Here is a 72,089-nt window from a genome sequence, read left to right as displayed (position 1 = left end):
ATATATATAAATAAATATATATATATATATATATATATATATATATATATATATATATATATATATATATATATATATATATATATATATATATATATATATATGAGAGGGTTTCCACAAGTAATACGCATTTCGAATGCAAATATGTCAGCCAATCACAACAGTTGTGGTTTACTCTGAGTCTCACAGCAGACACGCCCCTTCAAACAGAGCATTCAAGCCAGAGGGCTAATATCAGGATATAAAAATTATTTTTATTTCTAAATTTTAAATGTAAAAATAATATTTTTTTTTCTTTTTTTTTAAAAAAAACATAATTTTATCAAGCAAATTGAGTGTAATATAGAAAAAAAGAAAACCCTGTAAGACGACCTCCCTTCTTGTCACTCTTGTCTTTAGACTTTCCTGTCCATTAAAGCCAAATTTATTAATTATAAATAACTAAAAAAATAGCTTTCCAAAAAGATGCTATGGATTCTTCACTGTAAAAAAATTTTTAAAAAAAAATAGTACAGTATAGCACTATAGTGATAATAATATGCTACTAATTGTTTAATTATTGATTCCCTTCCCATATACGGGAAAAAAAAAAACTCAATCTTACAAGACATTTTTAGGAACCTACTGTTAAATGTACAGACTTAAAAATGAAGTCATCTTATAATGATAATCTTAGTCTTATAATTTACAGTAAACAAATGTACACTGTCTCATTCTCAATTTTCTTTGTGATATATTGTTTAAACAATTGTTTCTTATTACATTTTATCAGTTATGTACATTTTGAGTGTTATTTTACCTCTTATGTTCCTTAATTATTTAATGCATCTAAGTGACGTGTGTTACCATCATGTTTTATTTGGATTTGTGTGCACCTTAAATTTTTCCTTTCTCTTTGGAGTGTTTTACAAGCTCTTGGTCCGTAAAGAAGATCTGTAAAGTTGCAAAGACTAAAGTCCCAAATCCAAAGAGAGATTCTTTATAAAAATTAAGTCAACCACGCCTTCCTAAAACGGCTCGTTCTAACATGCCACCACATAACACCACCCAAATGTTCATGCAGAGGTGTAACCTTTATTCTCACTGTTGCTGCCGCCACCATGTTTTGGAGATGCTGTGTGTTTCGTTGTGAAAGTGAAAATACTTTGCTTGGTCTTCCAAAAGAGGACACAACTAGAAAATCAGTGGTTAAGTTGTATTTACAACAGTGTTCCAGATATTCAGCCCAAATATTCAGATATGTGCAGTGCATTTTATGAAGGATGAGGACTGTTTCCTGAACCAGTAGCCTAAAATGCTTCTGTGCACAAAGGCTGTTTCTATAAAGTGGGGCAAGCACATTCTGGCGCCTGTTTGTCGGCAATTTGCCACTGATTATTCAAACACAAGTTTTGAACAGTGTAAAGCACTTGTTTGTCAATTCTTCGATCACAAATGCAGACATGGTTTTAAGTTTATGCAGTGCGATATGCAACGCAACAAACAAAAATACATTATAAGTTATAATAATGAGTAATTATGTCCCCACTGGATGCAACAAATGCCTCGTTTGTAATGGATTTTATTGGTTTTGTCTCGTCACGCTTGTAAAGCTTTGTAAAAATCATCACGTTTCAGAAAGGTGGGGCATAAAGGAGCAACAATAATGTACAGTATCTTTGTACAAATTTTTTTTTTTTACCTTAACCCCATAAACACATTGCACTACACCAAATACACAAAATAATGTTCTTTTAAGCAAAACCATATGACCCTTTTAATATAGCACAGCTTGTAGATACTTGTGATGAACTCAAATTTGTGTATCTTTTATGTGTTTTGTTATGGTGGTTATCAGTATATAATACAGGTACAAAACAGAGTAGCAGAATTTAATAGTAACATTATACCAGTTAACGAAATTTACCTTTTTTTTTTTTTTTTTACTGCAAATGTAAGTTCAGTCCTGTGAAACCTAAAATGTTGCTACTGTTTATTATAAAGCAGAATCTGTGGGAACTACAGCTGTCTTTTAAAAATTTTTTTATTACTGTATATTATGCGGATAAATGTTTTGGTGAACAGATGTTGTCATCACCATAGCTGTCACTATATTGTCATTATATTGAGTGGCATTTAATAGACAGAGCCGTAGATCGCTGACAAGCTACGCCATATCGCGTTCATTATTGAAGGCGCTTCATCTGCGATAATGAACTCGATATGGCGTAGCTTGTCAGCGATCTACGGCTCTGTGTATTAAATGCCACTCCAATTATAAGCAAGTGATGTCGATTTTAGCGGTGATAACCGAAGCAGCTTTACTGATTAGGTGCATGATCATATCGTTAGATATATCGCCCAGCCCTAACTTATAGTCCAGAAAATACGGTACTCAAACAATACGCTGACTGAACTGCTGTGAAGAGAGAGGTGAAGATGAACACAGAGCCGAGCAGCATTGTGTGTTGTACTTACTGTTCTATGTGGACTCGGAGGGCTCCGCTGCCTGTGCACTTGTGACTGGGTTTTGTTTCAAGTTCCTCATTCTGTACACGGGATGTGCATAAGCGCTCTGTACCACTCTATATTGACGCCTTTAGTATTATAATACTTTTCTGCGCAATCAAATATTATTAATAGACTTTCTTATTGTATCCTATTACCTTGCTATACATTTAAAAGAAACGTCTTTTAGATTTCTATATAAATGTATATACTTGTTTTTCGTTAATGTATTTTACAACAATACAAGGAGCAATGTGTAACATTTTACCAGATTTTGGACATATTCACTTTTATTTGTAAACAAAATATTTCACTAGATTTTATACAATTGTTGTGCACCCTTGATTTTTCTAGTGTCTTTAGTTGCTGAACTATCCACTAACCTGGTTTATAATAGTATTTTTGTCATAGATTGTGATTGTATAATTTTTCATTTGTTATTTTTTATTCAAATTAAGTTGTCTATATGTAGTAGACAGTGTTGTAGTCGAGTCACCAACTGTCGAGTCCGAGTCGAGTCTTGAGTCTCAGTGTTCGAGTCCGTGTCCAAGTCCGAGTCACCAAAGAAGAGTCCGAGTTGAGTCCAAGTCGAGTCACCATTACCAGAGCTCGAGTCCGAGTCGAGTCTCGAGTCCCGTATTGGAATTTTTTTTTTTTTTTTTTGAGGAAACAATAGCAACGAACTGAATTGGTAGGCATTTTGAATGCCCGAGCGCTTTGGGAAAAAAGTAAAGTGAAAGTAAATGACATCAGTGAGTGTGTTGTCAAGCAAAGAGAGCGAACTGTAGCAGTGCCTGTTAGGGAAAAGAATAGATTGCGGCCGGTCTTGGGCACGAAACATTTTTTTTATAACATTTTTAGTCAAAAACAACGTGATGAATGCTCAAGTCCGATTTTATATATCCTTGAGTCCGAGTCCAAGTACGAGTAATCAGTCCACGAGTCCAAGTCAAGTCACGAGTCCAGAGAATGGAGTCTCGAGTCGGACTCGAGTACTCCATCACTGGTAGTAGATAGTGTTTAACACACAAAAGAGTGACGATCAGGTCAACACAGAGAAGTATAGAAATTGAATTTAAAAAAAACTGTGTTGGTATCGGACTGGATCGGTATCAGTAGATACTCAGAATCTTCGGGATCGGTTTGGTTCTGAAAAAATTGAATTGTTGCATCCCTAGTTAGCATTAAATGTAGCGTTATAGTAAGCACTGTGAGTTCTGTGGGCCATCAGCCCTCATTTGTGTCAGAGTATCTCCCTTTCAGCTTGATTCCAGTGAACAGGTGCTTCCCAGATCCTCTTATCAAGTCGTTTGCGCAGAGAGGTCATCATCTGGTATAGGAACTTGGGTCAGCCTGCACTTTTGTGATCTAGATGTGTTCTGTACTTTGTAAAACCAACAAACTAAAGATATTTGATAGCGCTTGGAACCTGTGGCTTCCACCACTGAGAACAGGCAGCTCTTATTTGCAGCTATTTGCTCCAGCTGGTTGAATACGTGATGTGATTCCCAGCACTGCCTCATGTCGCTGGAAGTTTCCACAGGCTCTGTGTACTCTCAGCCAAGAATATCTGATGTTTGGTGTGAAAGCAAAGGCTGTCTCCGGAGGGGGGCAGGACACACACACACACACACACACACATTGACAGACTCACACATGAACAGGCACTGCTGAGATGTGTAATTAAGCAGTGCTCAGAGCGAAAATGAGAAATGGGACACGCAATTCATGATGGTGAAGATGGTTCTCTTGACAAGGTTAAATGATTGAAGACACTGTAAAGAAAGCAGCAAAACAAATATGGCTGTTGGGAAGTGTCTTTTATCTTACCCAACTGGGCTGTTATGTGACCAAGGTTCAATTAGTGATCAAGCTGACATGGAGACAACTTAAAGCTGTTTGTTTAATTTTCAAGGCCAGCTTTTGTTTGGCTTTTGTCACGGGGCGCAGGTGCCCATGGCAAATAGTCATCTGTTGCTTAGTCTTGCATAGCCAGACCTTCAGACTGACGGCTGAAGGTCTGGAATCCATGGCAGCTTTCATTGGCCAAGGCCCACCAATGAGGCCGTTTAACAGACATGTCAAACGACCAATCACAGTTTGTTTTGTTCAGTATCATGTTTCGGGGCATGGAAATGTCGCCACAATAACAGTAACACAATAAAACTCTCAGACGTATTTTAAAAAATCTATGCCGCGGACTTTAAATATTTCATATACTTTTGAGAATCCAGCATTTAGTTGATCCTGATAAGCGCTCGTCGTCACAGTTGTAAACACTATGGCTTTCTTCTTTCGTGCGGGGGTTGGGTGTCACGGCATGTTTGTTTCCAGGCAGAACGTTAAAGAATGCAAAACATTCGTCCCTGGTAATCCTGTATAATTCAACCAATCCGATGATGACTTTGATACTCCTGAAGTGTTTCCACTTTTATTTGACATATGCATCAGACGTTCAGCCAACGGTAGGTAGGTGTGACGTCTGAGGCTGAGACTATCTGTTGTTCAGCTTTATCATAAAGAACAGAGGGTTAGCCAAGAATTTGACAGCGCAGTTGCCTAATGACACACTACATTTTTCATTTTGCACCGCATGCAAATCATTCTCAATCTTTTTTTTTTTTTTTTTTTTCTCGTTGATACCTTTCTAGATTCGTTCTGTAATATTAAACTCTTCTGTTACCGTAATGTGTTTTTAGTACACTATGCTATCGGTCGGCGAGGTCTTTTGCTTTGTAAATTCTAGCCATCATCTTAACCCTCTATAATCTTCTTTAAATTCTCGTATGATTGCGTGGGCTTCTGGCTGCCTCAGCACAGACATTCAACCCAGTGCATTAAACCACCTCTAATCTTGGGGATCTTTGTGGTTTGATACAAAGGAAAATGGTTTTTGGGGTTAGACTCTAGAATATGAAAATGATAATTCTGTCATTATTTAAAGGCTGTTCATCCAGAATGTGTTTTTGCCTTTCACTGCCTTGCTTTTCCTTTGTTTTTCTATGTAAACTTGCGAAACATGCATGCCTTTGACCATTGGGTTCGAGTTTGGCATCTTTTGCAGAAGAGATGATTTAACAATAGAGATGTTTTGCAGTATGAGCAAGATTATCTTTTCCATACAATAAAAGTAGTAATGGACACAAAAAATCTTAAGTACTGTAACTCAAAGTCAATAAGTGTACATTGTATTATATTCCCTGGTCGCTGTATTTGACCAGCATGACACTTATTTTTGCAATCATATTGGCAAATATGATCAGTTAAATAGTAGTAATGCATATGTTTGTGTTGAAATAGGTTACAGGATGTATATTAAAACTTTTTTGTCGGTACAAGTAATTATGCTTGTGTTAAGTCCGTTGTTTAGGTTTCTGTTTGTATTAACCTACAATTTCCTTTGTAATGGCACAGTGCTGTAATATTACCACAGTAATCCGAAAAGAAATTCACACTAGCTGCTTCCCTTCATTTTCTTACTGCATTTTGTTGTGGACTCCATTTCAAATAGATATGCTTATCTCCGGTATCTTGATTCAGTGCTGTCTGGAGATAGATAGACCCTTCAGTGTTCTTCAAATGTCATTTGGAGACCACATACCTTTTCAATGTTATTTTGTCATTGATCGTTCTCCAATGAGAAAGGGTCTATCATAGAGGCATGAACATGTCGGCCATGGTTATTTTATGTCATCTATCTGAACGAGAGCTCTTTCTACACTTTAATTACTTTATCAGCAGAGTCAGTTGCACTCCCCTGTGGAAGGTTTCCATACCCCCTGCCTCCCCAACTGTGTGGAAAGGCTGGATTAATAGGCTTTAGAGTGATTTGATGTGGAAGGCTTTGAAATACCTTGTGCTGCGACAAAAAACACAATGTCAAGCCTCTGCCTCCCATTCTCCCCCCGTCCCCCTTTTCATTAGTTTAGCCATGACATTTCAGATTAATGTAATTCCTGAAACACCCGTAACATGCCACACTTAATCACTCACATCAGGGTGTTCCATCAAGGTCCCGTTCTGAAAAGCTCACATCAGACTTTTTCCATATCGCTTGAACTATGATGACCTGAAAACATGCCCCTGGTGGGTAAAGGCCTTTAAGTCAGCAAGCTGTGCACGCAGTCTAATTATAGTTAAACCCGAAATAGCTCTCGTGTTAAGGAAGTGGAAAATGCTCATTAACACCTTTTTAATAAGATGTGGTGAATAGAATGCAGCTCGTTCGGTTTTTGTCAATGATGGCTTCAGTTCCTCATGGAGTTGGTTCTTCATCAAAGGGCTCTCAGCGGAGTGTACTGTGCAGTAATTCTGAAGACGGCCTTTGGCCCGCACTCGTGTTCTGAATAAGCGAGCCAGCCCTGTGCTGTGGCATAAGTGCCCTGCGTGAGCACAAAGCCTCTCTAACCTGAGGGGGATGAGTGTTGCTCTGAAGATCCCAGCAGATGCCAGATCGTGACTGAGCACAAGCAGATTGTACTGTTAATAACAGCACCATCCAGTTCAGATGGAAGATGTGTTATGTTGGAGCCTCAGGTACGGACCCGACTGCATCATGTATCTAGCAGAGAGCAAGTTGCTTCTCTAACTGTATTATTCCTTGGGAGGCCTTTTATTAAAATAATTATAGGTAAAATAAAACAAAAAATAATAATAAAGGTGGCATATTTGGTGTTAATTCCAGTAACAGTAGTTTTGAATAAAGAGTTAAGCTTAAGCGAGCTAATTGAATAATGATGAAATTCACACACAATTCTGGCATGAAATGCATACTAATGCAGATCACATTCTCAGCAGTGTTTTAGAGCTGCTGTACTGGACATGAATTGTTTTTCTACTTCAGCAATAACTAGATGGATGTGTTTGACTGTTTTGCTCTAAAAGCATTCTGAAAACTTAAGAGAAAAAAATATATATATAATAATAAAAAATAAATGTTTAGACCTGGACATTTTTCAATTACACTGCCCTGCATCTCAAGTTCTGTGTGAACACTTCTCATTTAAAGTGATATTATATTTGTTATAATTTACTTTCATTTAAAGGGATAATTCAAACCAAAATTTAAATTCTGTCATTAATTAATTCTGTCGTTCCAAACCCGTAAGACCTTTATTCATCTTTAGAACAAAAATTGAGACATTTTGGATGTAATCGGAGAGTTCTCTGACCTTGCATAGACTGTGACACAACTGACAGGTTCCCAGACCCCAGAAAAGTAGTAAGGACATCGGTAAAACAGTCCATGTGACATCAGTGGTTCAACTTCAATTTTGTGAAACTACGAGAATGCTTTTTATGAATCAGAATCATGTTTATTGCCAAGTACTGTATGTATACATGTATAAGAAATTTGGCTTGGTAATTTGGTACTTGACAAAGACAAAAGGACAAACAAGAATAAATAGAACAATGAAATAAACAATTTTAAAATATAAGTTAAGGCTATATAATAAGTGCAGAATTTTTTTATTTTATTTATTTTTTAATTTGAAAAGTAATGTCCATGGGCATGAGTAAGAAGCTCTGGTGTGTCATGGATATTTTGTTAATAAGGACAGTTGCGGATGGAAATAAACCGTTTTTGTTGTGTGAGGTCCTGGTCCCAATGGACTGCAGTCTTCTGCCAGTGTCAGAGAGAAGTGTCAGCTACAATCTTAACGGCCTGCTTCATGATCCTGGAAGTGTACAGGTACTGAAGAGATGGAAGGTTGCATCCGATTAACTTCCCAGCAGAGCAGATGACGCCTTGCAGTCGGCCTTTGTCCTTGGCAGTGGCAGCAGCATACCAGATGATGATGGAGGTGGTGAGAATGGACTCAATGATGGAAGTGTAGAAATGAACCATCATTGTCTTTGGCAGGTTAAACTTTTTCAGCTGCCTCAGGAAGTACTTCCTCTGCTGTGCTTTTTTTAATTAGAGAGCTGATGAACTCCCACTTGAGGTCCTGGGTGATGATGTGCAAAGAAAACAAAAATAAACTAATTTATTAAAGAATTCTTCTTCCCCAGTTACCATCTTCTGCCATTTTGGAGAGTACAACAAGGCATGCGTGTGCTTTACCCAGAATGTCATCAGCAGAATCTGTGCTGTTTATGTTCATTGGAAAGTGCGTGCATGTATCATTGTACTCCCTAAAATGATGGAAGACGGTGATGCAGGAGAGATGATTTGTTGAATAAAGCCTTTATTTTTGCCTTTGCAAATAAGAAATAGTCTTGTAGCTTTGCAAAATTGAATTTGTCCTTACTATGTTTCTGGGTCTGTGAACATGTCAGTTGTGTCACTGTCAATGCCGGGTTATTAGAGAGCTCTCTGATTTCATCAAAAATGTCTTAATTTGTGTTCCAAAGATAAATGGAGGTCTTACAGGATTAAAATGACATGAAGGGTGAGCAATTAAAGACAGAATTTTCATTTTGGGGTGAACTATCCCCTTAATCAATCAAAACCTGTATGACACGGATGTATAAAATAAAAAAAAAATAAAAAAAAATAAACAACTGGACCCAAATGAACCCCACTGACATTGATTGAGAGAACAAAATGTTCTTCAAGAAACATTTCCGAAAACGTTCTTCCAGATTCCTTTTAAATTTCACAGAAGAACACAAGTCACAGATTTAGAACTACACAAGGAAGAGGATCTTTTTAGTGAACTATCCTTGTATTGAGCAGACTTTTAAAGGTAACTCTATAGGCACAATATGTACGATTTCTGTGATATAATATCCAAAAACTACTTGCTCAATGTGATATATTTCATGCAGTTGTGTATTTGTTTTGCCAAAAAATTTATTCCAGAGAAATTCAGATTTTAAATAAGGACTCGTCCCTGGTCATTGTCACCTACAAATAATGTAATATCTGCATATTCTCAGTTTCCGCTTGTAGCCTGCAAACATTAGCCGAAAAAGCATAACGGCTAAAGCTAACTCTTTCAGTCTGGCAGTAGGTGGGAAAGGAGACCAGAGGCTGGTTTTTTTATTTTTATGGATGTCAATGGAGGAGAGGCTTCACTACGCTGAATAAAGACCTTTTTAGAGGAAACTGCTTCTCATTTAATGAATCAACAGCCTATCTGCTAATCTTAAACATGTTTTACACTAAACAATAAAAAGTTGTTTTATAAGGTCACTGACTTTTTCCGACAGGTGGGATTCAGCTTACGGCATTTTGCATTCATTCCTATGGTATCCGTAAACAACAATTGAGTGTCATACAACTCTGTCAGAAATTTATTGACGTCAAGGCTGTGATGTGATTGGTTATTAAGGGACATGTGATCCAAGTTAGATGTTACTCCAATTGTAAGTAATAGAGAATAGATTGTTGCGCATTATAACCAATCACACTCGAGTCTGCAGAGCTTATGAATGCAATGTCCAATCAGGCATTCAGATGAGTTTTTGTTCAGTGCACGCACACATGAACCGATTATAGTTCTCACGCAAATTCATCGTAAACAACAAAGTGCAGATGTATGAATGCTGTCGGAGATTAATTCATAAAACCATGTATAGACAGCTTTACTGATTATAAGGGGAGTATTTTGAGAGTGCTTAAACTCGCGCTAGAATTAAGTCAGTCATAATGTTGAATAATGAAAATGTTCCTTGCTTGCATTCTCTGTATAATTCATGGTTTGAATAACTGTGAAAGGTACAGGTAAAAATAATAATAATAATTACCTCATCTTTAAACATCCTCCTTAATAGCATCATCAAGCTTTGCCTTTGTAAAACGTACATATTGTGCCTTGAAGAGCTGATGTTTGTTACCGTCATGGTAATGCAAGACTGCGTATCAAGTATGCACAGTAGGATTGTACTCTTGTAATGTTTTGGCCAAACATTTACGTCTGTGTTGACGTACTTGCATAGCCTGTCTTACTGACCTTCAAAAAACAGGAAAACCTAGATTCTGTTATTGTTTGCTTTTGGTGGACAATAGAATGAAGAGTCTTGAGCCTGTTCAGACACTCGATTAAAGGGGAATAACCTACCTAATCCATTTAAAGTATTGGCCTTTCTTGTCCAACAGCTACTGTTTGCAGTCTTTAATACATTTTACTTTTTTTCCAAATAATCAAGTAGATTATCTGGTACAGCATGATGTTAGCATTGCCAAAACCATGAGTTTGTTTTCCAGGGATCACACACACACACACACACGCACACATTAGTCCCTTTGGCTAATGGCAAATGCATATATGCAAACATTGTTCTGAGTAACGACATCATTGATAAACGTGGTTTAAGTTCATTTTATTTCTTGGTCCTTGGGTTTGTATTTGTTGGGTTACGTCATTGTAAAGTTAAATCTGCAAGTGTAAGCCGTTGGGTTTTTCAACCTTTGTGTTTATAAATCATGTCAAACATTAGACTTGTAACATTAGACATTAGCCTCATGATCCAGAGGTCAATTCAGTAGCGTGCACCAAATTGGATTTATATTTTGGTCTAGAGCCTCTGTTGAGGCTTTCATTCGTGACTTCTTTTCAACAGGATATAGTTTTTGAGAGGAACAAAAGAACAACAGCTTGAACTCCGTTGTAGATGAAAGGGATACTCCTGCAGAGCTGAGGGATATGAGAAATGCCATCAAAGTTGTTTTTTCCTTATACCCATCCTCCTTTTCTCCCCTCGCAGGATCGTCCCCGTTCATTCGATGGCTTCAACATGCATTCTCTGGAGAACTCTTTGATTGACATCATGAGGGCTGAGCAAGACACTCTCAAAGGTAAGATAAAAGTCCACCAAAGGAGATTGTGTGTTAAAGTACCATACTGATGGCCAAAAACCTTTGTCCCGTCAGCCGTTAGTCTCATGCTGGCTCCCACGTTGCTCACTCTGTAATCAAATGAAAGCTGTAGCTGACTTGTACTCCAGTAAAGGGTCATTCACGCAGAACATGCTTTTTCGTACTACTGCACTGCTTTTCAGTTGGTGTTTTATGTAAACATGCTGAACAATCACCTTTGATCACTTCATTTGTGTCTGGTTTCACGTTTGTAGTGCTCAAGTTATAGTTAAATGAAAAAAAAAGAAGAAGTGAAGGCTAGAAACCCTTTTTTAATTCCACTGCCCTGCATTTCAAATTTTTGAATGCAGTAATATTTTCTGTGGAAATGGCTCCTAATAGTACCATCATGAGTTTGATAATTTGATACAGCTCTTATTCTGTGACCAGTGTCCCATTTTCTTGAAAGTTGGTTGGTTATTGCATCACTTTTATATTCCTCTTTTGAGGCAGCTGACAACTGATAGCAAGGCACGGTCCTGGAGGCCTGACCTTTGATAACAGTTGTAAATGCATACAAACGACAGTGAACCCATGACGTTATTCCAAGCGTTTATTAGAGCATGTTCTGGAGCAGACATTAGATTTAATCTTTTTTTTATGGTCACTGCTGCTGGCTATGGCTGCCCGTTATTTCCCAATTGAGCAGAGCAGAATTATATTGAAAGAAAAAAGAAAATAAAAGTAAACCGACATTAAAACATTTTCTTTTTTTCTTTGCAGTATTTTTACTTTGCACTCTCCAGTGGCATTTTACACCTTTCATTTTCTGGCATACTTTTGTAGATTTTTTTAACATCAGATGTGGTGTTACATTTTTGGTGTGAGAGTGAGCAGCTGTAAAAAGCTGCCTAATAGCGCTGAATCATTGCACACCCACATACACACACACACACACACAAACAGAGCAAGAAGAGAGATAAAGCTCTTTGTTGACCTACAAATAGCTGTGTCTGTGCAGCAGAGCTTAACCAGAGCTCCTTCCGCAGCTCTAGCTCTGAAACTACACCAGTCTTTACAAACACATCAGCCTGGTTTTGTGAGACTTGTGACTTTCTTTATGCGAGCGCTCATATTTGTGGCTCCAAATCAATATCTCTTCCATTTTGTTTCATTTATATATATATTTTTTTTGTCAAATGGTAATAAGAACACCTGCAATAAGGTGCAATCAAGCATGCAATCTTTTTTAATTAACATTCCTGGTCTTAGGGGCCGTTTACAAGACAATGTGTTCAGCCAAAATGGGAAGCCCTTTTATGCATTTTGTCTGTTTGTTAACACGACAACAGCGTTTTGGGGACTGAAAAAGCATATTTTTGAAAACATGCAAGTTTTTGAAAATGCCACCATTATCATTTCTGTGTAAACACTCAATACGGGAATCTTTGAAAAGGTGACGTCATGCGCGTGCGTAGTGTGTGTTAGGTGTGTAGACATGCGCATTACATGTCGATTTTAAAGACAAGCGCAAACAAACATACACAATAATGCTGGAGTACATGGTACTGTTGTTGCTGCTTAAGAGTTTGCTAATGCTTCTTTAGCAAAGTGTGGATTTACTACACCAATATTACAGTTAACAGCAGAGATACATCATATACAACATATAATCATCACTTTCCTACAGGCACGTGCTAACTACTGGCCTGGCGTATGTAATGCAGCCTATTGGCTGCTTTCGCGGATATGTGTAAATGCTAATTGTTTTGAAAATGTTGTCATGTATTTCTGAAACTTTTTAAAAATACAATGGAAAACTTTTCCATTTTTGATTACATCATTGTCATAATATAGTTTTCCACTCATTTGCACCGTGATTAATGCAACCCCAAAATGGTTGTATGGTTTCTTGCATCAAAGCTGCTCACCCCATATACGTAATAACCAAATTAGAATAATTTGACAAGGCTGACCCTGCAGACAGCACCCCAGTGTGGCAGAGATGACCAAACAAGAGACGGGGAAGAGAAGTAGTCCACTGTACAAGTTGCTTTGAATAGCTTCCAGCATTGTCCTTTGCCTGTAAAAGAACTCTCTGTTCTCGCTAAAGCAACAAAATGGTGTGCTGGCCCTGGCCACCAGACTGCTCTCAGAGTGAACCGTAGAAGGAGGGGGCTGCCAGAGCCATGTTAACACCACATAGAGAAACAATCCATACCAACCGTGCTGGTTGAACTTGATGTTTCCTCTCATTCTTCTACTACAAGCAGAATGAGTTGAGCAAGAGAATGAAAGTGATCTGCATCCAGGAGAGTATTGTGATTCTAACGTGTAGTGGGTGGTCATCCAAAAAATATGAGTGATGTAATTAATACTTTTTTGGCTTCTTAACAACCATTTTATTGAGTGATTCTGTAATTTGTCAACTGGAAAACTAAACCTTCGGTGTACATTCAAGTGGCTGCTTAATCTTGCCACGTGTGGATTCAGTTGTGCTGTATGTCATTCCAGCCTTCTAGCTGATTTATACCCTCCTCTCTCAAAGGTCGCCTCGGATTCACCCACACAGGAGGAGACAGCCCCTTGCCCATAAATGGTACGCATATGCATTTAATTGGTTTACTGTTCTGGTGGCTTGACAGGCCCAAGCTGTGTGTTGAAAATACTTTAGGCGGCGATTTGTCTCAATGGTTCCTTTTAGCTTCAATATTCTCTTTAAATGCATTTGAAACACGGGGTAATGCAAATGTTTATAAATGTATAAAAACAAGACAAATATAGGATGTAGTTAAATGTAGGTAATGTATAGCTAGATGTCATAATATAGGTGTGCATGATCTTGTACTGTTGGGCAAATGGAATAAAAATGGAGGATATATGTACAAATCCCACAGTCATATGGTGATTAAATTAAAACTGGCCCTGTTTTCATAGCTTGTTTCAAAACATTTTCCTTACTCGTATAGGGCTAGCTAGAAATATATCTTTAAATATTTTCTAAATGAGATGAAATTGTAGCTAGATAGCCACAAATTGTTTAATGCCCAAAGTAACGTACATAAAAAGTCAAAGCATATTTTCCATGCATTTTATCTAAATGCAATCTTAATGCAGTTGATAATTGGTTCAGAATTAAGACATGTTTGGACCGGTAGGTTGAATCTTGAGTGTCCTGAGATATACATTCTACCAATCTTCACTGAGCCAAGAACATCTAGTCCATTTATTTGCACAGTTTAGTATGAGTCTTGTAAACAGTGTTTAAGCAATTGGCCAACAAACCCAGGTAATTGATGTGCTAACTGTACTTTTCGCAAGATTTTGATTTATAATCATACAACTCTGAAATGGCATAACTTTTTAACACATTTATAAAGTGTAAAATTACTTTAGTCAGAGAATTCACATTTTCATTGGGGATGTGTTACTTTACTTGCTATCATCTTATTTTACATGCAGCAAGGAATTATGGGAGGCGACGAGGTAAAGACAACTTTTAACAAATCCAGATGAGAAAAATGAAAAAGACTTTCAAATAATTATGGGTGGAATAATCCAGCATCTGCATGACATGTTTTGGGGCATCGTTTGCATGTTCACGTGCAGCCTTCATTTCCATTTGTGTCGATTGTGCCTCTTTCCTTCTGTACTTCAGAGATTTAATTTTTTCTTTGGTGAAGAGTAAATTTGATTGGGGCTTTTCTGTGGTCAGGGCATCCGCACACACACACACACACACACACACACACACATCCAGGCCACAGTTGTGACTAACTCCCTTACATAAAGTCTTGTAAAGCAGCTCAGGCCTGTGTTCTGTCACGTCAGGAGGAAATTTGCTGGAGTGGCTTGAGCCAGAGGACTAATACTACATCCTCCAGTCCTCGCCCTATGTTATTACTGCAGCTTTAGTGCAGAGCTACATGATCATATGCTGGACGTTAACACTCACACTAGGAGATATTTTACAAAATATTCTCTTATATGACCTAATTGTACAAATTAGTTTTAAATGCACAATGCAAAGCAAAGGGCCTAAAGCCCCATAAAAATCAATAAAAATTCTTAATTATACATTTGACCAACAAACAACCCATTCTACATTCACAGACATTTTAAAGAATGTAAAATAGATTTTAGTTTAGCTAGATGTTCACAATTAACTAATATAAGATGTAAATTTAGCCTGAAATTTCTAATGTAGTTTTGTATATTTAACAACAAGGAGTTAAATATAAACTACTGATCAGAAGTTTGGGGTCGATACGATTCCTTAAGAAGTTAATACTTTTATTTAGCAAGGATGTGTTAAATTGAACAAAAGTGACAGTTAAGACATTCATAATGTTTCTGAATCAAACAAATGCTGTACATTTGATCATTCAATTCACAGAATCCTAAACAAAATCACATTCTTCACAAATACATTAAGTAGCATTGCATAGTAATTTTGAGCACAAAATCATCACATTAAAATGAGTTCTGAAAGATCATACGGCACTGTAGATTGGAGGTAGTTGTTGCAGAAATCTCAGCTTTGCCACAACAGAAATTACAGTAAATGTATATAAGAAGAGTTACCTTAAATTGTACTCATATTTTACATTATTTCTTTTTTACTGTATTTTTGATCAGATGCATGCATTTATTTTTTTAACCAACCTTAAACATTGGAAAAGTATAATAATTATCCATGCTTTAACAAAACTCTCTGTGCAGAGTATGAAAATAACTTGGGCCAAATCTTTGGGCTATAATTTGTTTGATTACAGGACCACAGTAGCCATAATTCAGAAATCCCTATGCTTTCGAAATTGCACAACCGAGATGATGCAATTGTCTGTCTTAGTATTTCTCGGGCTCAGAATAATCCATCAGTCTAATTCATTTTACTCTGTGGTGCAGGAAAATATAGTTTAAACACTGAGAAAGACACAGATAATAATTCCTGCCTTCTCCCATTTCCTCAGGACATTCATCCCTGTTCCCGATGGAAGATGGCTTCCCAGACGAGGAGAGAGGCGATCAGAGCCTGCCAGGCCTGGGTTCCCCCCACTGCTTCCCTCACCAGAACGGAGAGAGGGTGGAGCGCTATTCTCGCAAAGTCTTTGTGGGTGGCCTCCCCCCTGATATAGACGAAGGTATTGCACTCGTTAAGAATGACCTCTACGCTGCTGCTTATGAAAACAAAAGCAGGTTTTAAGGTTCATTCTTGGCTTTGGAACCGTGTCCACGATAGCCACTAGCTCATATCTGCAATATTATCTTTCCTAGATGAGATAACCGCTAGTTTTCGCCGTTTTGGGCACCTGTTTGTGGATTGGCCTCACAAAGCAGAGAGCAAGTCATACTTCCCCCCGAAAGGTGAGCTAAGAGGATTAGTTGACCATTTAAAGGGCATTTTTAAACCATAATTGTCATAATTTGCACATTCCAATATTATAGTTGTGGCTGGCTTGATCACCACGAGAGTGCTTGAGTACTGAATTAAAGAGATGGTTCATCCAAAAATGACAGTTCTATCATCATATACTCAATCGTTCCATACCCATCTTCAAAACTCAAGTGAAGGAGACCTGAGAGATTTTTCTCTCCACTGGAAGTCCGTTCTACTTTAAAAAGTAATCCATATGAATCGAGTGCTGAAGTCTTTTGAAGAGACTTCCTCACTTCATGTCTGTTATGCTCGACCAGTAAATCAATTATATATGTGCATAAAAGCCGAAATTTCATTTGTATGCCATATAAAACCATCTTTATCTCTTCACATGGATTGAACTGCTCATTTCATATGGATTACTTTTTGTGGTGTCTTTATGAACTTTTTGAAGCTTGAAATATTCGGTGGAATGGACTTTCAATAGGACAGAAATCTGAAGTTTCATGAAATATTTTTTTTGGGTGAACTATCCATTAAGGTTGGTGATGCTGATTATGTTTAAAGACAGGAGTTGTTTTGGTATTATGTCTATTAAAAAAAAAAATATATATATATATATATATACAATTTCTAATGCTTACTAACTCTGAAATTAATTTTTCCAAAGGATACGCTTTCCTCTTGTTTCAAGATGAGAGCTCTGTTCAAGCCCTTATCGATGCCTGCATCGAGGAGGATGGAAAACTCTACTTGTGCGTTTCCAGCCCCACCATTAAAGACAAACCTGTAAGGATGAATTACACTACTGCACTTCAAATATTACATTGTTTTTTTCTTGAACAGCTGCATTATTTGTCCTTACTTCTTCTGTGAAGACATGCTATTTTTTTATTTGTCAGCAGATTTGAACTGTCGTGGATTATTTCTTCATTTATTTTGTTGACGTGCGGTTTTATAACAGGTCCAGATTCGCCCGTGGAATCTTAATGATAGTGACTTTGTGATGGATGGATCACAGCCCCTGGACCCGAGGAAGACCATATTTGTGGGTGGGGTGCCACGTCCGCTTCGTGCAGGTATGGCGTTTCTTTTAGTGACTGGGTGAGATTTTAAAGTAGCCAGGGTTATTTTGTGCCAGAACAAGTCAGTCTAGCTGCAGACTATTTTAGTGCTTCCCCAACCCAATCTTCTTTGCTAGCAAAAAAAAAAAGCCATTTTATTAGATCATGAAACCGGTAGAAAGAATTCTGCAGTGTGGTGTGTGTGTTTCTAAACATTAAGCATTAAATATATTGTCTTTCTGACAGTGGAGCTGGCGATGATCATGGACAGGCTGTATGGAGGCGTGTGCTACGCAGGCATTGACACAGACCCAGAGCTGAAGTACCCCAAGGGAGCAGGGCGGGTCGCCTTCTCTAATCAGCAGAGCTACATTGCTGCTATCAGTGCTCGTTTTGTACAACTGCAGCATGGAGAAATCGATAAACGGGTCAGTGCTGACTTCCACAAAAAATACACATGCAATGAAATGGCATTGATCCAGCACAGTTTTGGACTATGCTCTAACCCTAGTTGTGACATTGCAACATGTTTTTGGCTGATCAACAAAAGCATGTTTTGCATAGTTTCAGTTACAATTTAAATGAGTTTCTTCAATGCAGGACTTGTTAAAAAATAAGAAAGATGGGGTTTGGAAGGTCAAAATGGTCAGGTTTTGGTTCTCAGTAGTAAAATCCCATGAAACCTGCCAAATACATGATGTAAAAAATAAACTATATTTAAAGTTTTGGTATGAATATTTTTTGGTATTAATATTTTTAATATATATATATTGATTGGACAATCAAATGAATAAAAGATTTAACCAAACAAAACAGAACAATTGATATATAATGTAAAAATATTCTGATATTTCCTTTTTTTTACTTTTTTTTCTGTCATGACAATTCATATTGTGAATAATAGGAATTACTGACAACTGTCCAAAAACACACGTGTAACAGTCTGCTCTTTCTGGGTCCAGGTGGAAGTGAAGCCATACGTCCTGGATGACCAGCTGTGCGATGAATGTCAGGGGACTCGCTGCGGAGGGAAGTTCGCTCCTTTCTTCTGCGCCAATGTGACCTGTCTCCAGTATTACTGTGAATACTGCTGGGCGGCCATCCACTCACGCGCCGGCCGGGAGTTCCACAAGCCTCTGGTCAAGGAAGGAGGCGACAGACCTCGCCACATCTCCTTCCGCTGGAACTAAAGCTGGTAGGCCAGGAGAAGAGCGAGAGAAAGAGAAGGCTAGGAGGAGTCGCAAAATCATCATCTAAATAAATGCACTTTTCTGTTGCTGGTTCCTTTTTAGTTTAATTTTAAAAAGACAGACAAAAAATATGATTTTAATTTGTCATTTAATATATTAAAAAAAAAATATGGATAAAAAAAAAAAAGATTCAGGAAGAAAAAGAAATTGTCTAATCCATCTCTCTATTTTTTTATAACTCCATTATATTTCATTTTCACGTGCACAGAGATGTGAATATATTGAGTATTAGTATAATTTGTCAGTAAGTATCTGCATGACTTTAGAATTGGCTTTTTGTTAACATTGCGATTGGAAGTATTATGTCCTATTTTAATTGAATTGGAAAGGCGAAGGAGCAAACATGAAAAGAAGAGGTGCGGGAAGAGTGCACTTATTTCTTTGCTACCCAGAGTGCAGATGTGTGGTCTAAGATCTCAGTTGTTAACCAAAGCTTGGTTAGTGAATTCTCTCGACGCTGTTTCTTTTTCTTTTTTCTTTTTTTTTTGTATACTTTGTAATTTAAGACCATGCTAATCTTTAATGTTTCTTGATGACAACAACTGATTCCACAACAGCTGTCTGGATTTGATCTCCATTGTGACATGCAAGAAAACTAATACCTCAAGCTTAGCTGCTAGTTTAAGTCGAATATATATATTTAAAAAAACAAAAACAAAACGAAAAAAAAATATCAAGCTGGTCTCACCCTTTCCCCCAGGACCACAGAAAAAGGAAATGACATCAGCAAAAGGCACATTGAGAAAATCTGCTCTGTCACTTCCTGATTTGAATTCTCGATTCAGCATCCTAGTGGGGAATGTACAGCATGTTGGTAAAGTTGCAGTAGTCTGCCTGCAAGCTGGTTCAAATGCAAGGAACTCGATTTTGTTTCTGGCCCAGCTTAGCAAGAAGCAGCCGTCGTTCTCTCAGGCTGTTAGCGGCAAGCCTTCGTTTTCATTTTTAACTCGCGAAATGTGTCTCCTAAGCCTTTCCCCAGCCCCCAGAAGCCTAAAACCCTGAAAAGAGGTGTACGTACAAGCAGAACAGCAGTCAAAGCTACTTAGAAGGGAGGACGAATGATCAAACAATGTACCTCCTGTCCTGCAGCAGCCTGAGTGTGAAGTATAACTGAAGGTAGTCCATGCATCTCTCCGCTCACTTGGCCCCTTTCCCCGACGCTCACCTGAAACATAAGAGGTTTTACTTTCAGACATTAGGGAACCAAAGATGGCTGTGTATTAGCTAGCGAATCCATGAACATTTCCTTTCTTTTGCCCTGCAGATTTCATTTTGGCTGATTATTTCTGCCCCCGACCCGACCCAGTCCCCATCCCGTTCAATATAAAGACCAGATGGGCTCCAGCAAACCAAAGATTGGCCTCGAATCGATCAGCATGCAGTTAAAGTCCTAGTAACACTAGTGAAAACCACTGAACCTTTTTCGCAAGTCTACACGCTTTCCAAAGGTCAACCGAACGTGTCGCACGGTCAGGAGTTTATGCCAGGCATCAGGATTTCCAATTCGGTAGATTTACGGCATTTAAATCGACTAGCGCAAAAACGTCAGGGAGTAAGTGATCAATTAAGACTTGATGCACTAGTGAGAAATTTATCCTCGTGTCGGCTTGGCGGCGTTCCCCGCCGTCACTTGAACTGGTGGTTGAACATTTTCGAAGTTAAACACTTTTTGAAGAATTTGCTGTTAAAGATGATTATTTTATACATGGCCTGCTGATTTTTGGTACAGTGTTTTCTAGCTAAATTATTTTGTCATGCACATATAAACATTTATTATGCACTACTTTTCTAAATCCTTTTTTTTTTTTTCAACAGTCATTTTAGGCACATTTTTCACAAAATGGAAAAAAAAAACCTCCTTTTTGCAATACCTCAATTTTTCACATTGTGAAAGGTAGCTTTTGTACTTTTGTTACTGAGAGATCTGCATATATGGAAATTTTCAGTTTAAGAGAAAAAAAGTTGAGTGAATTTAATATATATTATTTTCAATTATGCTTTTTATACATTTCAGTGCTGAGGAATCTTTACAACTAAGCACGCACTTGTGTTGACGCGACAAATCTGCAGAGGAGAGATCAGAGTGTATATCTCTTAAGTTCTTGGCTCTTGTACACTAGATTTTAATGGCAACCCTAGATTCGGAAATGATCTGACAGCAGCATGGTAAGAACAAGTTGTCGTTCATGTTAATATTACGCAAAATGGCTAAAAGAGAACCTCTCCATAGCTGGAATATAAACTTATAATATAAGGAGAATGCTAAATCTGGTTCATGTTTAGGCTGATCCTCGTATCACAAGAATGGATGTTTGATGTTTAGATATTTTAACATTTGAAAATATATATTCTTGAACTGCCAACTAGTTCCTATTGTAATCCTTAGCATGCATGATGAGAGAAAAAAAAAAAGACGTACATGAATTAGCTATTGAAATTAATTGTTGTGGTTGTGCACCAGATGTTTCTAAACCTTTCGTTTAAGGCCACCCCACACCCATGTTATTCTCTATGCCTTCCCCATAATCCAGTATCGATAGGATGCGCGCACACACTTACACATACACACACACACACACACACACACGTGAAAAGAGTACTCTAAATGTCATTGGATGAATTTGCAGTGCAGGACGAAAGCATCTTCTTTAGTACGCTGTTGAAAAGACTTGAGAACTTCATCCCCACTGTCTGTTTGAAGTAAATCAAAACCCGTTTGGAGGAAGGGGAACTTAAGACTTGAATGTGGTAAATGTTGCAAGTTAACTCGGAGTTGTTATGTGCAATACTTTTTTTGAACTTTTTCCAGATAAAGACTCTTTGCAATGTAATTCTTTAATGCCATTTTTAATTGCCGACATTTAAAGAAGATGTTAATATGTTTTTCACAGTCATTTTCTACTGTTATTGTAATCCTTTTCATGCTGGTGTTTGTAAAAAAGAAAAGAAATCAAACTATTTGTACTAATATAAATAATTGAAGTTATTTTTAAAACATTAAAGGTTTTGTGCTCATTTGCTTATTTTGTTAATTTCAAGCTACTGTGATTGATTGCATTGTAATTATTAGGTCAACAATGTATTTAGCTGTTTATTGGTATATTTTTAATTGGAATGTATAATTAATTTTTATAATTTTGATCAGATTTTTGTTATATTTTTGAGGTGAAGCTTTTAATATGTTAAAGTGTCTAGTTTTTACTAATTGCTATATTGTGCTCCACAAAATATGGTTCACATTTTCTGAAGGAAAATAAATATTTAAATATCTGTCTGTTAACGATGTTACTTAATGGCAAAATTTCAATAGTTTTTAACTGTGTATGGGAAGGTTGTTGTATTTATTAATAGCATTTTTTTACTTAAGATATCACCTTAATTTTTATTGTCATTTCACTTTATAAGTTCCTATTTTTGTATTTTTCTTTCTAATTAAGTTATGTTATACGAAATGTCCATATTCTAGGAGTTGGTCTGTAAGTGCTAGTGAAACAAAAGAAAAATCTAATGTTATTTAATTGTTTGCAGCCAACTATTTATAACAATATGCATAATTTTTAAATATTTGTAATGTGAAATGTTGAATGAATAAAACTTAACTGTGACAAGATGTTGACTCTCCTGTATTTCTTGCATTATGTTTTAGAAATGTGTTTTTGATGCCTGAAATAGTCTCGGTCTCTAGATATTCTCTGTATGCATCTAACTTGTAGATTCTGGCAGATGCTACTCTGAATTCGTTTGATTTTCTTTTTGCTGTCGCTCACAGCTCAAATGAATCATAATGACTAGTAGGAATTCTGCCGTGGAATCCAACCTCTGGATTTTCTGCCAGTTTTACACTGAATTTATGTGATAACCACGTTGCAGGGAAAAAAAAAACTTAACATTTTCATCCATTTGCATTGCTTTAGAAAGCTGGGTGTATTTCTTTTGTTTTAATATCTGGAGGTTTTATGTTCCAAGTTATTGTGTTCTCAGTGGCACCATCTGCTGTCTCTGAATGGTTCTATTAGAAATTCAGTTCTTTGTTACTTGATCTTGTTAGCGCTTTATTTGTTCTTTGGATGACATTTCTTACATTTTCTTAACGCTTTTGTTCATATTCACATTAACTGTATTTGACACCCATGTAGATTTCCCATTTTGCAGTGTCTTGTTTATTAATGTCTTGAATTCTACAGTATTCTCAAAACAGACAAAGGAACAAAAAAGATTGAACATGTTTAGAGAGAAATCAGAAGCAGATGTCAGATTGGGGAAATGTATACGCTTGATAGCATAATTTTTCAATTCGGCGAACACCAATCTGATTTTATCATTAACCAATTCAATTATTGCCTTCTTTCACTCGATACTCCACAGGAGATCACGATTTCTGTGCTTTATAATTTTACAGGTGACGTTTTCATCAACTGTAATAGATCAGTGTGGCTCTGTTTCAGTGAAACTTCTTTTGTCTAGATTTCACAGTGTTCGATGCCATCATGCTGAGGTAATGAAGATGATCCACCCTAATAAAACAGTGATCATGCCTCAGTTGTTCCCGTATATCTGTCCAGCTACAGGATCTGTAGAATAATGGAAGAGTGAGATGAGATCATCCTCATCTCAGACTCTGGAAACAAAGGTCACAGTCTAATTATTTATTTCCCATGAGACTGCGGGACAGGAAATGTAGATCATGGTGGTTCACTGCTGAGAGGTTTCAATCACAGAACTCGTTTGGAATTATTTGGATGATAAACAGATTGATTATCAGTTGAAGCAGTGCATGACGCGAGACATCATTGCCACACCCTTAAGCAGAAGTTACATGATGAGTATTCCTGCATATTTTTTGCTGGCATCCCAAAGAAGGAGGGAACAGAAAGGTTAAAATACTTCGATGAATACAACTGCTTAAATTTAAGCTGAATATCAGAAACTTAATTGCGCGTTATTTGCATTTAGATAAAAATGTATTTTAATTTACATTTATATTAAATGGAAATAGTGGAACTTGAAAGATTTGACGTACACTACAAAAAAGACATCCAATACAGTTAAGTGCACTTTCATTTTTTTTTCAAGGGACAGTGTGTTTGTGTATTTCATGTAGCTACAATATATAACACATTTGTGTGTAAAATCACTGTTGGTGTTACACCCCATCCACCTTCAATCGTTTTTAAATTGGGATCGGTGCCTTAAGTGTTACACATAACTGAGTGAATAATTATTAGTGCAATGGCAGGCATTATAAATATGTAATGTTTCACGCCCCCTCGTGGCTTGAGATGAAATTGAGTGGGCCCTATGTATGCAAATCCATTGGTAGCAGTTGCTTTGTTAACGCATGAAGCCTAGAAGCCTAGCCATGAAACAAATTAAACACAGAAATAAAAGAATTATATTCTTTATTCTCATGTAGGCTACTATTTATACTGTTAGGCTATATATAACTATAAATATATAATTAATTAAACTATAAATACGTTTTAACTGGTTTAAATTGGTGGTCTTGATCAACATATTGTGAGCAAATACTATTCTGATAATGTGTTTCTAAAATTGGATTTCATGACAAATCAATTCAATTTTGTATTTTGTTTGGCGACTAAAGATCTTCTCGTTCGAACATAGACCAATTAGTTTATTATGATATTAAGAACTAACAATTACCTGCAATTGTTTAATTAGCATTGGCGTATTTATCATAATGATGTTGGCACATAAATAATAATTGTTGTTATTGGTGGTGGTGTTTTATTTAAAGAAAATAAGCCACAAAAAGCTGTCTAAAACCCCTTTACCCGTGTTAAAATCATTGCAATGCCCTTATTGTTTATATAGGCCTAAAACTAAACTGCACAATGATAAAATGTTTTATTTAGGCATAATTTAACAGATTTTTAACATTACCATTAGTTATTTTTAAGTATCGCAATATACAATTCCGGTACATCATGTATTATCCCACAAGCTGTTTGTGGCTGCCAAGCAAGAAGCAACTTGACGGATTAGGCTAATATAAAATAGACGTTCTTAGGTGTTTACAGTCATTTTTACTTGTCCGATCAACATTCAGAATCGGAACTACAGGCTATAATCAGAACTATGGCCTTTTTTTTTTAATGCTGCGTTATTTGACTTAAAATGTTGATCTGTAGGCTGCCCTACATTAAAATGCTACTGCACTTCTCTCAGTTTTTCACTAGATGGCAAACAAGTCAGCTGGTGTGGGTAGGCATAGCTTCAGGCTTTGTAAGGGTCGGGCAAAACAAATGTAGGGTTTCTTTTAGATCCCCCCTAGTGGCTTGAGTGTAAGTGAGGGTCTGGATGCTGCGTGAGGCCGTCAGTATCTGCATCTCTCGCATCAGCGCCACGCACACACACTCAGACACACACACACGCACGCACACACACATACAGCATCTCCATCTCGACGCTCCACCTGCCTTCATCAACAAGCCGAATTTAAACTGTCTTTGAGCCCGTTTAAAGCGTGAGAGTTGACCTCGTTTGGTGAGTACGTGTTTAAAAACATCTTTTCATCTTTGGCGTGTTGTGTTTGGGTGGGAGATAAATTGTTGTGTCTGGTAAACCAGCCATAAAAGGGGCGCGGATGCTTTATTTGCTCTGTGGCTGATGTTTCGGCAACTGGATTTTACACAATATAGTTCAGCTGTGCTGTGCTTTTTTCTCTTTCATCTTCAAGATCAATGCACAATCCTTTACTTTCATTTACAAGCGCAACGTTTGTGTGTTTTAAAGCATTCGGGTTGACATCAGACAGACACACGTGAGGTGTTTACCTAATGCTTTGATTTAAAAGGTGTGATGTGACTCTGCATGGTTTATTGATGTGCCAGAGGTGTATAGATTTTGTTTGTTTTATTATTAAAGGTGGTCGATATTTGACTTGGAGCCAGGCTGGAATATTTTAAAATGCTATTTTAAACGTTTTTATTTTTTATTTTTATTCTCTACATTTATAGGCTGGTGAAAAGTGAAATAATCTTTTAAAGATGGTTAAACTGGGGAGTAATCTACAAGAGAAAGGAGCAAAAGCTGTTAGTGTTGAGGACGGCTTTCAGAACGTCCCCCTCATCACGCCCTTGGATGTTACTAATCTTCAGTACCAAGCCCCAGACAAGGTAAGGAACATTGTTCTTCAGGTCTTATATAATAGAACATTACCATCCCTGTTGTCAGGTCAGAAAAATATAACCTTCACCTATTGTCACAGCAAAATGTCAAATGGAATTGATTCCTAGAAAGCATAATGTTGTATTGACCCTACTGTATGTGTTAACTTAAATGGTCAGGCTATTTTTTTTTTATTACAGTATCCTTTCATTTTATCTTTGGATTTTGTTTTTGTTTTTTATTTCATATGAAAAGCTTTCACTGTTTTCCGCAAACATGTCGGTACAATCTTCTGCTTTTAAGGTTGAGTAGCCAACCAGTGTGCCTTAGGGTGCGAGCTGTGACACTTTCTGTGAGTGGTGCTTCAGCCCTCATTTGGGATCTTGCTGAGGAAGGCGCAATCATTCTTTGCACCTGCTAACTGAAGTGGCCTGTCACGCTGCCAAAACCTGTGCACAAGCCAGTCACAAAAGGGAACGCTATCATATTTTAAGGAGAGCGCAGCCCTCCATGCAAGCCTAAACACCCCACCCCCACCCCTCCCCAATCCTTTATTGGCCTGCATGACAAAGAGAAAAAGCATCTTTTATCTGAGATGTCATATGGCTGCATCCTCTGTTTAATGCCAGCTCAGAGGTGAAGAGGATGTATTTGGATTATTATTAAAATATCTATGTCACCCGGTGAGCCCTTTTCTTTTCTTGTGAAAACAAGTGGCACTCATAGGCTATGCAATTTAGGGTTTTATGTATACTTGATCATTATTGTGGACTAAAATGTTGTGCAATGAAAACTGGTTGTAAATATAATATTTATATTATTTTACAGCTTCACTTTTTTAGCTCCAGTTGTTAGTGGTAGGCAAGAATTACTAGGCTATATGAAGATAAAAGCACAGGGAAAAAAATACTGGTTTTAATAATTTTTTCTAGACTACCATATTTCTAAAGGTCCCTGAAGAGATCTTGGATAAGGTCAGTTAATGTTGAGATGTGTGCCTTGCCGGACAATGATCCTGCCCTACTCACATTACATAATACTTCAATATATTTATTATTTAATAATAAAAAAATAGATTGTAATTATGACATTTTTTTTGTAAGATGAAAGAGTATAGTAACTTAACAGAATGGCCTTGATCCTCAGTCTGAAAGATGACTGAATTTGTCTAGTACAAATTTTTTGAAAAGCATTTTGTTCAAATATGCCCAATTCTTTTTTGTAAAGAAGATCACTAATTATAGCTTCGTGTATAAAGTCAGTCAGTTCAAGGGTATATTCAAAGACTGCTGCTAAGTCTAATGATGAGCACAATTAAAAATTTTATATATAACTAATCAATAATGCTGAATCCAGTGCGGCACTTAAATGACCAACTTCATTCTTCTGTGACTGTAAGAATCAAAATAAATGAATAATTTGTTTGCATGGTCCAAAGCAAAGCAGAGAATCATAGAATCTGAAGTTGCTGTAATATATGCACTTAATACAATTCTGTCACCTAAACTTGGACAGTGTAATAATCATTAATTGTTCATGCTGACATTAAAGTGTTTAAGCAGGACAAGGATCAGCCCTGCGGGAAATCATTGTCTTTCTCTAGAGGTCTGCAGATAGCAATCAGCCAGTAATGACTGCAAATTATTTGAAAGCTGTCTTAACATTATTCATTTTACATGAGCCTAGTTAAGAACACAATCTTTGAAGAATTAGGTTTATTTGCTGTAATGAGGTGTGCAGATTCATTGAATTAAAACAGTAATGAGTTTTTGTCAGTTATTTGACACCATAACTGAAGAACAACATTTTTCAATAAAATATGTCTTCTATCAGTACAACACATACTGGAGAGGATAAATCTAGTCCGATCCAGAGTAGTCCCTGGTGTTGACACTATCGATGGCTTGAATCAGCAGCAAAAAAAGTCAATGCGCAACCTTGCCTGGAGGCAGAGGTTGCATTCTAGGGGAGTGGAAACACAGAATAACAATCCCAGCGATAACACAGTGCCTCATATACAGTAGCTCAGGAGAAGGAGAGAGAAATGGAAGCAGACAAGATGGTTATTCATGGGGAAAATGAAATGTCAGAGGGTTTGGGAAGGAGACAGATAAGCAGTAACTGCAGAGTTCATGACAAGTGGTTGAGCTTCATCCAGTGGTCTACAGGGCATTAGACTTGATCAACCTCAGGGTTTCTAGAAAGCAAGGTGGCAGGAACCGAGGTCAATACTGAGACATAATCATCTAGAGGTGTCATTCCTCCATCTGTTACCACACATCTCATCTTCAGCGAGGGTTGGGAAAAATTGAAATTGGGCAAAGTTCAAATCTGCACCCTCTGAGTTCATTAGTTGGAGTTTATACTGAATGACAGGATAAGGAATTCACTAAATTGCAATTCAAGAAATATGTTTTTTTTTGCATATCCAACTCAAATCCGCTTGAAATTTTGAACACTTGAAATCTAATTTTTATAAACACTACCTAAAGCACATACACATCCTGTGGTTTGAAAACAAGATTAAAATTAGATTTTTGATAATCAGTTTGTATTTCAAGTAGGTTTTTTCATAATCTGGGATGCAATGTGATATTCCCTGTCTGATTTGCCATGACTGAGTGCTGTTGTGGGAATAGGCTTTGATTTTGGTAAGGCCAATTATGATAACGTTACTGGAAGTCCTGCTTACCTCAGCATGTGTGTGGGATCAGTGATTCTGAGCAATTAAAAAATCAGCATGACATTTTATCATGAGGAAGGCCTAACATGATTATGGTTATTACGGTATTGATCAGAAAGTTACTTCCTTTATGATATACAGATATCAAACGCTCAGGGAATTTACTGTTTACATTAAGTCAAACTGACGTTTTGATGGATAAACACTCTCTTCGCAGGTGGTGGTGAAGACACGAACCGAGTATCAGACGGAACAGAAGAATAAGGCCAAGCTGAAGGTTCCCAAGGTGGAGGAGTTCACCATCAGTGTGTCTGATGGAGTTTCTGAAAGACTGAAGGTATGGCTGGACTTCCTTTGGCTGGAATTCATAGAAAGAAAATGAACATTGAACAATTAGTTTACAATGCAATCAGTTCTGTCAGTTCTTATAAATTGGCTTTGGTGGCATTGCTTTACACTCACTTGCTAAAAGAACATCATGGCTGGTCAACAGATATTATGGGAAAAAACAGATTCACCAGCAAGACCACACTGGTGAACCTGTGAAACCAGTTCAAAGACCAGCCTGTAACAGCATGGATATTTTTTTCTTGGTGATTTAGAAAGATGTTCTAAAGATCGCTTCTTTTTTAAGTGTCATTAATGCTGTCACAAAAAAAGTAGACACTCAGACTTTGTTTCAATACTGTTTTCTTCAACTGTTTGGATTGAATCCTGGAAGCATTTCTAGAGGCAGTTGAGTGATAGAGAGTTGTTGGCGGGCGGAACTGTTTTCATTAATGCAGAGTTGGAGAGTCTGGAGGGATGGTTTACCAGTGAACAGTAGCAGTGAATATCATTGGAGAGACAGGTGAAGAAGACAGCAAACATTGGTAAAAGATTGACTTCCTTCTTAAATGACACTGAATGAAACTGTCAGCTGTCTTGAAACCACAGTGCACTACGAAAAATCTAGATGATCTAGTCTGAAATCATCTTTCAACTTTCTGCTTGTTATTTTTTGAAGCACTGAAACATACCGGAGCAATCTTGTATGAGCTTGACGTAGCAAACTCTTCTCGAGGTTGTTGTCTAGAATGAGTCATTCAGAGTACAGAAAGATAACTGCAGGGTTATATCTGATGTGTGAAGCCTCCCAGTTGGATTTTTATCCTATTCCCTGCTGTACTCCCCCAGCAAGTAAAGAAGGAATGTTCCCCCTCATTAAATGTTCAAAACAAAAGAGAGTTGGGGTCTCTTGGTGTCTTATGCAGCCAAGTGGAACATATTAACATATCATGTAAAAATAAATGTATTAAGACAACTTAATTAAGCAGGAAGGTTATATGATTTCTGTATGATATTAGTACAGTTGGCTGGAAGGAGAAAATATGGGGAATGATTTGAAAACTATACTAACTATTCTAAGTGCCACAAATATTTACTAAACACAAAACTATTATTGTTGTTCAAAAATAATTACATTAATACTAATATTAGATTTGCCACACGGTTTATTTTTACTCTCCTAATAAAACTCACCTAATAAAAAAACATAGGTTTTCTGGGGCTAATCAACATAAATAATGATTGAATAATTTTTAAATAATTATTTCTGTCATATATATTCATAACTGTTATTTTACAAAATATTGTTAATAATGTTAATAATGTTAAAGTGAAAAAAAAAAGTATTTCTAATTTCTTACTCATTGTTATGATCAGAATGCATAACATCCGGTTGGGCGGTCAGATACGGTCTAGCCACAGAAGTTGAATTAATTATTTTAACATGCCCGATGCTGGAATCGGATCAAAAATGTCCACATAAGCATATGATCGGAACACTACATAGCTCCTGAACTACTTCCCATTGGAAATTGGTAACTTCTGGTCAGTTGCTTGCCGTTTGCCAGGCAATTTAATTCTAGGTATTTCATTTCAATCAGAAAACTGCCAAAAATATCATAGATCCATTACATTCAAAGAGAGAACCAAGCATTTTTTATTGACTTTGCTGGGTGCTTTTGGCTTGGAGCAATAGGCAAACACCTCCTAACAACTGAATTGCAACAACAAAACTCTTGCTAGTTAATATTCTTTGTTCCGCACATGTGTAGCATTGGTGGGAAATTTAGAAACATTGTTTCAGAAATGTATTTAGATCAGGTTCAAAATAGTGGTTTTCTTTCTGTAGAATGTTTGCTGATGAATTGTGCTCAATAAGGTTTTAAAATAATTTTTGCGGCTCAGTGGTAGATCATTGCGTTAGCAGCGCAAAATGTTGTGGGTTCAATTCCCAGGGAACACACACAGTAGTAAAAAAAAAAATGTTTAGCCTGAATGCACTGTAAGTCATTTTGGATAAAAGTGTCTGCTAAATGCATAAATGTAAATGTAAAATACTGAATTAACAGGCAAGCCCACAAACACATTCTTAGAAGAAATTACTTGTCAAACTCCAGGAATACACCTCTGCAGAACCTTCAGGCAGTGCTGCAAACCAATTAATAATCTATCTAAAAATAATAAAGCTTCTTAATGGAGATTGTTTGCACACACAAAGTCACACAAATTCTCATTAGCAGTGCAAAACCGATACCCAGCTAATCCTCAGTCGTAGCTGCACAATTCTCAGTTCAGACACACATCCCATAGCTGAATGGATGTCAAGCCGACAGCAGACATGAGGAATGGGAAGAGAGAGGTAGAAAAATAGAGGACGTTGAGCTGAAATGCTGCCCCGTCGGTCTTGGCATCTCTGGGAGCGCAGCAGAATAAGAATGAAGGAGAGGGGTTGGGTGAGCAGCAGACGTGCTCGCTTGAAGGACCACTCGCATCCTGGCACACCCACGCTGCACTGCCTAGACCCTTCGGCTCCTGTTAAGCCTACCATTTCAACATCACCAGAGAGAAAATGGGGGGAAATAAGAAATAAAAAGGAGGGAGAAAAATACTGCTTCACCGGAGGCAGCTAGTCAGAGAGACAGACAGAGAGAAAAAGCACTTAATACACAGTTAAGCTTTTACAAGACCACAAATAGATTGGGCATATTTTAAATTTCAAATAAAGCTGTACACCTTGCATCTTTTTACAATTTTAAAAACAGTTCTTGAAAGAAAAAAATGCATTTAAAGGTGCATCTCGATAAAGTAGAATGTCATAGAAAAGTGCATTTTTTTTCAGTAATTCAATTCAAATTGTGAAACTTGTGAATTAAATAAATCCAATGCACACAGACTGAAGTAGTTTAAGTCTTTGGTTCTTTTAATTGTGATGATTTTGGCTCACATTTAACAAAAACCCACCGATTCACTATCTCAACAAATTAGAATATTTCATAGGACCAATAATACAAAACATTTTTAGGGAATTGTTGGCCTTCTGGAAAGTAAGTTCATTTAGTGTACATGTATTCAATTCTTGGTAGGGGCTGCTTATGATTTAATTACTGCCTCGATTTGGCGTGTTCTTCTTCTCCTTAGCCCAGGTAAGATGCCACAAGATGACATTGTCTGTAGTTCAGGAGTGGCAATACACAAGCCACGGACAGTTAAGTCCACTGTGTGACCCTCTCTCTCTCTCTCTCTCTCTCTCTCGCACATGCGACAAAAATCCGCATTTGACCATTCAATAGCAAGTGCTTAAACTAATAACAAACATACTTACAGCAGCTGATTCAGAAACACCAGATTGTCGTAGCGAAGTCAGAATGACCTCCTCTCCTAGGTTCACAAAACGGTTGTCCATAAAATGTGTTGCTCTTCTGTTGTAAGTAATCTTAAAGATTCCTAAATGCATCTACTGCATTCTCCTAGATACACACAGCATCTCCCTGACATGGCTGCTTTAACACTAACAGCGGTTACTGAAACCATGCCTTCTTTCTTTGGGTGGACATTTGGGTGCCACTACGCAAATTTTCCACATAGTGACGTAGACATGTGGGGGTGTGTTTGAATGAGCCATTTTAGGGGTGCGTGGCAGAGTCTTAACTTTGATTTAGAATATCTCTTTGGATTTGAGACTTTATTCTTTGCAACTTTACTGATCTTCTTTATGCACCAAGAGTTTGTAACACTCCAAAGAGAAAGAAAAATTTTTAATCACATCTTATGACCTTTTTAAAACTTTATTGTATTATATTTTCATTATTTTGTTTTATTTGTATTTTATTTATTTATTTATTTTATCTTATGGACTTATATTCTTCATTTGCTTTGATATTTACCATGGTAATTAAGTTTGTACCATATCCATACCCTGGCTTCAGTGATCAGATTCATGTTCCAGTGAATTTACATGGTAATGTCATGATGCAATGTTCAAAAAACATGGTAATATCATGCCAATTTTTTTTGCCTTGTGTAAAGATAATTGCTTGCTATTTTCATATCCATGATTTCTGCATAGTACTTAAAATAATTAAAATAATACTGCTGTTACCATATTACAAGTCAATGGTAATACAATGGTACTTTTTGTTAATTTTTGGTTGGTGTAAAGTAATGTAAAGTATAAGTAAATGTACTAAAACATTAACATTTATTTCAATGTTTTCAAGTCAGTGCTTTCTAAAAAAAAAATACATAAAAAAAAAATAAACAAAAATAGCAAATGTCTTCTGTCCCTTTAAAATACTTTTTATGTGAAAGCCTGCAAGCATTGAAGCTGAAATGCCTTTGTTGGTGCAACGTAACTCATCCAGTCATTGACAGAAAAGAGAGCGTCATGCAGAGAGATGCATTTTAGGGGACACAATCCACTTTTGTTTAACGCTGCCAATCCATTCTCTCTAGTCACACAGTAAATTGTCACTGGCTGTTCGCTCGATGACAAAATAAAGTACCCAATCATGTGGGAGTGCCAGGAAACAGAGCCGATTGTCACCCACCCTGAAGTCAGGAGACCATGCTATGCTGCAGTTAAGCTGAATTGCTCATAGCATCCCCCTACAGATGATGGCCATTCATTGAATTTGACAAATCGTTTGCTTGGGCAAAACCATATGTTGTCAAGCAGTGACCCCGGGTAATGCAGGGGCCAGTCACTGTCAGAGTGATTGATCGTGGTGAGTGATGGTGTTTATAGTCTTCAAAGACAAGTTGGAAACACTCAACCCCCAGTTTTTAAATGTTCTCCACTACAGTGCCAACCAAAAATATGTAGAATGTTACCAAAAATGTAATTACAAAAATTAAAATCCTGTCATAATTTACTCACCATATTGTTTTTCATTGTATTTCTTCTGCAAAACACAAAAGAAAGCTGTTTTTCTATTTCATGCAATAATAGTTAATTGAGTCCATAAGTCTTAAGCTCCAAAAAGGTGAGACATGAGATGGTGAGACTAGTGTAAAAGTACTCCTAACAACTGTAAGGTTCTTCATTTTTTTATTTTATTTTATTTTCTGACATGAGGGTGAGTAATGGTAACAGAATTTTCATTTTTGGGTGAACTATCCATTTAAGATTCTATCCTTGAAATAAAAACATAGAATTATGGGCACTTGTCTAGAATTCTCTGTATCAACCAGTGTGTCATAAAATAGTCAATATTACATCACACTTATATCTTGTATCTGCAGTTGACATATTCTATGGAGTTAGAGACACCATTAGAATTGAATGAAAAGCTTGGGCAATTTACTGGAGTCATTTGTCACGTTAAAATGCGACAGTGTATTTGAACTCCTGTGGGACACGCTGTTCTCTGTTCACAACGACAGAGATGATTTATGACACCAGATGGCTTTTCTTCAGTTTGAACCCTGATTAATCTCACCTTCCACCACTGCTGGAGAATCACATTCATATCTTTTGTCTGCATCTTTGCAGATAGAAATATCACCCACTTATTGACATAGACTTGTTATATGTTTACATACTCGACTTAATTACTCAGCATTGTGTAAGTTCATTTATGCCTTAAACAGTTTTCTTGTAATATACTATGAAGTTTTAAATAGCTACAACAAAAACTAGGCACACCTAGATTTTTTGTCCTCTTTTACATGGTGTTTGGACATAAATGTGTGTTGGCAGTGTGTAAACACAACCACCCTACAATGATAAAAATCCACCCACTCTGCTTTTTTTAATCCCCTTTAAACTAAGGGGTCGTTTACACAACAATTTTTTCAGCCAAAAACTGTAAATTTGTATGTGTTATGACTGTTTGTTTACACCACAGCAGCGTTTTGGGGACTGAAAACCCATATTCTTGAAAAATAGGTTTTAAAGTGCATGTTTCATGGGTTTCAATTATTGTTTCCATGTAAACACCCAAAATGGGAATCTTTGAAAACGGTGATGTCATGCATATGTGTAGTATGTGTTAGTTTTATCAATATTACAACCAACAACAGAGATGCATCATATATAACACATAATCATCATTATTTCTCTACTGGTACTGTTTACTAACAAGGTGACAAGGTGACAACTACTGGCCTGGCATAATACAATGTTTTCATTGTCGTGTAAATGTAGACTAAGTCAGTCTCACTAGGCCTGCCATTTTGATTCTCATGCAGTGTGATGTCACATTGTATAGGGCAGGGTCACTTGCACCACCTGGCCAGGGGGCTTACATCGCTCCTGTAGTTGGTCTCATCTCTGTTGCTAATGAGACCCACCTCAGTCATGTCATCCGCAAACTTAAAGAGGTTGAAGTTATGTGACGTGTGCAGTTGTGGGTTAGCAGAGTAAAGAGGAGGGTGCTCAGCACACATCCATGGGGGGCCCCAGTGTTCAGTGTGATGGTGCTTGTGAGTTTTTAATTGATCAGCATCGTGCTTGTGCACTCTTTTACGCTCTCGTTCACAGTTATGTTGCTTCTACTGGCTGTTTATTGCCGTAGACATGCAATGCAGAGAGACGTACTGTATACGTGACTCCCTCTTCTGGAGATGGGGCGGGAATATGCAGCTCATTTCCATTAAAAGCCATACACTCCAAAACACTTTTTTTTTATAAACACATCTCAAAAATGACAAACATTTTCCAGCTGTTATAATAAATTATTTATCTGTTTGGAATTTTGGGCTGAAACTTCACAGACACATTCTGGGGACACCCAAGACCAATATTACATCTTGTAAAAAGGGGCACAATAGGTGCCTTTTAAATTAAAGCATTCACTTTCTTTTTTTTTATTAAATATAAGCTGCTTCAGTGTCTACATTCCTACCAACATAATACATGAAATAGATATATATATTTTTGAATTACTTATTAATTCAAGTGACAACTGCTTTGTTTTAATATTTAACTTATTTTTCTAGACATGGAGATAATTAAATACACAACTTTTTGCAATGGATGATTTTGTTTTCACAATTTTATGAAAGTCCTTCAAAACAAGACAACAGGTATATATTTAATATATCTCCAAGGATTAATTGTTTAGTACAATTTAAAGAGTGATGATATCTCTCTTATCTGTAATCCACTCTTTTGTCAAGAGATATCAATAAAATGTGTTCAAATCCAGCCTGCTTTTCATTTTTTATTTTATTTAAAAACAAACAAACAAAAAACTTCCACTTCAGCAACAGAGTTTTACTCACCAGATCAGCAAGTTCAGCATAATGTTAACACATAGTGAGCTCGCATAGAGCTATGACTAATGAATCTGGATTGTTTCCATATTATAGTGTGATCAAATACAAAATGCAAATTACTTTCTTGAGTCACACTTCCTGTATGTGCTATCCTAATGGAATTCAGGCCATACCCAGATAAATTATGTATATAAATACCAGACATTATTACCTGCACTGGTAATAGATGAGAGAATGAATCACAACGAAACCTATTTCACTCTAAAATCAAAAGAAAGTTTTGATTAAAAATAGATTATATTGTATGATATCATACATCATACATTTTGACGGCCTTCATTTATTTTCGTTATGCTACAGTTTTACAGGACATGCTCAAAAAAATGTGCCAATGCTGGTCATTTTTGTATGTGCCAAAAACACACATTTCACTGTATCTGACTACACAGCAAAATGAGTTCACATTATTCTATGACACTGTTGCCTCTCTTGAGCAAAAAGCCTTTTTACCTATGCACCTATAGGTTGCTTGGGGAGCAATTAGTATCGTGGAGCAGCTCTCCCTGCTGCACAATTCCTTTCTGTCTTTCTCTGTCTTTCAGCTCACACTGTTAGCAGGGCTAATGGCCAAAATGCCCACAGGCTCACTGGTGTGAGAGACACGGCCCTGGAGAGGCAGTCTTGTTATTCTGCCAGATTGTTGATTACCCCTTACAGAAGCCTTCTAGCTCTACATTAGATCAGAGAAGTAGTTAGCACATCGCAATAAGACTACACTTCAGAGGAAGTTAAATTAGCACTGCAGTATGAATGACAGATACAACTTCCCTGTTAAAAAAAAAAAACAAAGAAAAAAAAAAACACCAAGGATTTCCAGAGATTTTCAGTCAGGACTCAGTCAGGACCAGGACTCTGGGCTGGCCATTTCATTATTTCAGTGTTCTTAGCTTCAAGGAACTACTTTAGTTGAAGAGAAATCACAGATTTGGAATGAACAACTTCTGTTGCAATGGCTGAAAAAGTCATCCCTTTGGCCTTCATCTGGACAACCTCCTGTCACAGGGTTTCAGTTACCTTAGAAGGGTTTATTATATAATTAAGTAAATTTGCACCAGGTGCCAGATTAACACCAGAAACTTGGAGGTATCTGTAAGTGTTCTCTAAATTTGATCAGAGTTCATTTTCAAATACCTAATTACATATTTTTTTTTCATACTGTGCTTCACATTAAAATTATTTCATGAAATATGCTTAAAAAAATTCCCTTCTACTCCTGTTAGGAGTATCAAGTGTTCAAACACTGGCACAACCAAAATGAAAATCAATGCTAAGCTTATACTCTGAAAGAACAAATACTGTGAGATTCTCAGGTTTTAATATTTCTTAGAGCTGTTTCCTCTGTTGCAGAAAAAAAAACCTGTCTTTAGAATTGCAAGATAAAAGGGATTTTTTTCTTTCTCAGAAGCTCTCTTTTCATTTGCCTTAAGCATTCTGAAGGATTCTCCGATAAATAGGGGTTGTCTTTTAAATTGTTCTTTTGTCCCCTTCAATTTGAGTATCTTCACATAGTCCCAGCCTAATTGGCTCATATTAAGATACAGTAATTGGAGTTGAACATGACATTTCTGTCCTACCCCTGAGGAGAATTCTTTCATTTGTGTCACTTCTCATTTTATGAAATTGAAAGGGATGTCTAGCTGTGTAGAGAACCACACTACAAAACAGTGTTTCTGTGTTAATAGTTGTCAAGATTGTTATGGCTTATTCACAAACAGTTATGAATATATAATACTCATGGTAATTAGGCCATAATTATATTAAAGGGGTCATATGATGTTGCTAAAAAGAACATTATTTGATGTAATGCAATGTGTTTATTTGCGGTTTAAGGTAAAAGAAAAAACACATTATTTTCCACATAATGTACATTATTGTTGCTCCTCTACACCCCACCTTTCTGAAATGAATAGATTTTTACAAAGTTCATCGTTCTGAAAAGCGAGGTGTACACTGATTGGTCGAAAATGTTACACCCCTTGCCATACTGTGTACCTGCGCGATGAGACAGAAACAATAAAACCCATTACAAACGAGGCATTTGTTGCATCCAGTGGGGACATGAATAACTGATTATAATCGAAAATTGAAATCGTACTTACAGACTAAGAGAAAGGAAAAGTTTTAATTGCATCATATGACCCCTTTAACAAATACTGAATAAACTCCCTAGTCTTTTTTGTTCCCTTGATGCCTAATGCATCACTGGGATTTTCCCAAGCCTCTCCTCACCCTGTTTCACCGCTGTGTGTCTAAAGCAAATGCTTAGAAACAGATTAAGCTTAAGTTACAAGTCCCACAACTGTTTTTTTTATATATTTTTTTTCTTAATATATCTTTAACTCTGTTAATCTTAGATGCTCAAAAATACAAGGTGGGAGGAGTGGGTAATTTGGAAAGCAGATGTCTAAGGTATTGTTCATCTAATAAATATAAAAGCTGCATATCTTCTTTAATGCTCTGTGGTTAGCCTTGGCACACATCTCATAACAGAGTTACCCTGGGAAAATGAGTCTTCCGTCATCTGAAGCTCAGGGATGCATTGATTTACTTATTGACTGGTATCACACTGCTTTGAGGACACCGTTGTTATGCGGCAAGAGTAGATGAAACTGAGAATCTTAGAACCCCTGAGGAAATTATGACGGATGAGCTGCTCACACATATGGAGTGGAAAGCGGTCTGGCTGTGTTTGTAGGCGATTGTTGCAGTTGCGGAGAAAGCAGGACAATGCCAGAAACAAGGGAGACTCATTGAATTACAGTACTCCAGAATTAAACCACAGGGATTCTAAGACAGATTCCTTTTATATTAATTGCAAAAAAAAAAGAGAAGACATTTGAGATTTGAGAATTCTATTTTTACTAAACTGCACTGACAGTGGGGGAATTTGACATCTTCTTGCTTAAGTCTTCTTTATGTGCTGAGAAAAAGTTCAGATGTTGTACCCATGCAGAAAAAAATACAAGAAAAAAAAAATACAGAAGGCAGTTGCAAGAAAGCCATTTGATTGTATTCTATTAAAAGGGAAATAAATGCATTGTTCGGATCATCCACCAAAGAGACTCATAATTGGAAGCATGTACCTCTACCCACATTTCTGCTTAACTCAAAAAACTTACCTATAAGTATGAAGTTTCCAGTTTCCAGTTATAATGAACAGTAGAGTTAGTAAAACTCTGACAATTTTTATTCACTTTCACACGAAGTATGATTTACAGAGCCAAAGTTTTGTTTAAGAAAGTCCAATGATGCACACTATTATGTTATGGTTTAAAAACTATTTTTACATGCTGTGAGATTGGAAAACTGATACTTTTAAATGTTTGTTTCACATATACAGCTTTATGTGTATGTTATTTTTTTAATGCAGTAGGTTTGCTCGGTAGCTAACAAAGTATGGCACGGCACTTGTGAAACTGCCACAAAACTGCAGGTATGTAATGTTAGAGCTGTAGAAACATTGCCACAGGCACATATTTCCGAAGAGCCTGGTTTAAGTGTTAGGGTCCCTATAAGGTCAGAGCCGGTGAATGCATTTTACAGGATTCATAGGTTAAATCACCTTGTGAAAAAGAAGTGTGCTTAAAGAAATATTCACCCAAAAATTAAAATAATGTCATTAATTACTCACCCTCATGTCATTCCAAACCCATAAGACCTTAGTTTATCTTTGAAACACAAATTGAGATATTTTTGATTAAGTCTGGGAGCTTTCTGACCCTGCATAGACAGCACTGCAACTACAAAGTTCAAGGCCATGAAAAGTAGTAAGGACATCATTAAAGTAGTCCATGTGACGGTTGAACCGTAATTTTATGAAGCTTAACACTTCAACCGTAATTTAATTTAATTTATTTCTTTTTTTGAATAGAACAGTAAAGAAAATCTTTAGCTGAAACTGTGTTCCTTGGTGATTCATAAAATGCAAGTCAGCAGCTGCCTATTTTTGAGAATAAAAAAACATATCAAAGAACACAAACTAAATACCCCTGAAAATATATTGAGGTCTTATAAAGTGAAACAGTCGGTCTATGCAAGAAACTGAACATTATTTGCAACATTATTACCTGTAATCCAGAGCCTCAGGCAAATGTTCTAGAGTGATGTTTTGTTTGCAAATGAAAAATTCTTTTGAATCTGTTCTTTTTTTAACTATTTCACCAAATTGAACTTAACCATCTGAAACAGTCAACAGCTCGACTAGCAAAAATCTACAAGTTACTCAGTCACAATTCACTTTTGTATGTCTCTGGTAGTCACTATGACTTGAAATGAGGGGGTTCAGTGCCTTGCTCAAGGGCACCCAAGTCATGGTATTGTCAGCCCGAGACTCAAAACCACAACCCTAGGGTTAGGAGTCAAACTCTCTCAGTTCCAACTCAGACTGAACAACAAGGAGTCGCTGATATGTACATGCGTGAACCAAACACTTGAATGAAGAGGCAACATTTTTATACTGTGGCGAGTGGGGCGGGGCCGAGAGGCGTGGGACTCGATACTAGCGGTGGGGCTCAGGTGTAGCTCATCTCCAATCACTACACCTGGCCTCACTCCTCGTTCCCACGCCTCTCGGCCCCGCCCCACTCGCCACATACCCCCATCGCCCCTCGCAGGCCGGGGGGTACCCTCGAGACTGCGCTCTACTCCCCCCCCCCCTTCCCTCCGGGGGGGACCGCTCACGGGGACCTGCAGGAACCTGGGGGTAGGACAGACGAGGCGAGAGAAAAGGAGATGGAAGGAGGAGCGACAAGGACGAGAGAGGGGAGAGAGGAAAAAAAAAAAAAAAAAATCCGGTTCCCAGACGCACTGCTGCTCGGCCCTCCACCAGCTGGGTGATCTCCTCCGCGGTGCCTGGCGGTGGCACTGGACGGCCCTCGGCGGACGGCGCGACACTCCTCCGCCGCCCGATGGACGGCGACGGCTCCTCCGATTTTGGGCAGCGGCAGGAGTCCCCCGTTCCCTGCCCCTCCGGATTCCGTCACGGAGGCGGCAGGCTCCGGCCCCCTGGCGAACGGCGCCGACTCCTCCGCTCCCTCCCGGACGGCAGCCGCCCCTCCTTGTCGTGGGCGGTCGGCAGCGAGCTCGCCCGTCCCCGGCAACTCGCTCCAGCCCACCGCCTCGAGCGTCCCTGGCGGCACATACCTCGCCTGCTCGAGGGCACCGCGGATTCACCACAGCGGTGAGGGATCTTCAGCAGCGCGTCCCTCCTTCTCCCGGGTTTCGGCACCACTGTAACGATAAAATCTCCATATACATCGGGAAGAAGGAGGCGGGAACCGGCGCACAATCAAAATACATTTTAATAATTCATAAATAAATACAAAACGGCGCACCAGCCCCTCGCGGACGACTGGTGCGCGCAAATAAAAGCCAAACACATAAAATAATATCCCAGGCCTGGTCCTCTCTCGTCCTTCACGGTCGTCACTCCAGTTTTATATCCTTCCATCTCCTACGTGGGACTCGATACTAGCGGTGGGGCTCAGGTGTAGCTCATCTCCAATCACTACACCTGGCCTCACTCCTCGTTCCCACGCCTCTCGGCCCCGCCCCACTCGCCACATATACCCTTTCATTGTTTCTGTAAAAAGGGGAGGGTGAGGTATAATTTTCTCTTTACAGGATCTTAAAGTCACATTTTTTTTTTATAATTTTCTTTTCTTTTATATAAATAACAGTGGCAATAACACTATAAAACTATTATTCATCACCATGAGAGGAGTTGTCAGTGGTTAGTCAGCCATTCTGCAAATAATTTGGTTCCATTGTTTAGCATAAGCTATACTGTATGTGGACCTGGACAAAAAAGCATCCATTGTGTAGTGAAATGGTGGACCCTAATGACCAGAACTACCTGGTAGCAAGTGAGACTTGAAAATGTGTCCAAAAGTAGACAGATTTGTTCATTCAGCATGTAAATATGCTTCTGACAAATTAAGATTGTTTTCTCAAATTAATATAGTAGTATTCCCAAGGAGACAATATGACATGTCTACAGCATAAAATTATGTGGCTTTGAAAAACATGTTCACAATCTGTCTCTTCCATAAAAAAATATGTTTTTTTAACTGGTAAATATAGATTAATATAAATAAAAATAGCAGTGTATAGACCTCAGTATACTTCTTTTTGTAAAAAGTATAACTTAGAAGTTCATTTGAACTCATTTTCAGCAAGAACATGTTATTTAGACTGTCCTTGAAACACTCCAGTTAAGCTCTTTATATATAGCCATGGCTTATTCAGTTAGCAAAGCTAGTAAACAAGTGCCAGACATATAATAAGCAGCAAAAAATCAGTCCTGGCCTTGTGTATCAGAATACAGTGCCTAATAGACAAGAAGTAAATTAAATTGTGCCATAATTATGGTAATTATAAATGTATCTTGGGGGAACAATGAAAACCATTAGCAAGGTTCTAACAAGGAAAAACTCTTTCAAACATGGAGTAACAGAGGCTGGCAAATTATGACCTGAACTGCAGAACATTCAAGTGGCAGATGTAAGGATACACTGAGCTTTTAGATATATTTAAAAGCTCAGTGTATCCTTACATCTGTAATTTCTGTACATCTTTGCATGTTATCATTTTATTTATAATAAAAAGTCTGTAGCTTCTATAGTACATGCAGAATCAGCATTAAGCATTAATACCCCCAGCACTCCAGAGAAGAGCTATTGAATAAATCCACCCTGGGGATTATGGTTTTCTGGACATAGAATAATCTGACCCCAAAAAACAACACTGGGGACCAAGAAAAACAACATCAAAACACCCTACAACCTTGAGGCTCATCAGTAGGGCACAATAATGATGAATAAACTGTGTGGGGGTGACAAACATGAAAGCAGATGGTGGTACGCTTGTGTGCCACAAACACATTGACATTTAAGTCAGAATGACCTAATTTTATGCCAATTCTGTTCCCTGTCCCCCTGGATTTGATTTGCCAGAATGCTTTTTTGTGGCTCCCTATCTTTCTTTTGTTGTGGATGGGGAAGGAAAAAAAAATATCTGTGAAGACAGCATTAATAATATGCAAAAATAATGAATAATTAATAATAATCCTGCAAACAACAGCAGGTGCTCAGACTGAAAAAAAAATACAATTAAAGACTTTCCCCATCAAACCATAGCCAAATTTCAAGCAAAAAGTAATAATAATAAAATAAATAAATCACTTTTTTGAAAATGTCCCATCAGGGGCTGGCTTACAACACTGAAGTGGTTCAAATCTAGATGCCACTCAGAGTGTGAAAGGCACACAGCCATTTTTACACTAGTCCCACCACTTATGGCACTTTTCCACTGCATTGTACGTCTCAGCTCGGCACGGCTCTGTATGGCACTGCATAGCTTGGCTTGGTTTCCACTGCAGTTTAGTATCGCTTTAGACTGAGTGAAGTGACAAGAATACATTTTGTACGCAAAGAAAACAAAAAGAACAACTTTTTTCAACAATTCGTCTCGGCCATTCTGGAGAATATCCCCTGAACGCAAACAGCATATGCAGTTCTGTGTCAGCCGCTCCACACGGATGCGTTGTTTTCATTCAAATCAGTGTCAATGAATGTAGAAATGTATCTGTCACTTCATAAAATTCAAATTGAACCACTGATGGCAGATGGACTATTTCATGACAGGAACCCATGCACGACTCAGACAGGCACAGTAAACGTGTCGCTTGCCTGGGCAGTGCTCACACTGAAGCTGCGCTCACCGGGACAGACTGTTCTCACTTTCGAGAGCATGAGTCTCACACCACTTCGATTCCTGAACACCTTCTTTAATGAAAACGGTCCTCCCCTGTCCACTTTTCTGTTTCTTCCCTCCCAGTAGATTTGTAGGAATAAACAGCCATGGCAATGCCACTGATTTATTGGGCATGAGTGATCTCACACCAGCATAAATTCTGTGTGCTTCACTTTCCCAACAATGCCTTGACTTGCCAGTGTATTTTGTTCATGAGGATCAGCACCCCTCATCTGCTGTGAACTGCTTGATTTCCTTCGGCATATCAGAGGAAGAAGCTGTCGCTGGTGACTCCATGTCGCTGACAGCTTCAGATTCACAGGAGTGGGCATTTACTGGTGAGGACCCCGGCAACCTTCCTTCTCCGGATTTCAGCACAGGCCAGCATGGACAGCGAGATGATTTGCATCATCATGAAAGCCATGGAGAAATCAACTTTGACTGGTCGGCTCGTGAAGAGCTCTGCCCCCTGCCACTTAAACAAGGTGTACCTGCAGATAGGAGGGTGTCAACGATCCTCCCCGTCAAAGGCCAGCCCTGGAGGTTCTTTCTGGACATGGTCTCATCTGGATGTGGCGCACCCCTGCTCGGCATGTGTTCATTCCTTCACACTGAAGAAAAGGGTTATGGATGGCAAGGTCCTCCCTCTAAAATAGGCAGATACTGTGAATCTCTGCCTCCATTTACCCTGGGATAGAAGTCCCATGCAGTGCATCCATCCAAGCCCTGCAGTACTACCTACATTCTAGTGGGCTGGGATCTATACGATGGTGGTTTAAATTTTTCCAGGCCTAACTTCTCTGCACGAAAGACAAGTCTGGCCTAAGTTTTGATGCCTTTAAAGGGAGAGAAAATTCTATCATTAAATTATGTTTTAGTAACACGATTTGGGAGGAGCGCATCAGATACTGGGCCGCACCCCAGTTCTCACAATAGCAAGCCTCTCTCACTTCCTGCTGCGGCACAGGCATTTCACCATGGCTTTTCCAGCCGCAGCGCTGTTTGAGGCTGCCTCCACTAGCGGCGCAGTGTTGTAAATCAATACATTTTCAGGTGAAGACGCTAAATGCAAGTTTTGCGGCTAAATTTTGTTAAACAACGTTATGGCGTAATTCTGTCGAATTGACCACAAAGCCAAGGTATATATATATTTTTTTGTTTCCAGAGTCTTCATCCACACTGAAATGTCTGAAGACATTACATTTGCCTTACTGTGCATGTTTAAACCTCACTTAGATGATACAGACATAAGTTGCATGCAATTATTCTGGCAGGACCAATTTATTTAGGAACATATTTCACCATTTACTTGTGTGGTCACTCAGAATTTATCTAAAACACAACTACCCTCGTGTCACAGCAAGTGTGAATAAAATTTCTGTTGTCTTCTCAGGACTGTAATACGGAAAGCATGCAAAGTAAATATCTTTAGAAACCGCTTGAAAGTGAATAGCACATAACTGTTATTAACGTTACTGTTATAATCATGTCTATTGGTACAATGTTTTACAAGGCTAAACATGCTTTATCGTTTTCAAAAGCCTCTGTTTCCACAGTCCACTCTACAACATGAAAACAGTACAGTCCCCGGAACTGTTTTTTATTGGTGGATCTAAAAGAGGCTTAATTTCGCATACAGATAGCCCCTCATCACAGACCTTTCCATAGAAAACATTCAAGGGGATGCCTTATCAATATACAGTCCTGTCCTTTGCGTTGTCTCTGTCCTTGCACACTTTTACGAAATGCGTGGACGTGGCTCTTTCCCCTCTGAGGCAGATGGTAATCCGCATAATAATTTACCATGATGATGGTCTTGTGTTAGCCAGATCAGCCAAAGCAGGAACTTCTTGCTCACAGGTCGCTGCTGCTTAGCCAAATGGAGCATCTAAACGTAGTCATAAAATTCTTGAGGAGATGACAGTTTTTTTTATTAATTTAGAGAAAGTGTTGCAACACTTTTCTGACAGGCATTTTTCAGTATCTTGGAGAGATCAGAAATATTTAAATGTCAGCTGGTTTTCTCTCGTTTATCTTTCATTCCCATTAACTTAATTATAATTAGTCAGTCCTCAAAAACATCCATTTGCTGTTTCTTGGACTAAAAAGCTAAAAGTGGCCTGAATTTTTACAGAGCTAATCGCCCCTGACAAATTAGTCTGGTCTGGTTGATAAATGGCTTCTTTAAGCCTGGGATTTCTAGATTGGACCACATAGATATATTGTATAAGCTGCTTTATCGAGATAAATGTAGTGTGACGGATTGAACTGCATCCTGTGAGGTGAATGTACTTGAAGATGACAGTGATTTGAAAAAATGTGTGATCACACTATTGTCACCATCTGACCGTTTGGCCCCAGTTATGTCTTTACCTTTGCAGAGGTTTAAAGAACCATCAGAGAGTTTGAAATTGGAAGTTGTTTTGCCTCTGTTTCATAATTGACACCCATTAGTGTTGATGTATTGCACAATTTTGAATTAATTTGTAATATGTGAGAACAACATAAATGTGTACTGTATCCTTCAATGAGAGTATCATTCTTCGAACTTAAAAACAGAAATATAAAATATGAACAGAAATATTTCTTTTGACTTTTAAATATTGGAGATCGAACAGTTGCGGTTACTAAATTCTAATTTCTGATTCTGATCCTTATGTTTTTTTTTATTTTTATAATAATTAAAAAAATAAGAATGATCTTTGTTTGGCTGTGTTACAGTTTTTCAATTTCAAATTAAACACCTATTTTTCACACACTAAACCTAGTCATTAAGTTCTTGAGTCGAGCTTGGAGATCGAATCCACCTCGTCCTCATACTGTGCAGACATGGGACTCAGCCACAGTCCTTAGGGCCTTCGGGGCCCTCCCTTCAAGTTGCTCCGGTTGGTCTACTTACGCCTCCTGTCACTTTCTAGCTCTTGCGTCAGTCAGTTGAGTGATTGACAGGCACTGTCAGACAGTGCTTCTTGAGTTTGATTAGCTCATATAAAACCAAACAATGCAAATTATTATTATTGTTATACTTTATTCTCTAATTATTAATGTTAACGACATCAGCATTGCCTATAGTGTGCATTAGCATGTAGATTTCAATTTTTGTGCAGTTTAATGTCTTATTGTCATACCATTCAAATTTCATATTAAGAAATTCTTTTAACTCAAAAAGCATATTATGCTCCCTTTTGAACTGGTTGTCTTTAATATACAAATCTTGTGTTATCCCAAGCTATCTGTAATAGAATCACATTTAAAACTGGAATATAATTAAATTTTATTCACGTGTTTCATAAATACATAGTCCATTCTCGAATACAATCTGCCATCAAAATGATACATTTAATTATTCTAGAAAACCTACCTGTCCGTACCACTCAAATTATAAAACATTATTATAAGCTAACCATTTTGAAATGGGCTATATTAAGGAAATAGTTTTGGACACTGACTGGTTATGTACTTCCTCAAATATTGATGTTGGATAATTAAAAAATTTAAAAAAAAAAAAAAGTTACGGACTGCAGCTTTTATGAAATATTTCTCTCAACACTTATTTCAGATGGATTCTGCAACTTCTTTCAACGTCATCTTTCTAAACACTATCATATTATTTTATTGCCTTGGATCCTAGTTCCCAATTTCTAAATTATGTAATTTGTCTTACGGCTTCTTAAAAATAGTGAAAAACAAATCTGCCAGTGATAGAACACAAATAGTTTTGCTGTTGAGTTGAATTTATGATTTATATATGTGTGTGTATGCCTTAGATTTTGTCAAAAATTACGTACTGTATTTTAGAAAAACCTTTGTATCTGGTGCCATCCAGTTCAGAACCACAATATCTGTAGAAACATTTCCATTAATCTGATATTCACTCTCAAACATCCAGTTCAGTGATAACCACCTCTGTTTTTTTAGCTGTTAATTGTAATTTTGATACAAGATGGCAGTTTTTTTATTATTAATTTAGCGGAAGTGTTGCAGCCCATTTTTGACAGCACAGGCATTTTTCAGTATCTTGGAGATATCTGAAATATTTAGATGTAAGCTGGTTTTCTCTCATTTATCTTTCATTTCCATTCACATAATTCTAATTAGTCAGTCCTCAAAAACATTAATTTGCTGTTTCTTGGACTTAAAAGCTAAAAGTGGCCTGAATTTTTATAGAACTAATTGCCCCTGACAAATTAGTCTGGTCTGGTTGAGAAATGGCTTCTTTAAGCCTGGGATTTCTAGATTGGACCACATAGATTTAATGTTTAAGCTGCTTTATCGAGACAAATGTAGTGTGACAGATTGAACTGCATCCTGTGAGGTGAATGTACTTGAAGATGACAGTGATTGGAATAAATGTGTGATCACACTATTGTCACCATCTGACCGTTTAGCAATTTGAAGTTATTTTGCCTCTGTTTCATAATTGACACCTATGCAATGTTGATGTATGGCACACTTTTGAATTCATTTATAATAAGTGAGAACAACATAAATGTGCACTGTATCTTTCATGAGGGTATCATGCATTCCAACTTTGCAAAATATAAACAGAAATATTTCTTATGACTTTTAAACATTGGACATCGAACAGTTGCGGTTACTAAATTTTAATTTCTAAATTTATTTTCACTAAATTTAAACAAAGATAAATTCACTTGAGAAGTTAGACTCACTTGATATTTAAAACTTATTTTCAGGTGCATTTTGAACAACTATCTTTGCAATGTGCAAGGTTATGACCATTTGATCTAGATTTATGCATTTGGCAAATGCTTTATTACAAAGTGACTTGCATTGCATTTCTTGTTTTTTTCCTCATGACCTTGGCATGGTCTACAGTTTGAGCTACAAGTAAAGTGCCAAGCTTAAAGACTCCTAGAATAGTTAAAAGGGCACAGTAATGAACTTTGTGTCTTTTTTTTCTCCACACACAGGTGACCATCCTCATCATACTTGCCTTGGCCTTTCTGGCCTGCATAGTGTTTCTGGTGGTGTACAAAGCGTTTACCTATGACCACACCTGCCCTGATGGCTTTGTGTATAAGGTAAATAGATGAACACAAAATGTCTCAATTTCTTCATGTTCTTCATTTAATAAACCATTTAAACAGTGTATAAAATTAAAATTAAATTCTCTCTGTAATGGTTGTTTAATTTGACTAAAAATAAGAATAATCCTACTGTCAGATGTTATGTATAAATGCAGTTACGTAGAGAAATACTGTAAATATATACTGCTGTAAAATTCATAGTTATTCAAAATCATATTTATGCTCACTTTGTTTTTAGACAAAATTTAATAATATTAAAGGCCAAAAAAAAGCAGAATTAAAAGACCACTTTGTACACTTTTGTAACTATAAGTGCACTTTGTGATAGCCAAATTAAAATTTTTAATTTAAAGTTCATTTTAAATCATATTTCAGTGTCATTCTTGATTATGATTTAACTAAAGTGTTACTGAATGTTACACTTAAAGTTATATATATTTTTTAGTTAATTGCATCTTTGTCATTACAGATGTGTAATTATAAATGTACATAAAATCATGACATACAATTTTAAATGGAAATAAGTATATTTTAGTTTAATGTAATTGAAACACATATTAACACTATTTCAAACACACATGAAGTTATTATGAAAACACATATAAAGACACTTGATATACTTTCTTAAATGATTAGTACATTAATCTATGATGACAGAATAATAGCAATATGCTTGATGCACATTTGTTCCATTGAAGCATTTAAATGATAATCTTGTTCTTATGCTGATGATAAATTTGGAGTCACAATTCATAGCTCTAATGTTGCATATTTCTATTTTTTTCCAACAGCACAAGCGCTGCATCCCTGCCTCACTGGAGGCCTACTACACCGCCCAGGATGCCAACAGCCGCGGCCGCTTTTACACCGTCATCAGCCACTACAGCATGGCCAAGCAGACCACCTCCCGCTCCGTTTCTCCATGGCTTCCCGCTGGAGGTGCCCAACATGATGTCAAGCCTCCCAACACAGATAGCCAATGAGATTTTCCACGCTGCTTTTTAAAGATTTGTCATCATCCTTCATCATGCAATTCCCTAATCCCCCAATATTTCCAACGGCTCATTTGTTTCGTTCATGTCCAGTGTTTAATTTTTTAGCTGCGTAGTTTTAATCTTTATTTAATTTTTTTATTATTATTTATTATTAATTATTTTTGTTGTACCTTTTTTTTTGTATTTAATACTCAACAATTGTTTGTACAAAGGCATGACTCTGCTATCTTGTCAAGAGGTTTCCCCACAATGTCTGTGAGTGTCAATGACCCATTATGGAAACAGAATATCCATACGCCCCTTATTGTAGTTAGGTAACAACAATCTTGAAAGGCATGATAAAACAGAGAGTTTTGTGCTTTTACTTCTGAAACAGCAGAAAATATACATACATGCTCTCACATTAGAATATGAAAACAGACAACCTACTTGTTAGACTAATTTTTATGTACCACCTGTTACAACATATTATTGAAATATTGATATAGGCCAAAAATAAAATGGCAAAAGAACATATTGTAAATGTACAGAATGTTATGGTTCCTACTTTGAACCTCGATGTAAATAACTCATGAGAGCAATTACCCATGGTGTGTATGTTCGTCAGACACATTGTAATATTCTCACGGTTTCTCAATGGATGGAGGTGTTTAGAGCTTTGCGACTTGCTTTAGCTGGCGTCTATGCTTGCATTAAACCAGAGGCGAAACCTTGGACTCTTGAGATGATTTGGTGAAATGTCTCATCTGAATTCCTGCCAAAGCTTGATTTTCTGCTATGTTTGGTCACTAGTCTGCTCTTTTTCCATTTTTATATTCGTTGTCAGAAAAAAAAATGGATTTTTGAAATCTTGTGCTGTTGTTAGTTAGATGTAGCAAAGCCTTGAGTATTTTTGATTGTGTATCCTTTAGGTTCAAAATAATAAAGATATACAACGTGTTCAATTGTTGTCTTTTGGCTCCTGCCATCCTATACACCCAAACTAATTCTATAACACAGATATGACCATCACATGAAAAATCCTTAGGCTGTTGACATGCAGAATAATGAAAAGATCTCTCCTGAATTGCATCTTCACTCCTATTTACATTTTCAGTGTCTTTGCCCTGATATCTCTTTGTCTCTCACCAGGGCCGTCCTTAGGGGGTTGCAACAGGTGTGGTCACACCGGGCCCCGTACTTGAGGGGGTCCCTTGGCGAATGGACCGTTTTATTTAATTGCATTAAATGAACATGAAGTATCATGAAACTCAGTAAGACCAGATCATTAAAAAAACACCATATTAACTGATAAAGTTAACAAATTATACAGATGAAAGAAAAAGAAAGAAAGAAAAAAAAAAGATATTTGTTGTCATAATGACTTTTTTGTCATAATGAATTATGTGAATTAATGAACTGATACCTGAATAATGTATTAACCATAATAGCAACACAGCAATAATGAAAAAATACAACATTTGGCTAAATTAAACAATGTCCGATGACTTGGTGAATCTGTCAGTTGACTCAAAATGATAACAGTTCTCTCTCCTGGGTGGATTAGAGTCTCATATGAGTGAAGCACAGCAGTCGCACATTAGACTGACAGCTGGTTTATTTCTGCTTGGCTAATTAGCAACCCTGTTCATCTCGTCTGTTCACAGCTCTCCTTCACCTCACATTCTCTCGTGCTGAGAAGACTGAGCCGCATCCTGAAAGTCAAGATACAGATCGAAAAACAACTGCCATGGGTGCACTGATTCTGTAATCAACTAAATAATGAGCATTTGGATAACAAATATAGTGAATATAATTTTTAAGAAACGGAAGATGTTTATTTGTTTATTTGTTACTAGACAAAAGCAATATTAAAATGAGTAAATTAATACTTTTGCTGAAAGTCAACACAACAGCATTTAAAAGAAATTGAATTCCTTAGTGAAATACAGTTCTGGGTCAAACATAATATTCACTGGTATTTTTTTTAATAATTAAAAAACGCAGGGTGGCTCGTGGTTTGTGCCATCATATTTTTTCTATTTTTTATTATTCTATATATATATTTTTTTAATAAATAGTAGAGTTGCTTAAAAAACAAGCTTGAATGTTTATTTCAAGTCCCCTAAGGAGTTCAGAGAAACAATACGAAATTGTACTCAATTAAGTCTGGTGAGTTATGAAAGAGCAACATATGAGCAATAACATTTTCTGCCATTAATTCAAAAGCCTATATTAAACTGCACTGTACTTGACAAGAACCAGATCTGTGAGAATGATTTTCAAAAGATCCTTTGAACTTGTTTTATCATTGATCGGATATGACACTTAAGGACATTTGCAAATCCATCTGAGGTTTTAGATTTAAGAGGATTTTCTCAAAGTATAAGGTAGATCTAGCCCTCTCTGTGCTGGTGGAAAAATTAAGTCAAAGACAAAAAATCCCACAAAGAGCAGTGAGCTAATAAGATCACACAACTTCAAAACAGCTGCATGGTCTCCCATCTTGGCTGAACTGCAAATACCTCAAACCCTTCTAAAACCCATCAGAACAGACTAGGCTCAGGCAGGCTGTCTGAAGCTGCCTTTCAAGGTAAGCATCATATTCTCAAAAAGAAAACACAGATTTGTACAACACAGGTCAGTCTTTATTTGCCCCTTTATTTGTCCCTTAATAGTAAAAATGAACGTTAAACAAACAATAAAGTGGTTTTTTTTTTGTTTGTTTTTTTTTGTTTTTTTAAGGTCCCTTGACGTAATTTCTGTGGTTTTATCACAATGGAAATTTTACTTATGGACTACTTCCTGTCGTACTGTTATAGACTGTGGTATTATCTTTATAAGATATAGTTACTGATTTATTTTAATAAAAAATTATAAATATTTCCAAAATATCCCATGACCATAAAACAATCAAAATTCTTAACATTAATTCAGTTCATCCCACTGAATTTCTGTAGGGTTCAGGTCTGAGGACTGGAATGGCCATATAAGCTTGATTTTGTGCCCAGTGACCCGTTTTTAGTTGTTTTTGAGGTTTGTGTTTGGATTATTGTACAGTTGGATGATCCAAACATGTCCCATTATAATATTTCTAACAGAGTCAGTCACTTTTTGATTTGTTATATGTTGGTATTGGATATAATTAAAGATGCCATGTTCCTGAACAACACATCCAGGACCTCCAGCAGAAATATAGGCCCATGACATTAAAAATACAGCTGTATATTTTATTGTACACATGGGGTACTTTTATCCCTGTGTTCACCAAACCCATCTTGAGTTTTTACTGCTAAAAAGCTCATTTTTATTTTCATCTGACCGTAGAAGCCAGTCCCATTTGAAGTTCCAGTCGTGTCTGATAACTGAATATGCTGGAGTTTGTTTTTGGATGAGCTAGGAGAATTTTTCTTGAAACCCTCCCAAACAACATGTGGTGATGTAGGTTCTGTTTGACCATATTATTTAAGGTTTTCTGACCCGAGATGCTAATATTTTCTGCAGTTCTCCAGCTGTGGTCTTTTGAAAGTCTTTAGCCACTCAACTCTCCTCCTCATCATGCATTAGGATATATAGATACACGTCCTCTTCCAGGCAGGTTAGTGACATTTTCTGTTGATTGGAAATTCTTAATTATTGCCCTGATGGTGGAAATGGGAATTTTTACTGCTCTAACTTTTTTCTTAAATCCACTTCACAAATTTGCAAAGCTCAATTATCTTTTACTGCACATCAGAAATATATACGTAGGTTTTTCTCATTGTGATGGATGATTAGGGAATTTGGGCATTGTTTTCCTCCTATTTATATTTCTGTGAAACAGGAAGCAATAGCTGGATAATTTCATGTTCATAATCACCCTGGAGTGCTTAAAAGTGTGAATATGAATGGGAATATACTTCAGAAATATTTAACTCAAAAGAATTTCTAGGGGTGAAAGTAACTGTCCAATTTGAGAAAAAAAATAATTGCATAATGATATTTTCCTCCATTTAAAATTCTTCATATCCACTGGAAGTTTAAATTTTGTGTGGGTTTTTCTTTTGGAAGCTTTTAAAATTTAGCATTTTTTTTTTTTAAGATCACTTATTAGAGATATAATATACTTTAAAATAATAAACTTCAGTATGAATGAATTAATGAAATGTTTTAAGACATTTAACTGCATGTTATTCACAACTGAATGAAAATGTATTATAAAGTCATAAAGTTTTAATTACACATTTGTAACAAAGTTGAACATTTAAAATATATTTATTTCAAGTGTAATATATATAAATACACTACTTTACAGTACTACAATACTTTTAGTACTTTACATGCTGTGCTTCAGCACAGTTAGTCAACATATCAAAACAAGCACTTTTTATTAAAAAAAGAAATAATTAATTTGAACCTTTTAGTATGTCATTAAAGTTCACTTTTTAAAAGTTTTCTTAAGTGTGTTTAGAAAAGCACACTTAAATATCCTTTAATTTCTTTAACATTATATTATCTGCAAGCGGTTTTCTTAAGAAATAAACAACAAGTGCACATTCAGTACAGTTATGTGCACTTCTTTTTCACAAAGAACATAATAATAAATATAGATGAATGTATGTTTTAGCAGTTAACTAATGGAAATACTACATACTACAACTTATAAAAACACATACACTACAGCTTTTCCAAAGCCTTAAACAGAACATAATTATCATTCAGGGAAAACACAAGAGCATGGAAGTGTCTGGGAGGAACAGGTCCAGTTAAACTAAATTGTGATGTTTCACTGTTGCTATGGAGCCAGCTGAAGCATCAAGCTTTTGTGTCTCACCACAACCTGTAGCAATGCACTTGTGACGCATGTGAGGAAAAGCACAGTGGAAAACAACACGTCAGTATTTGTAAGTATAAAGTATAAATTATTTGAACACACTAACCAAAATTCAATCTAAGTAATTGTAAGTCAGTCTAATGGCATTAAAAGCTATGTATTGATATGTCTTTTATAATAATCAATAAACGATTCTCTGACTTCCAGTCTCTCTCTATATATAATGCATATACAAAAACTGCCCTAAATGAGTGTGTAAAGATCATTTCACAGTGGTGCTTGTAATTTGTAGTGTCAAGACATAGGACTAACGCTGTCCCTCTGGTTTTCATGCATACTTAAGTACTGTGACAGATCCAGTTGGACACTTTTTTTTTACTCCTATTAAGTCTTACATCTTAACATGTATGTCTTGAAAAATGTCACTTTCATTTGCGTAAGAAGATAAATCTGACATACTATGACTGCAGAGCCTATGGCTTAAGAAATGGATTTGGTCTCTCAAGAGTTTACAGCAATTTTGTGTGAGTGTGTGTGTCTGTGTGTGTGTGTATGCATATGTCCTGCTGTGCCCCTGTCACCCAAAAGCTGTTGTCTGGCCACAAGGAGGGAGGTAGCAGGTCACCCATCACGACTAAGTAAAGCAAGCAAGGTTAAAGCAAAATCACAGAACACAACAAATTTACTGAAAGCGAAGCTCCACGACACCCCTTTTTTTATACACAGATGACTCATCTCAACAGGAAGCTCTCACACGGTGCTGATGCCGACCCCCTCTAACAGGGTCCCAACAGATTTCTGATTGTGACATCTGTCTCCTCATTTTAGGCGGGAGCGTAGTTTGGTGCTCAAATGTAGCACGAGATGTTTCATTTCACATAGTCAGAACTTGACAAATGCTACAGGCGATTCATGCACTGATATTAAGGTTTACGTGAAGTGGCATTCACAACAATGTTATGAAAGTTCAGCATGAAACAGAATATCAATGGGGGAAAAATGGCAAGACTTGATTCGTGAAAGAATGGTTCTTACAGGGTAACTGCATGGAATTAACAATTGTAGTATACTTCAGTTATTTAAGGGGTCATATGATGCTGCTAAAAGAACATTATTTGGTGTAATAAAATGTGTTTATGTGGTTTAGGGTTAAAAAACATTATTTTCCACATAGTGTACATTATTGTTTCTCCTCTATGACTCACCTTCTACAACGCATTGATTTTTACGATTCTCATCGGCCTGAAAGGTGAGGTGTGCTCTGATTGGCCAGGTGTCCAGTGCCTTGTGACTGGCCGAATACCTCAAACATGTGGCGAAAATGTAATGTCCCTTTACATATTATGATGCCCTGTCCGTCCAGAGCAACGAGACATAGGGCCGTTTCATAGTCAACGCGAGAAACGCGAGCAAGCAACGCGAGCGACGCGAGTGACGCGCTCCCTTTCATAGTCTAAACAGTGAACGCAAGCGTCACGGGTGATGCGTGTATGCAATACACCGCTCACGCAACAGGAGGTAGTAGAGTCGGGTGATATTAGTAGAGTCGGGTCGTGTGATATTCAGATCAAAATGCGAAAAGGAGTGTATTCTGTTGCTGATGAACTATCGTATACATGTGGATGAATACGTATAAGTTCGCATAATTTTTCCTCTTCGCCCGCCATTGTATTCAAACCTTCTTCTTCTGTAAACACAATATACTTGAATTAATGTACAATACTTGCAATGTCGCCCCCACCGACAACGCATAGTTTTGCGTGAATCGGCGTGTCGCGTATCAAAAACTAGGACCATACATTTGGCTACGCACCGACGCATAATGGCGGCCGAAGCGTAATGATGCATAGCCTCGGGGACGCGTATGCGTACAGATGTGTTGACTATGAAACGGCCCATAAACATAAAACCCATTTTAAACATGAAATAAACATGATTCCCTTTCAAGGGAACTTCGATTTACATCCTATAGGGGTTGCTATGGTGAATGCCTCGTCATAACCCATGTCTGATGCATACATTGAAAAACACCAATAACACGTTGGGCGGTGACAGCCCATGACTTCACTACCGTTGCGACTATAGTATAAATAGGTGCCGGGAGAACACGTCATTATCTTCTTCGTTTTCACTGACTATTTTGTTTGAAGCATGCATTCTGTACGTGGTACGAGTGATCTTTATTCTATCATTGCGAGCATTAGCAAAGTTTTGAGGATGTCTGCATCCATGTCGTTGTTATTTCACACCTGATGACACAAACAATCTCTGTTTTATTTTGTTTGGGCAAAGAGCATGGATACGATTTCCTTAATGGGGCAATTTGCGTGCATTGTGAGCGTTTTCCAATGAAAAAAGAGCGTTTTCCATAGTGACTCTATTTTTGAGGAAAGAGGGGCAGCCAACTGCTTCCCACGGTTCAGGACCTGTCCTTGCTGAGTCACAGAGGAGAATGAGCTTGCTGGGATCGCAGGTGGATCTGGCCGATGAGTTTAAAGAGGGGCTTTCCCTCACGCGGACGGCCAAGAAGCTGAGGCTGTTGAGACTAGCTGTTGGAGGTTATGGATTGCACCAACGTGAGTCTGGACTTGCCGTAGAAGCGAGTTTGTTTGTCGCCATGTCATCGAAATGCTGTTATTTTCATCTCTGAGTCCAGTCATCTTTGTTTTGCTTTCCCAGGGACGCTGTACTTGGAGATTAATGGTTACAATTTATGTTCAACTCGGTTCCCGAAAAATTACAAAGATTATTCTTGAAAGATGGAGCAGTTCCCTCTTTGTCTAGAGAAGGCGTTGTTTATTGACAACAACCGGTAAGTGTATTTTATTAAGTTGATGCGTTTAACAGTTTCTCTAACTTATTAAACAAAGGGCAACACTGTTTTGCTTAGTTAAATAGATGGTATGGCTCTACAGAAAATCAAATGATTTTCATGCACATCTCATCAGTAAAGGCATTCTTTGATTAGAAGTACATCTCCAGCACGTGCGTTCAGATCAGGATTGCCAGGTTTTCAAAACAAATCGTGCCCAATTGCTTCTCAAAACTAGTCCAAAACTAGCCCAATCACGTTTCCAGGAGTGCAGCGTGTGCTAAGCTGCTGTCGAATCACAACACAGGAACCGCTGACACAATCAGAACTCGTTATGTATTTCTGAAGGAGGGACTTTATAGAACAAGAAAGTCATCATCCCATTTTTATGACAGTGAAAACAGCGGTATACAGATAAGTTAATTGTGTGGAAAATATATATTTTTTTAAACGGGAAACATGAACACGTTAAATTGCACACTGTAAACACAATCAAAGCTTAAAAAAAAACACGAAAAAAATGTGACCTTTAACATGCTAGAGTGTGAAACTGAGAAAAATGACTTTAAAGTTTTTTACTTGTCCAGCCAAAAATTTATTATATTTTTACCCCTATTTTGAAGTTAATGTACTATACCTTTGCATTTTCTGCAAAACGTGGGAAGTCACACAAAGGCAAAAGACATTAACTTCCACATGATCAATATTTGATTGCTGATCACCATTAACAAAGTCGTTATAATAACACGTTTAAAATCTAGTGATCATGGGCTGTCTCATAAGGGATATTGCATATACTGTAGTAAAGTGATATATAATATATAATTCTATTTGATAATATTTAAAGTTAATAAACAATAGTTGCTTAAATGTCACTGCTGTTAAACCAAATGTGGTATAATTCAGGTACAGGTATTAGCATGTTAACTTACTCAGAAAAGAACAATATTGGCCTGAAAGAGAAACCTGGAAAAAAAAACAAAAAAAGACAAAAGAGAAACCCTGTAGAAAAAGACTGTTTATGCGAATGTCCGCTATAGTGCCCCTTGTGTCAATGCTGACAATTACATTTATAGTCACATACTGTATGTGTGACTAGTTTTTGTCGACCTAAGGCCAGGAATGTTTATTAGGAGGCTAAATACGGTCAATAATGATTAAATGTCTGCTAAATATACACCTCTGAAGCTTTCTATTACTGTACAAATGTTCAGATAATAGTAAATCAAACTAGCTAGGATTAATGACTCTAGCAGATATGACTTTATTGCTCTAAAATAAAACTTGCACAACTTGTCCTTGAGAGCATTTTCTTTTCCAAATGTGTCTGGTTCTTTCCACCTTCTGAGTAATTCTTGGTTCTCTATTTTGTCTTTAGGGATCCCAGCAGGGCACACTCATGACTTGTGTGTAATTTTGGCGTGGCCTACTTTTCATTGCTCGCCTGTCTGCCTTCCTACCCATAGGCACTTTGTTCACCAGTTGCACTTGGGCTACCATTAAGACCTTATGCATGCATTATTCAAAATCAGAGGATGGTTTATTTATATACATTATGCTTCTGTTTTGTAGATGGATTGATTTTACAGTCTTAAGTCTGCATTTAGTCAGAGTTCCTTTGAAAAGGGGCAGTGGAATAAATGACATTTTTTAAATGTTTGGTTGTTTAATAGGGTCTAAGAAAAATATTGCATTAATATAAAATATCTTATGAGTTTCTAAACATTCTAAAGGCCCATTCACACTAAGGAAATTAATTATAACTATAAAGTTGTGATAATCATTCCAATTCATTGACAATAATGAAATCCACACCCTAACTATAACAATAATGTTGGAACAATTTCATTTGAATCACTTTCAGAACATGTCTTCCAGCTAATTAACAATAAAAGTATTGATATCAGAATCCAACCGACTTCACAGAGCTTGAACATTTAAAGTGGCAAGCGATGTGATCGCAGTGTGGATGCATCTGGTCACAACAGACAGTAGTGTCTGACAGGATGAACTGCAACCATTACACTATAGGCTGGGTCAGGGATGTCATATATATAGCTTTTGTGTAGCAATTGTCTGCAAGTTGTGACATCAACATAAAACTTTACAGAAACAAATGAACAATGGCTAATAAATTAATGAAAAATGCACATTCTGGGGTGCGTTACCTGTTCAACGATGTAACTCACTGATTACCCACCATAGAACGATGCATTGTTGTTGAAATGAACTAGCTAGTCACAACCAGGGATTTAGTGGAGGCTAAACGCACGTAAACGCCGTTTACGCACCTCCCAAAATTCGGAAATAGCGTTTATCCACCTCTAAATTGAATTTATCCACCTCTAAATAGCCTACAGTTCCTATGACAATTTAAATAAAGCTTATGTCATTTTAGTTTCATAGGTTGTTTGTTGTTAAAGATGAAGTCTTTCATATTGCGCTGCAACTTGTCAATGTTGACCAATTGCTTGCGGTGTTGCCAGTAGTAGTGGGAAGTTCGGATCATTTTACTTACTCGGATCTTTGAGTCTTTTTCAGCAAAATTAACTTATATTTCCGTCTCTATGGGACTGACATGAAGAATAAAAGACTCGGACCTCACCTGTCGATTCAGAACCCATATGTTGTGTAATGCGCATGTGTGGTCAACACAAAATGAATCACTCTCTGAGACCACTCGATATTCCTGAGTCATATTAAAGATTCGTTCAAAATGATCGACACGTAACAGACTGCATCAAGATTCAAAAATGGATATCCGGCTATTAAAAATAATAATAATAATAACGTTCGTTATTTTGAATAGAAATCATCACTCATACAGCAGCCAATCATCTCATCTCCAGTTTATTTGTGTTCGTATACATACAATATCCACGATCCGCCAGAGATTTGCGCTTGTTCCTGTAAGGTCCCCTGTCTTTTACCTCATCTTTTTGCATTGATTTATTGATCCCTTTCTCGTATTCGTAGATCCATCTCTGTTCCGCTGACATAATAAATGCGCAAAAATTAAAGAGATCTGGAATGTTTAGTCACGCCTCTGTGAAGTTCTGGATCCCATTGACCTCCCATTCATTTTGGCGTCACTTTGACAGCGAATAACTTTACATCTGAGGCATTTAAAGACTCCATTTGTCCATTATTTATTTCTGAAGATACACGACACTGTATAAAGGGCTCCACTACCTTCTATCTTACATTATGGCCATGTAGAAGCAGTTTTTATAAAAATAGCGAAAAAAATAACGATTGCGTCATAACCACTCGACTCTCTGTCGCACAGTAAAAAAATAACGTACAGACAGGAGAAGAAGCTTGCAGGCAATTAACTTAATATGGCGTACTGGCTTTACATTTTAAAATACTATACAAAATAATTAAATAAGAATACTTACTCCTACTCATTCACGCCGAAGAACTCCCTGGTCAAGCTCGCCGTCTCTGCAAGATTAACGATGGCAGTTTGCACGCACAGCCACTTAGAAGATTTACATCTGTCAGACAGGTTGCTGACGTCATCAAGCTTAGTTTAGGTCTGCGCATCAGAAACGGAAGTGCTAAAAATAGCTAAAAATGGGCTTCACTTGTCTCAATTGAGTTCGCTCTGTCCATTTCTTTTACTGTCTATGGCTCAGACCCCTCCCAAATCAGCCCAAATCAGCACGTGACTCCTCACTCTCAATAATCCAATGGTGCGCACATTTGAAGAGATAATAATTTTATGACATGTTTGAAAATATTTCGTCATACAGAATAGCATTTCTATTCATTTTACACTGATTTATGCGATCTGAAGAGCTAAAACAGAGCCAGCGATTACTCTCCTCTTATTGATTCGCGTCAGCTATGACATCAGTGCGATATCATTAGTTTGTAAAGCTGTCAATTAGCTCACGTGAACCACTTGACCAAAAGGATGTCCTTCTGCAATGAAGCTGTTTGAGTCAATGCAGTCTGTGTCATTGATAAAATATATGAAAGACAAAAGTAAAAAAAATATTTGATTCCAGCTTGTTAAATGTGAATATGTTCTAGTGTCTTCTCTCCTCTGTGACAGTCAACTGAATATCTTTGAGTTGTGGACAAAACTTTTGAGGACCATTCCTGGGCTTTTGGGGAAACACTGTAGTGCATGTTAGCTTGCTCATTGTGCCAAAGAGCATAATTTATTTAAGACCATATGTCTTACTAACAAAAAACTAGACTTCTAACCACTGGTCGAGAGCTGTACTGTAGTTCCAAGTTTGTGACGCTGTTTGCGAATGTTCATTTGAACTATAGAGTCGTGAAACAACAAATCGGCAAACTATGTTGATAACGACGGACCTTGTGACAATAGTTGGCTAATCATGCTTTTGGGAAACACATACCTGGTTGATGTGTGCACATGGTTTTCCAGACAAGACATTCCGCCCTTTATATTGTCACAAAAGACTTTTATACATACATGCAGTGTAAATAATTCAGAATGCATGACACAGAATTAGACATCCCTTTAAAAACTAAATTGCTAAAAATTCTTTTGACTATGCTTATATTATCTTTAGTGCTCTTTTCGAACTTATATTAATTATTATATTAATCTGATTCCTTTGCATTGGTATAGTGTATACTGTATATATATTATATAGCTATACTGTAGATAATGCTGTATTTTTCAACTGCCTTCTAAAGCTTTCACTGTAGCAGCAGTGTTAATTCCTGCATTGTGAATGTGTTTAAACCGATTATTATTTTAATAACAATCTTCAGCAGATAAGTGTATTTTGCCGACTCTAGTTAGAAGTTAATCAAATCAATGCACTCCATGTTCTGTGTGACTGGATGTTTTTTTGTTCAGCTTTGTCAACTCTAAACCTGCTCTACTCTTTCAGCTAGCTTTAAGCGGTAGGCCACAGGTCTGGGTCTAGTGTATGATGGGCACAGATTAAAATTTTTTTAGGAGCAGAGTTCAGACTATGATTCTGTGAAGTCAGAGGATGCCAAACTCGTTTGATATTTTGCGACAATTTTAAAACACGTTCTTTTAATTTTTCAGCTGTCTCCAAGCAGAAAGGTACATGTTTCTGTTGTAGTGTTCACTTCTTGTCCACACCAAATATCAGAAAATTTTTTAATGACCTTGCTCGTACCTTGTTTTCAAATTTTCACAGTCCACACTACAATACAAAAACAGCTTCTCTGCAGCTGAACAGATTTCTGGCCAATTATATATAAAAATGTATTAATTGCATTTTGGTGCTAATGTGTGAATGGTAGTGCATGGCAAAAGTCCATTTTATGGCACTTTATCAGGTTTAATGCATGAAAGTGTCTCGTGTAGACAACAGACAGCAATGCAGCTCAGTAGGCTTTATACTTTCCCAAGCTCTAATGCCTTATCAGAGCCTAGGGCTATTAAACTAAATCTAGTGGGAGAACAATCACCAGTACAGCTCTTTACACTGAATCTATTCTGAGACATTGGTTACTCTCAGTGTCTGAACTGCAGCAGTTGTCTTTGTGTCAGCTCTGCATAGTCCTTCTCCATACTCATTAATTAGCACAGTTGATTAGCAATTAAAATGACTGTTAATGAAACCTTCTCTTTTTCTCCCACCTCTGGGCATATCAAGTCTGAGTTAGTAGAACAGTACAACGTTCCTGCCAAATTCAATAGAGATGGTGGAAAGTGAGCTTTAAATTTATCTTTTATTGAGATGTGAACTAAGAGCCTACTATCTTATGGAAATGGGTGGGGTTATTGTCTGTAATCATAGTGCACATTTTAAAAAAGAAATCTCAGTTTCAATTGTGAATGACAGATTTATTATTATTATTATTTATTTTTTCATTTGTTTTTCATTTTCCAATTCAATATGTTAATTACATGTAACTTGCTCTTCACCCCAGGCAAACTATAATCTGCTTTGGTCACATACTCTGTTCAGACACAGTCAAGCAGTGGGATACAGAGAGAAAACATTTAAGTGATATTATACAAAATATCAGCATTCTTGAAATGGCTTTTGGACAAACAGAATAGAAGAAGAATGTTTAATTCTTCTGAGAGTGTACAAATAAACCAGGGAGATTTTTATGCAATGATTTTCATAGTGACTTCTGTGATTAATGGATTTGTGTGGCTTGCCCTCCTCTGGATTATTATTATTATTTTAATTCAAATGGAGTTGAAATTACACTTGTGGATTCAATACAAGCATCTATGATCTCTTAACAGTCTAAGAACTCATCTGTAGCCTACTGAAAGCTTTATACGTTGTGGCTTTGTGTATATTTTTTTGTTATTGCTAAAATGTTCTTTCTGGGAAAAAAAAAATCAACAATATTCATCTATTATAGGCATTGTAGTTATCTTCCCCCATGAAAGAAGAAGTACACTTAAAAAAAAAAAAAAAAAACAGAGTGAAGTGTTGTGGCATTCGCCAAGTATTGTATCCCATACTCAGAATTGGTGCTCTGAATTTAACCCAACCAAGAGCACACACACAGAAGTGAGTAGGGAACACACACACACACACACACACACACACACACACACACACACACACACACACACACCCGGAGCAGTGGGCAGCTATTTGCTACAGTGCCCAGGGAGCAATTGCTGTTCATTCACTCCCCCACCTACAACTCCTGCCAACATTGAGAATCGAACCTGCAACCTCTGGGTTACAAGTCCAGCTCTCGATCCATTAGGCCACAGCTGCCCCACATACTTTAAATTATCAAGTGAAACTGAATGTAATGTTTTGTGTTGACTCTTAATTGCAAATGTAAAATGTAATGTAAAAAACTGATCTTCCACGGCTTACTGTCAGAGTGCTCTGTACTACAACTTTTCAACATTGTAATGCTTCATTGGAGCATTTTTTTAACCATATGTAGCATTTATGCCTGGGTTTGCTTATCTGCTATGTTATGTGTTAAATGTAAGAGAACCTTGACTCTGGGGGACTTCAGCATACATATTGACCGTAAAAGCTTAGAAATGACCAATGACTTTTTGTCTTTTTAAACAGTTTAAGTCTCACACAATAATGGCTCTATTTTTTTTTTTTTTTTATTAATTTTAATTTTTAATGGCTCTACTCATTTGTAAAAGTCATAAACTGGACTAAGTTACTGCAAATGATTCATTTATGTGAAAGTTTTCATTTGTTGATGTAGACATTCACTAGATACTTGTTACATGCACATCAAGCTTTCCCTCATTCTCTGCATCAACTGAAACAGCAGGATCTTCATATTCTTCTCCGATTACGATTACTAAAAATAACCAAAGCAATTCTAGATAGCTTTCACAATATTAATAGGCTATTTAAAGTCAATGCTGTTAGCACTTTATCTGCTTCAGTTCAGTATTGATTTCTCTCTCTCTCTCTCTCTCTCTCTCTCTCTCTCTCTCTCTCTCTCTCTCGCTTTATCTCTCTCTCTCTCTCTCTTAGTTCTTCTAGCTCTCTAGCTCACGAGTGCCATTTGCATTACTAGTCAATTGTTCGAGCATACATTTATTTTCTAATTTATCTTTCTACTTCTCAAGTCACTTGCAGGCTGCTGTTGTGTATAGAAAGCTTTCACTTGCATGCTCAAACTCCTTACCTGTAAGGGCATTTAATTCTTGCTGTTCTCAGTATAATAAATTGCTCTGTCAACTGGTACAGTGTCAGCAGCATTTAAATATTTTATTTCAAAAAGTTTTGAAAAAACAAACAAACAAACAACAACAACAGAAAAAAAGCCTGATTTGAACAGTTTTTAATAAGTTATATTCATTTATAATTTCTCATTCTGACCAAAAGCAACAATAAATATATAGTCACTTCCCAACTCCACAATCCCTTTATGATCTTAGTGAGTTTGTATCTTTTGGCGGTAACAAATTTGATGGTTGGGCCTGTTCATACTGATGTCCCTCAGGGCTCGGTTCTTAGCCCTTTACTTCTTAGATACACAACATTAACATCAGGGACACAACACACATGAGGGCAGACATGGTTAGCAGAGCACGTGGAAAACATGGAGTCATTCAAGAGTAATTGTAAGGTTAAAGTGAATACGAAAAAGTATGTAATATAAAATAAATATGTTTTTATTTTAAGTACAGATAAATTATAGGTGCACTGTGGATAATTTCTCATTATAAATCAATTAGTGAGCAAGAATATTTGTGTGTGTGTGTGTGTGTGTGTGTTCAAAACTGTCTCCTTGCCTTACCCAATAGTTATCTAACGATCATTCATATTTTCATTGTGCCATCATATCTCCAAATTGAAAGAAACCAGATCCAGCTATTACATTGTGTGATGTGGTGGGAGGTGTGTGGATACTTCTGACAGCTTGTAATCATAACTAACAATCAACATTATCCACGCAATGGATCGTTCAAAAAGACGTAAGCATAATGTAAAGTGACAGAGCCCATAATACAACTATCAATATTTAATGAGCTTTTCAGAGATGGCTACAACTCTGAGACTTCAAAAATATTTACATCCTTTTTCTTGCCCCAAAAGGCAGTGTGGCAATTGTCATGATGAATGTTAACATTGTATTTCTAACCTTGTTTTTCTCTTCATCTCAGAACTCTATTTTTAGTGAGTCAATACATTGAAAAAACACCTACAACTGCAAAAGACATTATTTACAGATGTCATCTTTTTATTTTCACTTTTTTTATGTTATGTCTTTTCTATTCGGAGGGGGTGAGTTTTCACATTGTTAAAGACACTGATCACTGATAAAATGACTGGTTCATGTTTATGCATATATTCTTAAGAACTAAACAGAAGTCACATTTATCCATGTACATATGTAATTGTTTTAATTACATGTGATTTTTTCTGTTGTTGCATTTTTTTTCCATTGCATACATGTTTTCATTTATAAATTTTCAGCTTTTTTAAATAACTTTTTTCCCTTATATGTTTTGTTCTTCTTCTTTTTAATTTCAGCTTTCACATCTCTTAAGTCAAAGAACTCGACTTTCAGCTACTACGCTCTGATCAAAAAGCCTCTTGTTTGCTACACGATCTGTGAAAAAGTACACAAATTCATTACAAGGTTCACTACAGGAAACAGAATGTGTCTGAATTCACATTTTTAAAACATTTTTTGAAGGCACCTATTTTCATCTGATTCAACATTTTGATTCAAAATATGCACTCATTGAATGAAAGCTTTCCAAAGACACACCATTGTGTATAGTACCTAATTGTTTTTGCAAGTTGGTTGGTTAAAATATATCTGTTGAGTATCCCAGAGGTGTGCAATCTTCTACCACCTTAAATAAGCATAATACAACTTAACCAGATGTAAATGTGAACTTGTGCATAATGTGAAATCTGCGGCTATTCATGGATAAACCTGATCACAAGTTGTCACCTTCTGCTCGTCACCTAACACTCCTCAGCAGTGCATCTCACCTCCATGTCTACTTCACACGCTCACACTTCAATCTTTTTATATCCCACAGCCGCTGGTGAAAAAGAGTCAGACAACTCTGGAAAAGATGTCCTTTAAATCCTTGCCATCTGTTCGGTGCAAATGATGATGTTGAGATGAATTTTTATCCATGTGTTCTGTGTTTTCTTTTTAAATGGCAAGGCTTGACTAATCCCAAGTATGTTTATATTAAAAATAGAAAATAATTGTTCACATATAGTTCAATCATGACAACTTTGTGGATAGTTTTAGTACAATATGACAGTGTTGATGTATTTCCTCTTGGCAGACTACATCTGCTGTGCACACTGCTGCTGACGTAGCAGATGCAGTCAACCAAGACCAAATACATTACCATTGTTGTATCATGCTAAAACTATCCACAGAGTTATACGTGAACAATTATTTTCTATTTTCAGAGCAAGTTGCAGACTGCGCAGACAAATGGAGCTGGAGAGTTTCAGAAGAACTATACTAATAATGACGTGATGGCTTGTACCGTGTGGCAAATTTGATTGCTAACAGATTGGATGTAAAGAATCTGCGGCATCTAGAGTTATTCGACTGGACTAGATATTTATTTGATGTCAAGTCTCTTCCTGGAATGTTTTTGTAGATATCATGTGAAAATGACCTGAATTATTAGACAAATCCAGAGCAACACAAGTACTGTAAGCTATGTAATGGACAGTAATATGTTTTGTGTAAAGTAAGTGTCTGAAGTTATTGAACCTATATTCTCTTAATATGTTATATTAAATAAGAGGTGCTGCTCTGGCCTATAGTTATAGCAAGTATTGTTTTAGATGTTTTAGAAGTGGATATCATCCCCCTCAGGGAAGCGAATCCCAGGGCAAATGTTTTCTTGGCAATGCAAGCTTGCTCAATTAGAGGACACTAAATGGTAAGAGCTCTCGCCTCATGAAAAGGTCAGCAGTTAGACCTTGGCAAAATGTCAGACTTGTGTAACTATAGTGCAGGCCAGAAGATCCTTGGCCTGAACAGGCATGGAGTTCATGAGAGATCTCTCTCATTTGTTTACCTGTCTAAATGAATGTTTTAAATGATAGCTGTAAAATTTCAAGGAATAAGTTGTGCAAAATTTGACCTGATTCAACTGCATGACAACACAAAAATAAATCCTTGAGGTTACAATGAATGTTCTGTTGCACCATGTATTACACTGTAATATTGAGGTCAGGCTCAACAAATCCTCCAGAAATGGCAAATGGATGGAATTAAGGCTATTGTTGATACAGTCGGAACACTAGCACTTTTTTAATGCTGTGTCAGCAGAGCAGCTCAATGTGTTTGATATATTCCAAATACAATGACAGCTGACCTTTGCAATCTATTAAACAGGCCTGTTCAGCTCAGTAAATGTTGTTGTTTGTGCAATTTGACCATCTGAAGTACACGTTGAATTCCAAGACATAATCTCATTTGCTGCAATTATTTGTGACTACTTTGGAGAGAACGTACAGTGGCAGTACTAAATGGAAAAAATGTGCTCTCATACTGTTTCCTAACCAGGCAGGACACACCAAGTCTCCAGCATTAAGTTATTAGCGTTATGTAGAGTTAAATTTAGACCAATCAGATTTCACTGTGGGTAGGGCCATGAGACTGCAGAAATATATCTGAACCTGGAATACAAAACCAGTATTAATGGTAATTTTTTTTTTTTTTACTTTTAAATTTATTAAAGAACTTTTAACTTTAATAAATAAAAACTGAATAAATAAGATTTCCATTGGTGTATGGTTTGTAAGGATATAACAATATTTGGCTGAGAAACAATTATTTGAATTTTTTTATTGAGCATATATATATATATGTGTGTGTATATTATATATTTACGGTAGGAAATTTACAAAATATCTTCATTGTACACACTTAATATCTTAACTATTTTAGTTAATTTTGTATTTTTTTGGCATGAAAGAAAAATCTATAATTTTGACCCATACAATGTATTGTTGGCTATTGGTACAAATATACCTGTGCTACTTATGATTGGTTTTGTGGCCCAGGGTCATATATGTGATTGATTTTCAAAATGCAATTTAGGGATGCCACACACATATTTAACAAAAAAAAAAAAAAAAAAAAAAAAAAAAAAAAAAAACTTTAAAATATGTTTTTTATTTTCTTGCAGCTGGTAGACTTTTATTTTTATTATTAATATTCTATATATATTTTCCTTTCAATCTTGACATCCACTGACTCATGAATTTGATAACTGAATCACTGATTCATTAACAAATTGTTCAAATATTGAATTTAAACTGTGTCAGCATGAAATCCAACAATATTAAAAGAAAAACTTAACAATTGATGTCTGTGGTTGGACAGCCAAGAAGAAGCAGAAATTAAGGAAGAAATAAAAAAGAAAAAGATTTGTGTGATTTTTTTTTTTTATTGTTGTTTTTGCTATACAATACAGTATATATACAATATATCATCATTATGAGTAATCAATGACAGAAGTTTAATTTTGGGCAGACTAGCTCTTAAATTATAGATTTAAATGTACTCACTAAGCTCTATGGGCTCTTTCCTTTGTGAAAAGTCCAGCTCCTCTATGTATGTAAAACCCCCTATGCCACTCTGCATTTGGACAGTTGAGACACTTCTTCTGTGTCTGACAGCTTTGACAGATACAACACTTAGCACAGTTGAAGACAAATAGCAGGTTTGTCCCTCAACTGACCATTTGTGCTGTTTTCTGGCTGAAATATGATCACAGATTTGAAAGTGGGGTCTGATGACTCTTACTTTCAAGGGCAATTAGGCTGGCCAAGAGACTTATGATTTGTCATGTTAAAAGGGTAAAATAACGTTGCTAAAAGAACATTATTTTGTGTATTTGGTTTAATGCAATGTGTTTATGTGGATTAAGGTTAAAAAAACACATTATTTTCCCACATACTCTAAATTATTGTTGCTTCTCTATGCCCCGCCATTCTGAAACGCTTTGATTTTTACAAAGTGAGGTGTGCTCTGATTGGTCAACTATCCAATGCGTAGTGATTGGATGAATACCTCAAGCTCGTGACGGAAATGCTACGATCCTCACCATACTGTGATGCCGTGTCACGGCGTGACAATATAAAAACAATAAAACCCATTACAAACAAGTCATTTGTTGCATCCAGTGGGGAAATAATTTCAATAAGTACATTTTATAATAAATACAGTATATGTACTCCAATACATTTGTGATGATTAATGCAATTACTTGTTACATTATGCATGACACCTAACTTTTTTTGCATGAGGACACAAACTTGTTATGAACCCTGCCACATGAAATTTATTAATAAAATAGCTGAATTGTGACATTATTTTCATTAGCAACTAGCTGGTAAAATCACTGTTTAAGTTACGAAACACATGTTTGTAGAGAGAGGCACAGATGCAGGTTCAACACACACACAGGAACGTTGCCGATGCCTCATCCTTCCCGAAACACTTGTCTCTCTCGCGTGCTCTCTGTCCCCCGATCAAATAATTAATTAAAGTGGCTAAATGTTATAATTAATGAATTCAAATAACCGTGTTCTTACCACAATATTTAATCTCTGTCTGATTTGAAGCAGGCAGAATGCTAAGCTAACAAGCTGTAGTTTTGCGTCAGTATAGCATTCAGCGTTGTACATTAAAATATAATAGTTTAAAGCCATGTGTTCGCTTTTTAGCAGTGGTTTTTACGGCAATATTTAAATGTCATCCTTGGTGTATCCAAAATAGACTCACACTATCGAATTCATTTGTGCCAAACTGCAGTTACCAACATTTATTTTGGTAGCTATTTTATATGTAGTTTTCAAACAAAAATAGTCATTCATTCGTCTCTCTTTAGACCAAATCAATTAAGCTCATGAGAATTTTGAATTAAGGATTGAATTTGGAAAAAACTTAAATAAATGATGACAGTTTTCATTTTTGGATGTTCCTTTAACAGTTGTGAAAAGGGAGCAACTTTAAACTTAAAAAATTATAGTTCATATATAATTCATTCAGAAACACTCTGGTTGCTGTCATCACAAATAACCTATTTCTTGCTTTTCTATGGCATTTATCTTAGGTTTTGAGGACTAGTGCATCTTTGAACCTACATTATATAATGTAAAATAGTTAAGTACTGTTCAAATCAGATACTTTACTTAATTTTACAGTTTTACAGATCAGACATTTTGGAATTTGTGACTTCCAATGGAGTATTTTTTGCTGTAAGATATCTGCACTTTTACTCAAGTATAGTATAAGTATAGAGATTTAAGAATTAAGATTTTTTGGTGAACTATCCCATATGAATGTTACCTGGTTAACATGTAGACAGGAAGTCATTTTGTTGACAATAACGTTTCAATTTGTATCTTGAATGCCACCCATACTGACATCAACCCTTCTGCAGAAACATCTGCTTTACCTAATAATAATGAATCCCCATCAGAAGCAGCCCAGAACATCTGAAGAAGGACTCATTCTGTCATTTCTGCTGTCAGTATGTTATAATCTCTATTACAACTGATGTGAGGTGGGATGAATGACAGGAGGATGAATGGCAGCTCTTTGATAATAAAGAAAAGACTACAATTCTGACGTTCATTTGGATAGATGCCTCAGGGTTTGAATACGAGATATGTTGAATGGGAATCGTGTCTGCAATACTGTTTAGAGGAGAATGCTCTGCATTGAATGCAAGCACTATGTGTGCGTGCGTGTCTCAGAAGATTGGTCAGCAAGAGATTTCAGCAGGAAGCTGTTTTCAAAGCTGTAAATGACATGCACAGCGGCAAACATGCTTGCAGTGCCATTTACTGACAGAGAGGAAGACAAAGTGAAAATAAGAAGGAGAGGTGGCCATAATTACCTCAGAGCCTCAGCGAGT

At 36.9% G+C, this 72,089-nt stretch overlaps 2 protein-coding genes across 5 annotated transcripts in view; both read left to right on the top strand.

Moving 5' to 3' along the window:
* Window positions 1–22,534, top strand: part of LOC113038340 (cytoplasmic polyadenylation element-binding protein 4-like) — a 28,344-nt gene extending 5,810 nt beyond the window's left edge. The window contains exons 3-12 of one of the 4 annotated variants that reach the window (XM_026195661.1): window positions 11,140–11,230; window positions 13,779–13,829; window positions 14,693–14,716; window positions 16,204–16,374; window positions 16,508–16,597; window positions 17,281–17,399; window positions 17,575–17,689; window positions 17,921–18,102; window positions 18,637–18,869; window positions 20,189–22,534. In XM_026195661.1, coding sequence (XP_026051446.1) covers window positions 11,140–11,230; window positions 13,779–13,829; window positions 14,693–14,716; window positions 16,204–16,374; window positions 16,508–16,597; window positions 17,281–17,399; window positions 17,575–17,689; window positions 17,921–18,102; window positions 18,637–18,864 — 1,071 coding nt within the window. In that variant the 3' untranslated portion in view covers window positions 18,865–18,869; window positions 20,189–22,534. Of the gene's footprint in view, window positions 1–11,139; window positions 11,231–13,778; window positions 13,830–14,692; window positions 14,717–16,203; window positions 16,375–16,507; window positions 16,598–17,280; window positions 17,400–17,574; window positions 17,690–17,920; window positions 18,103–18,636 lie in introns of all 4 variants that reach the window. The other 3 variants (XM_026195662.1, XM_026195663.1, XM_026195664.1) reach the window with 3 other exon arrangements.
* A 2,646-nt stretch (window positions 22,535–25,180) lies between these two features.
* Window positions 25,181–51,080, top strand: LOC113038338 (neuronal vesicle trafficking-associated protein 2-like). Its single transcript, XM_026195660.1, has 5 exons — window positions 25,181–25,431; window positions 25,905–26,063; window positions 28,956–29,075; window positions 49,027–49,137; window positions 49,935–51,080. The coding sequence occupies exons 2-5, from the start codon at window positions 25,935–25,937 to the stop codon at window positions 50,124–50,126; spliced, it is 552 nt and encodes a 183-aa protein (XP_026051445.1). The 5' UTR covers window positions 25,181–25,431; window positions 25,905–25,934; the 3' UTR covers window positions 50,127–51,080.
* Window positions 51,081–72,089: the final 21,009 nt, after the last annotated feature.

The sequence above is a fragment of the Carassius auratus genome, chromosome 21, assembly GCF_003368295.1.
Source record: "Carassius auratus strain Wakin chromosome 21, ASM336829v1, whole genome shotgun sequence".
NCBI classification, from domain to species: Eukaryota; Metazoa; Chordata; class Actinopteri; order Cypriniformes; family Cyprinidae; genus Carassius; species Carassius auratus.
Note: the sequence above shows the minus strand (reverse complement) of the source record. Positions and strands in the feature narration are given on the sequence as shown.

Excerpts from the sequence above, each read along its gene's own strand:
- LOC113038338 (XM_026195660.1), top strand. The coding sequence starts at position 25,935 with ATGGTTAAACTGGGGAGTAATCTACAAGAGAAAGGAGCAAAAGCTGTT. Across the intron at positions 29,076-49,026 it reads GAGTTTCTGAAAGACTGAAG|GTGACCATCCTCATCATACT; the intron begins GTATGGCTGGAC and ends CTCCACACACAG. Across the intron at positions 49,138-49,934 it reads CTGATGGCTTTGTGTATAAG|CACAAGCGCTGCATCCCTGC; the intron begins GTAAATAGATGA and ends TTTTTCCAACAG.